The sequence below is a fragment of the Asparagus officinalis genome, chromosome 4 (genome assembly GCF_001876935.1).
Source record: "Asparagus officinalis chromosome 4, Aspof.V1, whole genome shotgun sequence".
Lineage (NCBI taxonomy): Eukaryota > Viridiplantae > Streptophyta > Magnoliopsida > Asparagales > Asparagaceae > Asparagus > Asparagus officinalis.
The window spans coordinates 139,793,100-139,852,268 of record NC_033797.1 but is presented as its reverse complement, the minus strand read 5'-3'; the positions used below and the strand labels follow the sequence as shown (position 1 = coordinate 139,852,268).

At 37.4% G+C, this 59,169-nt stretch overlaps 1 protein-coding gene across 1 annotated transcript; it reads right to left on the bottom strand.

The window, feature by feature from the left end:
- On the bottom strand, window positions 14,004-48,872 carry LOC109839561 (serine/threonine-protein kinase fray2). Its single transcript, XM_020408037.1, has 22 exons — window positions 48,686-48,872; window positions 46,647-46,901; window positions 46,447-46,571; window positions 46,309-46,353; window positions 45,486-45,567; window positions 43,736-43,804; window positions 43,327-43,497; window positions 43,173-43,238; window positions 42,784-42,852; window positions 42,588-42,659; window positions 42,331-42,392; window positions 35,418-35,695; window positions 33,938-34,078; window positions 33,668-33,762; window positions 33,557-33,595; window positions 33,398-33,457; window positions 17,687-17,788; window positions 17,520-17,571; window positions 17,393-17,442; window positions 16,828-16,892; window positions 15,899-15,950; window positions 14,004-14,550 (listed from the first exon to the last, which is right to left on the bottom strand). The coding sequence occupies exons 1-22, from the start codon at window positions 48,797-48,799 to the stop codon at window positions 14,497-14,499; spliced, it is 2,118 nt and encodes a 705-aa protein (XP_020263626.1). The 5' UTR covers window positions 48,800-48,872; the 3' UTR covers window positions 14,004-14,496.

The window sequence follows — 59,169 nt, the reverse complement described above, 5'->3', positions numbered from 1 at the left end:
TTAAATACACATAGTTCAAAATTCATAATTTTCATGGACTATAACTCATAATTTTTACAATTTTTCTTCACTCCCACCAAATAGAAATTAACTATATGTAATTTACAATTTTCATGGCCTATAAGCTATGATTTTTGTACTATTTTATTCATTTCAACCAAATGGCAATTAAGTATGAATAGTTTAAAATTCCTGATTTTCATGGGTTATAAATTATGATTTTTATATTTTTTCCCCTTTGTTTCGACAAAGTTGAAGTTAATTATACATTTAAATTTGTGATTTTCATGGGGTTATACATCCATAATATTTCTCAAGTCTTGTTTATTTCGGCCGAAAGAAAAGTAAGTATATGTAGTTCAAATTACTAGATTTTCATAAGCTATTATCCACGATTTTTACAATTTTTCTTCGTTTGGATTGAATGAGAGTTAAGTTTGTGTACATAAAAACTTACGATTCTAACGTACTATAACATATGGTTTTTGTCAGCTTTTATTCATTTAAAATAAATGCAACTGAGTACCCATATTTCAAAATTTATTATTTTCATAGGCTATTGTCATGCCCCATGCTTGCAAACTCGTTGGTGTGGTGTAAATCCTTGGGACCCACTGGATACAACACATTGCTTTGGCTTGTTCCATTGTTAAATTGCTAGCAATTGTTATTCTTGGATCCTTAAACTTTATTATTTAAAGCCTTCAATCTCACTACCACTATTAGGTATTGCAACCATCCCACCTTGTATACCCAACGTCATCATGTCGGCATGAGAACAATTCATCCAAGTATCACCACTAGGCAAGTGTAAATTCTAGAGGTGGCTCCTACAGTCTTGAGGTGGCTTTCACCATATTCACTCCGTGTAACACTTAGTACCACATCAACATTGAGTTCCACACCTCTGAGTGCATAAACACTCTGATACCATTTGTCACATCCCGGGCTCGCAATCCTGTTGACATGGTATAAAACCTTGGAACTACTAAGTGCAGCATGTTTTTTTGCTTGTTCCATTATCAAAAATTGATAGCAATTAATTCACTTGGATCATTAAACTTTACTATTTAGAGCCTTCAATCTCACAACCAATCCGGTTGAGGTATTTGTGAAGCTGGTGGGGTCACATGGGGCCCACCTATGTGCTTGTAAACCCAGGTGATGGGTGATTGCGTGTGGGAGGCCCATGTGCTTGTTGATTGCATGTGGGACCACAAATTTTGAAGAAGGTCACGTGAAAAGATCAGGTCTTAAAGAATAATGCGTGAAAAGCTCAAGGCGTGGGGGCCTATAAATACCTAGTTTTTCTAGGTTTTCGTGTGTGTAAGGAGCAGGGAAGAAAATTTCTTTTTGGGGCGTGCAAGTACGAAAAGGGAGAAAAATTACGGCTGCTTCGTTCCTGCAGAGGGTTTTCTGCAAATGGCAAAAGCAACAGATTGTTTTTGTGCTGCGTGCAACAGAGGAAATTGCAGAGAGTGTGGTTGTCCTTTTGAGAGAGTATTTATGTGAGGGATCTGAGAGTTTGTGTGAGGGTTTAAATTGTGAGATTGTAAACCCTAGTTGTATTCTCTCCCTCAAATAGTAGATCACCCCCCTCCTTCCCCCGTAGACGTAGCCAATTTGCTGAACCACGTAAAATTTGTGTTCTTGCTGTGATTTGTATAGCTTGTAGGTTCCCTCGACAAGTCAGTCCTAGAACTGATGAGAGGAAGAGCTGATATCTCACTTTGTGGAGTTATTTTTGCTTTCAGTTCTTGTTTTCTTTGTGAAACAGGATTTCCGTTGTGATCTAATCTCTTGTTGTGCACCTTGCGCACCGGAGGTGCTGTCGAAATTTTCGCTACGCACAACAAGTGGTATCAGAGCTTCGGGTTCGGCTTGAGGCTTGTTTGAAGGATTCGCTGAACGATTCCTATTTGAAGAATTAGATCGACAACATGGGTGAAGCAAGCACATCGGGATCGTCTCTTACGAAGACGATACATAGTTTAAGCATCAATAACATGAAGATCGATCTTTCGAAGTTCGATGGCAAGATTAATTTCGGATTGTGGAGGTGTCAGGTAATGGACGCCTTGGATGTACAAAACTTGGAGGAGACTCTTGAGTTGCAAGAGAAACCTGCTGATATGGAAGAAAATATTTGGAAGAAGATGAATAGTAGGGCGTATGGAGTTATTCGGTCATGCTTGACGCCTGATCTTATTTATGATGTGATGAACGAGACGTCGGCGAAGAAGATGTGGGAAACACTCAATGAAAAGTATCTTACTAAGAGCATTAAGAATCGGCTTCACTTGAAGAAGAGGTTTTACCAGTTCAAGATGAAGAGAGGGGTTTCCATCAGGGAGCATGTTAACAACTTCACGAAGCTACTTTCAGACATGGCCAATGTGGATATCATGGTTGAGGATGAAGACAAGGCGATGCTACTTTTGTGTTCGTTGCCCGAGGTTGATTATGGTACTTTTGTCTTAACTATGATTAATGGAAGAACTACTGTTAGTTACAAGGAGGTGACCTCAGCGTTAGTGAATTATGAGTTGAGGAAGAGTGTCGATGAGTCCTCTGAGAAGGCATCGAGAGATGCATTAGTAGTTCAAGGTCGTGGTTCAAACCAAAGCAGGAGGTCGCAGTCTAGAGGTGCACATCGTGGGATTCATAGGAATCAGTGTGCTTTTTGTAAAGAAGATGGACATTGGAAAGCTAAATGCCCAAAGTTAGATCGAGCTAATAAGAATAAGAAGAAAGATGTACAAGCTTCAGAGGTGAATGTTGTCAAGACTGGTGGTAACAATTCAGATTCGGATTCTTCAGGCTATTCGTTATCCGCACTACCGTCGGTTTGTATTGCCAACTCTACAGAGTGGATGTTGGATTCGGGTACTTCTTACGACGTTTGCCCTAAGAGGGATTGGTTTTTTAGCTTTCAGAAGTTGGAAAGTGAGGATGTTGTGCTCATGGGTAATAGACATGCATGCTTTATTGGTGCTATTGGTACCGTTCGGATTAAGATGAGTGACGGGGTGATTCGGGAGTTGGATGAAGTGAGGTTCGTTCCACAATTAAAGATGAACATCATTTCACTTGGAGCTTTAGAGACAACAGGCTATAGGGTGACCTTGGTGGATGCACATTTGAAGGTCACATTGGGATCCATGATTGTGATGAAGGGCGTCAGAAGGAACAATTTGTATTATTTGCTTGGAAGCATGGCGATTGATAGGGAGCTGACGACTTCATCAGATTCGGCTAGACTGTGGCGTTGTTTGATGCTGGGATATATAATTGGTAATGTCGTGTATAGGTTGTTGAGGAGTGCTTTGACCTGCAGTTTGAAATCCTGTGAACCCATTGGTATGAGCAAGAAGACCGGGGTGGAGTTTGGCACTTCTATCCATCATTCGAGGGGTCTTCTGAGGGGTGTTCATTCAGGTATTTAGGGGCCTTCCAAGGGAGCATCATTGGGATGTAATAGGTATGTGGTTTTCGCAGTTGGGGATTGTTCTAGGCATTGGTGGGTTGCAACCAAGTCCCGTTGGTGTGAAGTCCTAGAAGCCCGCAATAGATAGAGGAAGTGTGTTGGCAGAAAGGTAACCCGATGTTTGTTTATGGTAGGGGTTCTTTCTTGCGTTTGTTTCGAGCTCACGTTAATAGGAGACACTTCATTGGTGTAGAAACTTTGAGGCGACGTGATGAGATGACATATTTGGGGAGCTGTTCCTTTCTGGAGGAGGATCGACATTTGATGTCGAGCATTAGCATTGGTGTGCGGGCTACGACATGTTTGGGCCATCTTATGTATAGGTTGCTGATTGCTGCATGTAGAGATTTTGGATCTGGTGGAGCTGCTTCAGATTTTGGGTTGCATCAGATGTTTGGCTACCCAGCACTTGGTCACATCGTGGATGTGAGATTTGATCCGATAGCACATTTGGGATTCAGAGACGTGTTTGATTATCAGGTATTGGCTTCTGACTTTGTTCTGAGCAGGTATGTCACGTTTGACTCTCGGCAGGTGGAGAGTAGTGATCAGATCTTTGGGACATCACAGCATGTGGAGAGTGATGCTACTCCACATTGGGTGGAGACTCCAGATCATACTGCATCATTTGGGATTCCAGCTGATGTGACACAGATTGGGAATCGTGTTGATTTGGATGCAGATGATAGGTTGATCGATTCGAGTGCAGCTGAAAGATGTAGTCTGGATATGGCCATTGGTTCATCTCAGGTGGAGATGTTTGGATTGTTTCAGTTTGGGGTCATTGAAAGTCCTATCAGCCGTAGACTTGATCGTGATGTTGGAGAAGGGTTGCGAACTTTTCTAGTGGATTGAGGCCTTCGGAGGCCATTTGGGTGAACTACGTTCGGCTTGATTCCTTAAGCAAGAGGATACGTAGGCAGTTTTTATGATGCAGCCAATTTGATGAGTTGATACTGACATTTGGAGAGTGATCGCATTCTTGTTTGGGTCTAGACTTGTTGTGGATGGAGTCTGTTGTCGTGAATTATTTCACTTCGTACTGGATGTAACAAGTGAGACATTTGGTTTGGTTAGTGTCGACTCAGTTTTAAAAAAACTTCACCGATGTGAAGAATTGTGAAGCTCGTGGGGTCACATGGGGCCCACCCATGTGCTTGTAAACCCAGGTGATGGGTGATTGCGTGTGGGAGGCACATGTGCTTGTTGATTGCGTGTGGGACCACAAGCTTTGAAGAAGGCCACGTGAAAAGATCAGGTCTCAAGGAATAACGCGTGAAAAGCTCAAGGCGTGGGGGCCTATAAATACCTAGTTTTTCTAGGTTTTCGTGTGTGTAAGGAGCATGGAAGAAAATTTCTTTTTGGGGCGTGCAAGTACAAAAAGGGAGAAAAATTATGGATGTTTCGTTGTTGCAGAGGGTTTTGTGCAAAGGGCAAAAGCAACAGATTGTTTATGGGCTACGTGCAACAGAGAAAATTGCAGAGAGTGCGGGTGTCCTTTTGAGAGAGTATTTGTGTGAGGGATCTGAGAGTTTGTGTGAGGGTTTAAATTGTGAGATTGTAAACCCTAGTTGTATTCTCTCCCTCAAATAGTAGATCTCCCCCCTCCTTGGCCCGTGGACGTAGGCAATTTGCCGAACCACGTAAAATTTGTGTTCTTGCTGTGATTTGTATAGCTTGTAGGTTCCCTCGACAAGTCAGTCCTAGAACTGATGAGAGGAAGAGCTGATATCTCATTTTGTTGGGTTATTTTGCTTTCGGTTCTTGTTTCCTTTGTGAAACATGATTTCCGTTATGATCTAATCTCTTGTTGTGCACCTTGCGCACCAGAGGTGTTGCCGAAATTTTCGCTGCGCACAACAGTATTTACAGTTATAACTCATGATTTTTGTTATTTTTGCACATTTCGACTGATTGGAAACCAAATATGTGTGCGTTAAAATTTACGATTTTCAAGGATTATAATCCACAATTTTCATCAAAAGTTTTTATTTTTACCAAATGGCAAAAATGTATGCATAGCTAAAATTTCATATCCCATGACTTTTATAATTTTTGTTCATTTCGACCAAAGGTAAGTTAAGTATATATACATCAAATTTATGATTATATGGGTTATATAACCAAAGACATTGTCGAGCCTCACTTGGTATGACGAGCCTCGTTGCTTGGCGAGGTTTGTCTGACGAGACGAACCTCGATATGCAGTGAGGTTCGTCCAACAAAGTGAGCTTCGTTATATGCAGGGCCGGTTCTAAGATTTTAGGGGCCTTGTGCGAAAAGTAAACACATTTTCATTCTCATACTCATTCAAGCCCAAATCATTAATGTTATCATTTTTAATTGAATTTTCAACTAAATCTTGTGTTTCTCTAACAATAAATTTATCAAGCGATCCACTTTGAGTTTGGATAAATTGTTCATTTTTTCTTATTTTCTTGCATTTATCATATCCAGAAGGATATTTTCTTGGAGGCATTTCTATAATAAAGTATTACTGATTACAATCAAATTGAAAGAAGTCAAGATTCGGAACAATACAACACGATGAACAGCTCCGGCTGAGAATCGACCTTGCTCTTATCCGTCAAGTAATGAATCTTATCCAAAGCCTTTACAACAACTGAACAACAAAAATCAAACAAAAGCATCAAATGAACAGCTCCAAAACCCTAAGTAATCCTAAAAAATAGACCCAAATCTTACATCTTAATCTGAGATTCTGATTCCGAGGAATTGCTGGAGACTGGAGTGGACTATGGAGCCTGGCGAGCTCGACAGCGGCCAGCAGGGGCAGCGACGGCGAGCTCGGAGCTCCGATTCGAGCTCAGCGGGGGCGGCTACGGCGAATCCCGAGGTCTGCAGAATTTCGGGGCCTCTGCGGTCAGCGTGATTCCGAAGTCTGAACGAGTCTGAGCGGCCAGCGGGCGGCGACGGCGATCTCGGAGCTCCGATTCGGAGCTCAGCGGGACGGCGACGGCGATTCCCGTAAGGAGGCCTCGGGCCGGTCAGCGAGGAGACTCAGCGGGCGGCGACGGCCGATTCCCGGACGACGAACGGTACTGGCGACTGCGTGCGGAGCAGCGGGAGGACTGGAGTCTGAGAGAGAGGCTCAGAGAGGAGGGGGATGAGAGGCGGCGACCAGATCTGATTGTGAAGATTGGTTGCTTTTGAAGGAGGGGTTTTGACATGGACGGTTGAAGATTAAGGGGTTTGTCATATATATAATATATATATATATATATATATATTATACATATATATATATATATATATATATATATTAGATATATATAATATATATAATATATCTATATATATATATATATATATATATATTATATATACATATATAATATAATATATATATATATATATTATATATATATTATATATATATATGTATATTATATATATATATATAATATATATATATATTATATATATAATATTATATATCATATATATATATATATATATATATATATATTATATATATATTATTATAGATATATATATATTATACATAATATATATATATAATATATATATATATATATATATATATAAATTATAAAAAATTGGGGCCCCCAAAATTCGGGGGCCCTGTGCGGGCGAACATGCTGCACTCCTCCAGAGCCGACTCTGGTTATATGGTGAGCTTCGTCTTCTGAGAAAACTTCGTCTTCACTGACGAGTTTGAGCTTCGTCTTCACTGATGAGTTTAAGCTTCGTCTTCACAGACAAGCTTCGGACTTCACCTCCAATGACAAGCTTTGTTGTCTGAGACGAGGTTCGTCATTGTAATGACCCTCGTCATGCCTGTTGTGGGCTTCGACGCTCATTTGTTTCTTAGCATTTTTTAGTACCTACAGTGTACATCAAAATTTACAATTCTCATGAGCTATAATCCACAATTTGTATCAATTTTTTATTCCTACCAAATGAAAATAAGGTATCTGTAGTTCAAAAATCATGAATTTCATTAACCCATGATTTTTGCCTTTTTCTCCATGGAAGATAAATCAAATTAGATGACTTCATGGGCTATAAACCATATTTTTTAATCAATTTTAGTTTATTTCTACCAAAATGACAATTAAGCACGTGTAGTTCAAATTTCATAATTTTTATGGGCTATGACCCATGATCTCTACGATTTTTCTTAGTTGTGACTGAATGGAAATAAAGCACATGCACATCAAAATTTCTAACTTTTATGAGCTTTAATCTATAATATTTGTCAATGTTTGTTCATTTCAAGCAAATACCAATTAAGTAGGTGTAGGTCATATTTCATGATTTTTTTTCATGGTTTACAACCCATGGTTTTGTTAATTTTAGGCAATTTTCATGAGCTGTAATCCATTTTTCCTCGTTCTTTTTTACCATATCAAAGTTAAGTTTGTGTATCTCAAACTTTACAATTTTCATGAGCTATATGTTGACCTTCTTGTTTTGATGATGTTTAACAAACAATTTGTTTCTAATGTTGTTTGTCTAGTATCTGTGTTTATTTATTTATTGTAGACTGTAAAACCCCGTATTTTTTTTGTTAGAGTATATGTGAATTATTAGTGATAGATAATTCTATTGTGGTAAATGACTTGAGGTTATTGATACACTTGATAACAAGTTATTAGAGAAGTATGAGTGTAATTATATAGAGTTTTGTGCATTGATTTTGGGCAAATTAGCAAAACATGCACGGATCTGAAAATCAGACTGCTCAGTCGAATTATCAGTCGACTTATCAGTCGACTCATGAGTCGACTGATGAGTCAACCTATGAGTCGACTGACGGGCTGATTTTGAGTTTTCTTTAAGTTTACGGGTTTGTTCGGTTTTGTATCGGGTTTGACCGCTCATATATGATATCTCCTACCCGAGAACACCTTCAGAACTCAAAACCCTAGCCCCCATCTCTCCCTCTCAAACCCTAGCTCGGATTTGGACGTTTTGGAGGAGTTCTCGAAGGAGTTTGCACGGGATTTCGTGCAGTGTAGCGGAGGAGATCGCGCTTTGGCAGATCCAGGAGTGTGCATCATATCAGAGGTAAGTAACATCTCGCCCAACCCTCACCCACTGTTTGTATAGTTTTCTTGAGTTTTTATTTCGGATTTTTTAGCCTAAAACGTATTTTTGTGCATAAAAATAGATGTTTTACATTATGAGATGCAAGATCTATATTTTTCAGTTATAAAAAGCTCACAAACGAATTTGTAAATTAAGATCCAGATCTGGAAATTTGTTTAAACATGAGTTTTAATGTGATTTACTGTTTTCAATACGTTTTTAAACATGTTTATTTGTTTAAGGTTTTTAATGTAAGTGATCACATGCAAATCCTTTCGTTTCAGTTGATACACATGAGATAGAATCGGAAATATATTACTGGACATGACGAAAAGAACTTTAGGTTAACATTTTTGCAGATAAATCTTCGAAAACTGAGAATTTTCTGCTCAGTCGACCAATGAGTCGACTCATGAGTCGACCAATGAGTCGACTGACGGGAAAATTCATAGTTTTGTGTTTTGCTCTGGTCGACCAATGAGTCGACCAATCCCAGTCGACTCATGAGTCGAGTGATGAGGACTTTTTCCAGTTTCCTCGGTTTGGATCTGTTTGGGGTGTTTCAGTTTAACTGAGACTGCTTATGCTTGTGTTGCGTGCTTTAATATGAACGAGGAGTTGCCTCGAATAACAGATATTAAAAATTTTTGTTTAACCTGTATCTTTACATGTGAGATAACATGCGGACACAAGTTTGAGTTTACACACCGAGACGCGTGTGAAATTGGTATAGGTATATCTTTCCACATATCTCATAGATATTTACACAGTTTGTTCAGTCCTCGTGTTGGACATTTACTTTTTTGTCCATGTGTTGGACATCAGTTTAGACCTTGAGTTGACACTTATACTTGTATAGACTGGACATGACACTTATATGAGTTGTGATATGACACCGTAATTAAGTTCTGAGATGAGTTTGTCTTCTTTTATTGCTATTCATGTATTAGATTTTGGGTTGGTATTTAGGGATTTACAATTTGAGATACAAGTTATATACATGAGGGTTTCTTTGTTTGGATTATTTCGCTCGACGTACCTATGCTCGTGTTGTAATTTCCTAAATACTAAAATCCTCTTATTCATAGGTATTTACAATTTGAGCTATATGGTATATACATGAGAGTTTCCTTGTTTGGATTATTTCGCTCGACGTACTTATGCTCACATTGTAATTACCTAATTAGGATCAGTGATTTTTCTATATATATTATAACTGTATTTTTTGCATACAAAGAGCTCTTTTCCTTGGGGTTGGTTGTGACGTTGCTCGCTAGCGCTTTGACGCTCGTTGTCCCTCCCCCTTTCAGGTAACGAACCAGGAGCCCGGAGAGTCGCAGGTTGATGGCGATGCATTTTAGCTTCAGCTGTCTATATAGTTATATTTTCTTTTGAGCTCCATTGTAGACTTTTGTTTAGACATTTGAGTGTTTTATTCTAGAAGTTGTAAAGGCTGTGTGCCTTATTTCCTCTTGTCAGATATTTTGTATTTGAGACTTGTTGAGTATTTCAGTTTATTTATTTCAAACATTGACTTGTACTTCAGTATGTTAGATGATGGAATATTAATTTGATCTCTATTATTTCATCTGTTGATTTCTGTATTATCTTTTACTTGCTTTTGTACCTACACCTTTTATTGACTCTACTAGAGGGATAGTAATTGTGATGGTGAAACATGTTATTGCATAGTGTGGTGCATGGCAGGTTTGACATTCTTGGTTTTATCTTGGACTGCAGCCTTGTGTGAACTCAGGGGCGTCACAGTAGACAAACAACAAGTTGGAGGATGGATGGAATTGTACTTTAACGATCATATCCAATGGAGGTTGGCGGAATAGTGGGTGAAGCCTATGCAATTCAAGTTGAAGATCCAAGTCCTAGCCTCATCCGTAATGTGTACCAAGTCAAGCTTATTGAAGATCAAGATCAAGCTTGGGTAACATTAGTTTAGGTTTATATTATGTGTGTTGGTACTTTAAGCTCAATATTATACACACACATTATATTGGTTTCTATGTATATATATAGACTTAACAATAATCATATACATCTTTTATTAAGTCTATAAAATTATTTTGTAATGTTTCAAAACATGGTTAAGCTAAAATGTCAAAACTCATGTGTTCATATTTTTATGTTTTGGACTATTTTGTAAAATGATGATATTTTTTATTTGGGAGGTCCTTTTTTAAAACCATTTTTTATAGCATGTGTATTATCACGTCTACAATCATTTTCTAAAGTTTTATATTTTTTGGAATTTATTTGATATTTTTAAACCCAGTTTAAAGTTAAGTTTTTCTATGCACTTTAGGTCTGTGCATGTTTAGTCGACTCATTAGTCGACTCATAAGTCGACTCACGAAGTGCAGCGTAGTTATGATTTTTCTTCTGCTGAGTCGACTCATAATAAGTCGACTCACGAAGTGCAGCGTAGTTATGATTTTTCTTCTGCTGAGTCGACTCATATAAGTCGACTTATGAAAGAGCCGTTACACTGTAACAACTAGTTTCCAGCAGTGTTTTTTGGGGGCTTTTTTGTCTTTTCAGTTGGGTTTTGGCTGATGTCTTGGGTTGTTATAAATACCCCCATTGCCTTCAGCTCTTCAACCATCTAAGAGAATGTTTTAACAAGGGTTTAAGTTTTGTTTAGTATTTGTTTAAAAAAAGCTTTTAAGCATTTGAGAGTTTAGTTTGTGAAGATAATTTCACAAGATCAAGTGGAGATCATCTATTGGTGTTTGGGCATTCAACTCTTCTCCCTCTCTCTTGTTATCATAGAGAAGTTTTCCTAAACTCTATTTTTAGCTATTTATTGTTTTGTTCATAATTTCCATATGCTAGATTTAAATTGAGTTTAGTTTGTTTTTTTATCAAATCTCATTGTTACACACACTCACTTGAGCTTATAGTATTTCATACATAGTATAATTGGGGTTGTGGGAGATTGTAACTTTGAGTTGTGCTTAATTGAGTTCTCACCTTGTTTAGAGAACAATCATTTGTTGTGTGCCTAATTGTGAAGTTCACTTTGTAATACACTTGTACACTGAGAGGAGTGTGTGATGAGGACGGAGTCGATACCGAGAGGAGTGGCATCGGTGGCCTAGTGAGAGGTGATAATTCCGAGCATTTGAGGGAGTCGATACGTGAGGACCAACACTTGAGGTTGTAGCTTGTGTATGTACTTTGTGAGGATTTGTGAGAGTTGTCGGTTGACTTGATAACCGAGTGTGTAGAGTTTTTGGTTAGCTAGAAAACCGAATGTGTAGAGAAGCCCGGGAGTGGGGAGCGGAGACGTAGGACGGAAGGTCCGAACTCCGTGATCATTTCCTTGTGTTTGAGTTTGGCATTGGCGTATTTATTCTTGCATAATATTATATCGTCTTTGTTGCATGATCATATTGTTTACCTTTGTTTATATTGTATATCCTTGCACATATCTCGTAGCATATCATACTTGCTAGGATATATTTGTTAATTAGTTTTAATTGGCATAAAATCGGATTAGATTAGACTATAACTTATAATTTTTGTCAATTTTCATTCATTTTGAGTAAATAACAATTTAGTATGCACAGTCTAAAATTCATGATTTTTATGGGTAATAGTCCACAACTTTCACAATTTTTTCTTATTTCGATCAAATGAAAATTAAGTATGTCAAAATTTGTGATTTTCATTGGCTCTAACCCAATATTTTTGTCAACTTTTGTTATTTCAGCTAAATGGCAATTAAGTACACTTTGTTCATTTCAGCTAAATGATAATTAAATACACTTAGTTAGTAAATGACAATTAAATACACTTAGTTCAAAAGTCATGATTTTCATGGGCTATAATCCATGATTATTGCAATTCTTGTTCGTTTCAGCCAAATGAAATTTAAGCATGTATACATCAAAATTTACAATTTTCCTATGCTAAAACCCATGTTTGATTCTTGGATTAGTTCTAATGCATGTCATAGATCTAAAAAAATCCACATTCATAATCTTGTTTGTTTGCATGCATCTTGAAGAGGATTTGATAAATGACAAATCCAAGCAAAAAATTTTTTGCTTGGTTAAACATGAATTTGTTGAGGATAATGGTATAATATCACTCTTTTTTCCTTGTTAGATAAGCCTCAGTAAAAATCAAAGTGAAACCAACATATTTTATGAAATTAAAATTGATGCATTAATCCTACATGGCAACTTTAATTTTATGATAAAAAATGCTAACTAAACAATGTATTTAGTTAAAATTTAAGATTTTGGGGTCTTGTAGGTCCCAATTTTTCAATGTAAAGTTACAAAATGTAAGGAAACAAATAGACCCAATCATCAATTTTAATCAATTTAGACCAAAAGACAATGAAGTACATGAGTTTTAAAACTCATAATGTTTATGAACTATAACTCACGATGTTTTTACAATTTTTATTAGTTTCAACCTAATAAAATTTAAGTATAACTGACAACTAACCACTCATTTAAACTGTTCAGAAAGAAGGGAGGGGAAAAAAAGAACCAGTCAACTTTATTTGTTAACTAGGGTTTCAGTTCAGATAGATGAAACAAGCATCATTTTTAGGAATTTTAGGTTTCTAGGGGCCCTCTTGGAAGTATAAGCAGTAAGCAGCTGAAGGACATTGTCAGTGTTGTTGCTCTTTTACAGGGGCTTTTACAGGGGAAAAAAAAGGCTAAATACACATATTGATATTTTAATTCCACCCTAATTTCCAACAAGGTATTTTAAATAGGCAAACCCGCTTTAAGACATTTTAATTGATCCAACTAATCAATAAGGCATGTTTTCTCGTCGGCGGGCAAATTTTTGACGAGATCTCTTCACGTGCATGGCACGTGATGTCTCAAAACTCATTTATAGCAGTGGCGACGGCAACAATCTCATCATATTCAGCCCAAAGTAGGATAAAATAATGGTGATGATGCCGCCTGAGATCCCTAACCCCATCGAATCGGCTGAATATGACGAGATTGTTGCCTTCGCCGCTGCTAAAAACGAGTTTTGAGACATCATGTGCCATGCACGTGACGAGATCTCGCCGGAAATTTTCCCGCCGACGAGAAACCATGCCTCATTGGTTAGTTGGATCAATTAAAATGTCTTAAAACAGGTTTACCTATTTAAAATACCTTGTTGGAAATTAGGGTGGAATTAAAATACCAATGTGGGTATTTAGCCGGGAAAAAAAAGACCAAACTCAACCTTGTAAGCAGTCAATCAGGAACATGACACAACCTGTTTTTGTCCTGCAATGCTTTTGCTTGTAATTTCATGTGGCAAGAATAATACGCCAAACACAAGTAAAAGAATAATATGCAACAGCCAAAGGAAACCGTACTCACAGCAGAAATAAAAGAATGATATGCCAAACTCACTGCTATCTTGAGCAGCTTATATGTATAATTATTACTTTTGGAACAAATTACAACACAAATACATGGAATCACAAACTCCTCCAGTGAATTATTTTCTTTATAATACAAGTGAAAACACGCCAAGCTCTTGAATATTACAGCCAACATCAATTTGATACAACATGATATTAAGTTACATACTACAAGAATAATACACAACAACATACATTCAATTCACAGAACAACAAAGGCGACTGGCAAAAAATTAATCGCCAACTTGATATCGGTATGGGGTTGATGTCTGACTGTTATGAGCAAGAATTGATGCTCATCATCAGCCTTGAAAATATGCACGCGCCAGTGTCACGCCCTTTATGGCTGTGTTACCTGAACTCTCTCTTCGGCTGTTCCAAAACCAAAGAAAAACAAGTTATATTGCACAACTGAGCTCCTACTGGAACTTGGAAGAGGAGAGTGGGCATCCCCTGTAGATGGCAAAAGCAATTCTTGTTGATTTTTTAACATTCTGGAAACTTTGCAAAATTTCCAGTAGCATTGAAATCACAACTCTTCTATTTCTTCCTGACGGTAAACTGCATTCAGCTGTTCTTGCAACTGCAAGTAGAAAGCAAAACCATGAAGGAGCAGTGAGTTCAACTGTAAAGGTATCTTCAGAATAGATATACAGAAAATATTAGGGGAAAAGGTCGAGAGATTGACCCTCTAAGTTAAAAATGAAAGTGTGATCGTCTAGAAGGATAATCCATTTAATATAACTATCTACAATCTCATTGATATGAACAAACAGAATCCGAAAAGTCGCAAGTAAATCTGATGCCCCTCAGACTCTATAATTGCTATCAACGTGGTTCCAAATATTACCCCTAATCTAAAGGGAGATACCTCCTGAAACTTTCCTATCTCACAGAATATCTCCTGAATAATATGAAAAGTTTTGAATCAGGAGTCTTTCTATCCACCAAATTCCCAATACAGGTCAAAATTGTACTCCAAAAAAATGCCACAATGTGACAACACATTCTTCAATCTTCAAAGCTCAATATGTCGTCAGAACTTAAAGCATAAAGTCTTTTAGTGGAATACTTCTCTTTGTTAGAATCCAAATGAAGCAAAATGTGGCAGTTTATATCTAATTCAACCATCCCCAGGAACTTGGAACATCCTATCCTACGCCTTCTCTCTACCTCCTGGAAGGTAAGCTTTTATAACTCAAGATGCATCAGGTATTATCTGGAAATATTTGATCAATTAACTTTAAGAGTTCCAACTATTTCCATTGGCCTTCAGATATTTAATTTCTGAGAATTTTCTCAGCAATGTCAGAAGAATGGCATAATGCTAAAGACACAATGCTCGCATAACTTACCTCGCCATGCAAACAGACAAACCTCATTAAGTCGACCATAAAATATTATCCATCAAGATTGTCTCCAATGAAGAGAACCTTATCCCAGAGAATTGTGCCACCTTCATATGTTTGTCTTGAAAGAAATTCAACTTCCCCACAAAGTTCTCCAAGATTATATCAAATGTGCAGCTTGCTCATTTAGATTGAAGAGTGGAGATACTACTGTGAAATCTATTCTCTTTAAGTGTGAAATTCATCCTCTAAAGATAGAGATACATTTCAAAATACAATTTGCTAAATGACCGACTCTGGAGTGAGGATCCAATATGCAGTTCAAAAGTTAACAAGAGATTGTATTAAATGCTCCACTGTAGCATATCAAATACTAAATTTTCTGTGTTCCAAGCAAATTACTTAAAAAGTTTACGAAAAAGAATGTTGCGTAGTTAGAGTGAAATTAAAATATGCATAAAATCTTTTAGTCTTGAATATCAATAATGATTAAGATACTTCAAAAATCTAATTACAATTTAATGTATCCTTAAAAGTTAAAACAAAAACATTAATCAGATTTGAAAGGAAAGCTCAACTAACCTGATTATGTTTAAGTCTTTCTGCAGTCAATTCATCAGTCAGACTAATCATCCTGCATTGAAGAAATTATGGTCACGTGAAAACAAGGTCTAATATGAGCAGTCCCTTGCTCTTTTAGCTTCTGATAACCAATAAATGTTAACTATCATATAAGATGTTCAAATAACCATTTAGGCAGCTCCCTCCAGACAATTATCTCCAGACTTCACGCTAAAACTAAAAGTTCATTTTCATGTCCTTAACGATCATCTTTATTTCCAGCCAGTTTTGAGCATTGCTGAGGTACAAAAATACATAAAATGGTTCAGGGGAAATGTTCGCATTGGCAGCTTCATATCAGTGTAGAATGGCATCTACAGAAGTACTTTGATGGCTAAGTTACCCTTGAAGATTTCCCTCGAAGCACCAGATAGCAAGAGTCAGAAAGCAAGGGACTACTGATAGTAGAGAGCTTAAAGAAATTCAATAAGCCCTCAAGAAATGACAGAGCTTTTCTCCATTTCTTTAAGCTCAAACAGGAAGAAAGTAACAAGAGTTTGGACAATAGGCTATGCTGCAGATGGTTACAGCAAAGGAAAACAATGAATGCAAGAATACAGAGATAGGAAACAAGCAGAGATGACCAAGAAATACATCATGATATGTGAAAAAAAGTAACAAAGTAATAGTGATAGGGCTTTCTTTTATTAACAAGAGCAGATAAAGAGGTGGGTATAAGCCAGGCAACCTCCTCCCACCCTAACAATAAACACCCCCACCCCACTCCACCCCCTCCCCGCGCACACGCATCCCAACCAAGAAAAAAAAGAAAAAGAAAAAAAAGAAAAAAGAAAACCAACCCTTTCCCCTCTTAGTTTTGTGAACTTTTACTTGTGCAGCATGTTTTCCTTGTTTGCGTGAAAGATAACTTGATTGAGATGATGATCTACCTTGCTTGTAGGTCTGCAATTCTCAAAAGTAGAAGACGCTCTCTTTCCGTAGATGCTGTTTCAGCCTGTCAAAAAATGATAATAGGATATTTAGACTTAGTCAAGATAAGGGGTAAAGAATTACTATGGGCAAGACCAAATAGTCACAGGTTTTAAGAGCTGAAGACAAGTAATGACTTGAACCTTGCTCTAGGATACATAGCAGGAATTAGGCCGACCCAGAAATGATTACAGAGAAAGAACATATACTATAAAGAAATACATGAATACAGATAGAGGCACAAACTGGTATATGAATGTGCGAATCCCTGATATTCAGACAGACAAGCCTGATCCATTAACAGAAAACTCAAGTAGAACTTAAATGCAGAAGAAACTCATGTAGTCATCACTTGCTCTCGATACGCTTTGTGACTAAATTTGTCTACGCAAATAGTTGGTTACCTTACCAATACAGACTAAAAAAACGTTTCTTAATCAGTGCAGCGGAAAACAGAACTAAACAAGAAACCAGTATCGATCACACAAAAATAACCAGAGCTAATCCGAATATATGCACACTCACCACATTATTCTCTGAAGTGCGTGTTTGAGGAGGCGTTCCATTTTGTGAAGCTGCAAAATGAGTGCAAATTAATGAGAACACACCCAAAGGTTGCAAAATTGTAATTAGATTCAGTTTTTTTACTGACCATCAACTAGCTCATTCTGTTGTAAGCTACTCAACAGATTCATGATTAAATCCTGGTAGTCAAAAAGGATGATTAAGGCCCAATACAATCACAAAGATAACATGGGTCATTAAAAAAATGATGAAGAAAGAGTTAAATAAAAAAAAAAAATGAGAACTCTTCTGTACTTGTTGAAATGAAGTCTGTTGAACAAGATTTTGAAGGTGAGGCATGAGGATAGATGCAGGTACTGAACTGTTGGTAGTTTCCTTGGGGAACTGGTTAGTAAGCTGTAAAACATCAAGAGCAACGTTGACAATGATTTCTTATAATATATCCTCATAAAATGGTAGGAAAACTGCAAGTTAAACTTGAAGAAGGATAGAATAACTAGATAACAAACTATCTGTGTAAATCAGGAAATTTCACAAACTAATATGACGAGATTTCAATTTTATGATTTGCAGATACGAGTTCTAAGAATATAATCGGAAAGAAATAAAGGGGTGGTCAAACAGCAGAAGCTCTATTTAGATGCTTGAGCAAACTAAAAATTCATGAGGATGAAGACTATCAGTTGCTTAATAAGCTCATGTTCTTATCTACTAACTAATACCTTTATCTGGGAAGGTTATGGTTGTGCCACCTACTTTCAGGATGGCTAGCTTCAAAGTTCCTTGAATTAAGAATATAAAATTACAAATTACACCCCAGAAAATGCAAGGTCGGCCATCTATTTTTGGGATATCAAAGTGCCCTGGAACTCTAAGTACTTATTGCAAATAGAAACTCTAATAAGCCCCCCCCCCCAGCCACCCCCCCCCGCCCCCACCCCCGACGTCCCCCCCCCCCGCCCCCCCCCACCCCCCCCCCCCCGCCCCGCCCCCACCGAATCCTCCCGCGCCCCTCCCTTCCAACGGCCCCCATCCCCCCCCGCCCCCCCCGCCAGCCTCCCGCCCCGCCCACCCCCTCCCCCCCCCACCGAAAAACCTTTCATGTTCTATGAAATAAATCCTACAATTTAGAACAGAATCTACAGATTGTCATTGATTCTTGCACCGATTCATTATAATTTCTTGTCCTTGTCCTTGTGTTTGTTGTTGTTGTGTTTGTGTTTGTGTTTGTATTTATTGTTATTGCTATTATGTTTCTGTTCGTGATTGTGTTATTTGAATTAAAAAAAAAATCAAACACAATATTGAACATTGAGACCTTGTGGCTAACCGCACATTTTGTCCTTACAGGCTTCAATGGATAAATTGCCCTTTGCTTTTTTTTTCTGTGTATCCTCCATCCCCTCAGAGATTTAATTTAGTTCCTCCAAAAATGACTAAATTAGTGACTTCTCAGAAAAGAATTAATTGAAAACTAGAGTTAGAGAAGCTTCTTTTTTCCTTAACAAAAAGATAAAGATTTTCCATAACCTGATCCGCAATTAACAAGCAAGTGACGTGGAACTGGCCCTTTAGACTTTAACAGAAGAAATTTGACTTGATCTTGCAAAATCAACATAAAGATTTAAATCCAGATAACTTTCAATTTATTTATCATTGCCTGAAAACATACATATCACTAGGAATGCCTTCTACAACATGGAAATTACAAAAGTTTTAAAGAACTTTTTGAATCGATTAAGTTTACCACAAACCAATAACCTTTAATAGCAATAACTTTATGCATATTAAATGTTTTGTTTCATGTATATACGCTCATCCACTTTGGTTCATGTACTTTTGACTCCAAAATATCTCAAAGTCTACTCCTATTATTAAAATTTGCAAATAACACCTTGCCTGGACAGTAAATGCAAAATAGTAGGAATAGAAATGCTTACACTTTCTATAGACATATTGGGTGTATTTCAGATGATGAATATTTACTGTTGGTTTGAAATGCAAAAGTGTAGCCACTGAAAAATGCTCAGGCTTTTTACAGATATGGGTGTCCAGATGATGAATATTTACTGTTGGTTCTAAAATAACTTTTTTTACGTGTAGTGGTTTTTAATAATTTTTTTTCTTGTTACAAATTTATTCCTGTTACAAGTACATTGCCCTCTTATAATTGCAGTATGAATACTATGGGAAAAAAAGTTTGCACTTAATTTTGGGTTATATCCAATTATTCACTTTAAGACTCTAAAGTTTCACCCATGATGACTTCGATGCCAATTAACTGCTATTTTGTACATTTCATCTATCTCAGCCCAATGCAAATATTTGGCGAATGTCAAAATTCTAAATTTCATAGGGCTATAAACCAAAATTTTCCATTTTTGTTGTTTTGACCCACTTAACTGTTAAGTTTTCTTTCTTCCGAGTTCATGAATTTCATGGGCTATAACCCCATAATGTTTGTCCATTTTCATATGCTTTGACACAAAGGCAATTAATTGGCATGCTTAAAAAATTAAAATTTTCATGGGCTATATATCTTACAATTTTTGTCCATTTTTCATCGTTTTGACTCCATGACAATTAAATTTTCTTTCCTCAAACTTAACAATTTTCATGGACTATAACCAACAATTTTCTCCATTTTTATATGTTTTGACCCAATGGCAAATAATTGGCACACTTCTAAATTCTTAATTTTCATGGGCAACCACAATTTTGGTTCGTTTTTTGCTCCTTTCATGTTGATGACAATTAAGTTTTCTTCCTTTAAAATTCATGAGTTTAGCAACCCACAATTTTGTCCATTTTTATCTCTTTCAACCCAATGGGAAAAATCAGCATACTTCAAAATACATAGTTTTCATGGGCAGTAGCCCATGATTTTTGTTTACTCTCAATTGTTTCGACCCAATAGTAGTTAAATGGTTTGCATCAAAGTTTGTATTTTCATGGGATATAACCCATAAGTTTTTGTCCAATATCTGTAGACAATTAAATTTTCCTTCCTAAAGATTCAAGATTTTCATAGGCTACCCATAGTTTAGTCCATTCTCATCTCTTTCAATCTAAGCGCCAAAAATTATCATACTTCAAAATTCACAAATTTCATAGGCTTATAGCTCATGATTTTTGTCTACTTTTCATCATTTCGACCCAATGACAATTAAGTTTTCTTTCCTCAATTCATGATTTTTATGGACTATAAAACTATAATTTTTTTTATTTCATCCTTCTTAACCAAATGACAAATAATACGTTTACACAATTATCCAATTTCAAGGGCTATAACCCACAATTTTTGTCCATTTCCGATCATTTCAACAAAATGGTAATAATGTTTTTTTTACTAAAATTCACGATTTTCATGGGTTCTAACTCACAATTTTATCCATTTTCATCCATTTCGACCCAATGGAAAATATACAAATTACAAAATTCTCAATTTTTTAGGATTATAAACCACATTTTTGTCATTTGGAACTTATGAAGCACGGACACGCATAACATGAAGCCGTGTCGTGTCGTGTCCGTGTCAGACACACGTGTCGACCACACGTATCCTATGTATTTGTTAGGATTTGCCTCATGTCGGCGTGTCGGATGGCCGTGTCGGATCCGTGTCCGTGCTACATAGTTTGGAACCACATTTTTGTACATTTCTTTCTTCAAACTACATGATTTTCATAGACTAACTTACAATTTTTGTCTATTTTCATATGTTTCGATTCAATAGAAATTTAGTGACGTACTTAAAAATTCACAATTTTCATGGGTTACATAACCCATGATTTTTGTCCACTTTCGATTGTTTTGACCCAATGACAATTAAGTTTTCTTTCCTCCAAATTCACAATTTTTATGGACTATATAAAAAACAATTTTCTCCAATTTTATCTAAAAGGCAAACAATTGGCGTATTTCTAAATTCTTAATTTTCATAGGCTATAAACCATAATTTTTCTTCATTTTTGTTCTTGCTAATGACAACTATGATTTTTTTTCCAAAATTCACGATTTTCATAAACAATATGCAATGTTATAGAAGGCGCTAGGCGGTCTAGGCGTTTGAACCAGTGCCTAGCGCCTAGACGCCTAAGCATTTGGCTATTTTTAAATTATTTAATTATAATAATTGATAAGTACATGTATTAAATTCATATAAATTTGTCAAAAAAATAGCGATCTTAGATCCACAATAAACTATGCATATTTAAACTAAATAGCTAAAATAATAACTAATAAGTTTATAGATAGGAGGTCTAGGCATTGGATCCGATGCCTAGAGGCTACGAGTTTTATTTTTATTTTTTAATTACAATAATTGATAGTAAATGTTAATGTTATAGAAAGCTTAGATGTCGGACTGATGTCTAGGCGGATTTCTTTTTTCATTTAAGTGCTTGTCGAGGAGGTTTTGTTGAAGGTCGAAGGAGATAATGGAGGTGTTTATATTTAGAGTTTAAAGGAGTTTGAAGGACGTGAAGGTTGCAACATAGAAAATCACGATCACGGTCTAAAGTGTGCAGTCCATGCAAGCAGACAATGCTCCCCTAAACACTCCTAAAACCTAGTCAGGCAGCCTAGGTACCACCCAAGCGCTAAGCCCTAGTTAGGCGGCCTAAGTACCACCTAGACCTAGGCGTACGTCTAGACGGACTAGGCGAAGGCTTTTTAAAACAGTGCCTCTATGTAATCCACAATTTGGTCAACTTTCATCTCTTTCAACCCAATAGAAGATGATCGGTGTATTTCAAAATTTATAGCTTTTAGAGGCTATAACCTACGATTTTTATTCCTTTTCGGTCCTTTCTATCCAATATAAGTTAACTGGCATACTCAAATTTTGCCTTTTTCATGGGTTATAACCCTTATTTTTTTTTCCATTTTCTTTTGGCAATTAAAATTTCATTCCCTAAGTTTCACGATTTTCATAAGTTATAATCAAAAATTTGGTCCATTTTCATCTCTTTCAATCCAATGGCAAAAAATTGTTGTACTTCAAAATTCGTAGATTTTATGGGCTTTTACCCAAATGACAAATAATTTGATGTACTTCATAATTCTCCATTCTTATGGGTTATGATCCATGATCCATTTTTTAACGTTTCAGCCTATAGCAATTAAGTTTTTACTCTAAAGTTCACAATTTCTCACGAGCCTTATCCTACAATTACTTCCAGATTCATCTATTTTCAACCCAGCAGTAAATATTTGATGTATTTCGAAATTATTAACTTACAAGAGCTATAAATCATAATTTTTGTCCATTTTTGTTGTTTTGAACTACTTATAGTTTTCTTTCATCAAAGTTCATAATTTTCATGGGCTACAAACTATAATTTGTGTCCATCGTTATTTGTTTCCACAAATGATTTAGTTGGCGTACATAATTTACAATTTTCATGGCTATATAGTCCACGATTTTTGTCCCTTTTTTTTGACCCGATGGCAATTAAATTTCATTCCTCAAAATTTATAATTTTCACGGACTATAATCAATAATTTTATCTATTTTTATCTACTTCGAGTCAATGGAATTGGCATGCTTCTAAACTTTTTATTTTTATGAGCTATAAACCATAATTTTTGTACATTTCTAATCCTTTCATGCCAATGACAATTATGTTTTCTAAAATTCATAATTTTTATGGGAAATAATCGGCCTACTCCAAATTCATAATTTTCATGGGCTACAACCATGATTTTTGGTCGTTTTCAATCTTTTTGACCCAATGGCAGTTAAATGGCATACTTCGAAATTTATAATTTTTATGATAACCCATATTTTTTATCCATTTTCTGTGGATAATTTCGTTTTTGTTTCTCGTGTTCTATGATTTTCATGGGTTCTAACCCACAATTTGGTGAATTCTCATCTCTTTCAATCAAATGGCAAAAGATTTTCATACCTTAAAATTTGCAGATTTCATGGGCTATACCTATCAATTTTGTCCAATTTCCATCATTTCGACCCAATGACAATTAATTAAACTTTCTTTCTTAAAATTCAATATGTTCATGAGCTATAACCTACAATGTTTTCAATTTCATCTCTTTTAAACAAATGACAAATTATTTGTGTACTTCAAAATTCTCCATTTTTAGGGTTAAACCGCGATTTATATCCAACTTTTTTGCCATTTTAACCTAGAGGCAATTAAGTTTTTTACTCAAAATTAACAATTTTCATGTGCTCCACTCTACAATTTTGTCTATTTTCATCTATTTTGACCCAACGACAAATAATTGATGTATTTTAAAATTCTCAAATTTTAAGGGCTATAAACCATAATTTTTTACCATTTTTGTTATTTCGAACCACTGACAAATTAAGTATTCTCCCGTAAAAGTTAACTTTCATGGACCATAACCCACAATTTCTGTTCACTTTCATATATTTCAACTCAATAGCAAATAAATTTTCATGAACCATAACACATAATTTTCATTCACTTTCATATGTTTCAACCAAATGGCAAATAATTGGCATACTTCTAAATTCTTAATTTTCATAGGCTATAACCACGATTATTGCTCCTTACAAGCCAATGAAATTACATTTTCTTTCTCACAAATTCAAGATTTTCATGGGTTATAATCCATAATTTTGTCAATTCTCATCTCTTTTAACCCAATAGGAAATAATTGGCATACTTTAAAATTCAAATTTTTTTTGGGCTATTACTAATGTTTTTGTTCATTGTCATTCAATTCGATCCAATGGCAGTTAATTGCCTTCAAAATTTGCAATTTACATGGGTTAACTCACGATTTTTAATTTTTTTGTTATTTCGACCCAATAACCATCAAGTTTTATTTCCTCAAAATTCACGATCGTATGGGCAATAACCACAATTTTTTCCATTTCAACTCTTATAATCAAATAACAAATAATTGTTGCACTTTAAAATTCTCCATTTTTTTGGCTAAAACTCACGACTTTTTGTCCATTTTCGATCATTTCAAACCAATGGCAATTAAGTTTTTAGGTTTTTTCCTAGAAACCACCTTTAAAATAATATCATTTTACAGGAATCACCTTTCATTGTTAATTTATGCATAAACCACCTTTAAACGGCTTTTTATTGCAATCAACCACCTGAACTCACTTCAAATCAAGTTCTTCCAGTTTTGCTATATAAATTAGTTGTCAATACTAAGTATATTACAGAGATGATCCTTAATGGAGGTTAGTTGGGATCAATCACAAAAAAATCAACTGAAAAGTGAGTCGCGATAGTTGATTACAAAAAAGAACACTTTAAAGATGATGTTTATGTCTGAATTGAAAATCAAATGTGGTCTCTATATAATTTCCATATTTTAAAGGTGGTTCTATGAAAAAGAAACCTAAGTTTTTTGCTCAAAATTTACAATCGTCATGTGCTCTAACCGACAATTAAGTCCACTCTCATCTATCTCGAGCCAATAGTCAAAATTCTCAAATTTCAAGGGCTGAACCACAATCTTTTACCATTTTTGTTATTTCGAACTACTAACAATTAAAACTTCTTTTTTCAAAGTTGACAATCTTTATGGACTATAACTCACATTTTTATCCATTTTTATTTGTTTCCACTCAATAACAATTAATGACATACTTAAAAATTCATAATTTTCATGGTCTATATAACCCACGTTTTTTATCTTTTTCAGTCATTTTGATCCAACAATAATTTAGTTTTCTTCCTCCAGTTTAAAATTTTCATGGAGTATCAACAATTTTCTCCATTTTTATTTGTTTCGATGCGAAGGCAAATTCGTGACATTTGCAGAAATAAAGATTTTAATTGGCATACTTCAAAATTCTTAATTTTCATAGACGGTAAACCATAATTTTTGTTCATTTTTATTCTTTTCGTGCTAATAACAATTAATTTTTCTTTCTTTTAGATTTCCGTTTTTATAGGTTATAACCCACAATTTTGTTCATTTTTACCTCTTTCAACTCAATAAAATAATCACCATAATTTAAAATTTACAGTTTCCATGGGCTATAACCCAGATTACAAAAAGCATTAGGCGGCCTAACCCCTTGATCCGACGCTTAGAGCCTAGGTGGGGCCTAAGTATTTTTTTATTTTTTAAATTATAAACAATGTTATCAAAAGTGCTAGGCACCACTAGGTGCCAAACTGATGGTTAGCGCTTAGGCTTTAAGCCTAAGAGTATTTCTTTTTCTGTTTTAAGTTTTAAGTGATGACTAAGGAAGTTTTGCTAGAGATCAGAGGAATTGGATGTGTTCATAGTCATTGGAGGCGAACGGAAGAGTATAGAGTTTAGAAGACGTATAGAGAGCAACAGAGAAAATCAACTAAGGCCTAAACAATGTAGTTCGCGTAAGCAATTTCTGTTCACCCAAGAGCTTTCAAGACCTAGGAGGGTAGACTAGGTATCACCTAGGCCTAGGCAGGAGCCTAGGCAGTCTAGGCGAGAACTTTTAAAAACATTAGCATCCATAATTTTGGTCATTTCAGTCATTTCGATCCAATGATAGGTACATTATAGCAATTTAAAGCTTGAAATTTTCATAGGATATACAAACCATAATTTTTTTGCCCATTTTTGTTGGTAATTATTTTTTCTTTCTTCAAGTATCATATTTTTTCATGAATTGTAAGCCTATAACCCACAATTTAGTCTATTTGCATCCCTTTCAATCCAATGGCAAAAAAATTGACGCACTCCAAAAATTTGTTGATATCATATACTATAACCCATGATATTTTTCCAAAATTTGTGGTTTTGACCCAATAACATCAAGTTTTCTTTCCTCAAAATTTACGATTTTCATAGGTAACCTCCAATTTTTTTCCATTTCATCACTTCTAACCAAACAACAAATAGGTGCACTTCGAAAATTTCTGATTTTTATATGATAAACCACTATTTTTTTTCCATTTTTTTGTCATATCAACACAATAGCAATGAAGTTTTTTACTCGATATTCACGATTTTCATGGGTTCTAACCTATAAGTTTGTCCTTTTTCATATATCTCAACCCAATGGTAGACATTTAGCGTATTTCAAAATTCTCAATTTTCAAGGGATATAAACCACAATTTGTCCATTTTGTTGTTTCGAACCTCACATTTAAACTCTCTTTCTTCAAAGTTTATGGTTTTCACGGGCTATAATTCACAAATTTTTGTCCATTTTTATTATTTTCAACTAAATGGCAATTAATTAGTGTATATAATTCATAATTTTTATGGGCTATATAACCCACGATTTTTGTCAATTTTTCATTTTGATGTAATATCAAACTTAAGTTTTCTTCCCTCAAAATTCACGATTTTTATGGACTATAATTAACAATTTTCTCCATTTTTATCTATTTTGGTCCAATAACAAATAATTAGAATAGTTCTAAATTCTCATTTTTATGGACTATAAACCACGATTACTGTTCTTTTTTTATTCCCTTTGCGCCAATGACAATTAAGTTTCTTTCTTCAAATTCATGAATAGGCTATAACCCACGACTTTGTCCATTTTCATCTCTTTCAATTCAATAGGAAATAATCAAAATACTTCAAAATTCATAGTTTTCTTTCTTCAAATTCATGAATAGGCTATAACCCATGTCTTATGTTCATTTTCGATCATTTAGACTCATTGGCATTTAATTGGCATACTTCAAGATTTACAATTTTTATGGGCTATAACCAATAACTTTTTGTCCAATTTTCATTGGCAATTAAGTTCTCTTTCCTCAAGTTTCACGATTTTCATGGGTTGTAACTCATAATTTTGTCCATTTTCTCTCTTCTAATCCAATAGCAAAAAGTTTGTTGTACTCCAAAATTTGTAGATTCCATGGTCTATAACCTAAGATTTATATCTTATTTCCACTGTTTTGACCCAACATACAATTAAATATTCTTTCCTCAAAATTTACGATTTTCATAAGCATAACATTTTTCCATTTCAACTCTTTTAATCAAATGACAACTAATTGGCGTCCTTCAAAATTTTCTCCATTATTATGGGCTATAATCCAAAAAAATTGTCCATTTTCGGAAGTATCAACCCAATAGCAACTAAGATTTTCTCATGACTTACGAATTTCATAGGCTCCAACCTAGAATTTTATACATTTTCATCTATTTCGACCCAATGGCAAATATTTGGCGTATCTCGAAATTCTCAATTTTTAAGGTTCATGAACCGCAATTTTTGTTGTTTCAAACCACTAACAATTATGTTTTCTTTGTTCAAAGGTTATGATTTTCATGGGCTATAACCGACAAGTTTTGAAACCCTAGCCGTCACAAATCCTCATTCAAAAAACCTAGCCGCCGCCGCCTCTTCTCCTTGCCGCCGACACTACCCTCACCACTAGTTGCGCCGCTACAGTGCCGCGCTACTACAGTACCATGCTGTTTGTTTTGTCCCCTTTTTTTCCATGACCTTGAATAGATGATTCGAGGCCACACATGACCCGATCCGGTCATCTACTACTGCCTATTTTTTGATCTGCTCTTAGTCTATGTTTAAAGAACAGATCTCTACTACTGCCCTGATTATTTGACTACTACCCGCCTATCACTATTGTGCAACAATGTCGGAAACAGATCTCTCCTCCTCTTCTACATCTCCCTCTGCTGCTGCTGGTGGCCACACATGACCCGATCCGGTCATCTACTACTGCCTATTTTTTGATCTGCTCTTAGTCTATGTTTAAATAACAGATCTCTACTACTGCCCTGATTATTTGACTACTACCTGCCTATCACTATTGTGCAACAATATCGGAAACAGATCTCTCCTCTTCTACATCTCCTTCTGCTGCTGCTGGTCAGACTTCTGCGCCCAAGGTAGTCTTGGGGACTACAATAAAATTGAATGGTACAAACTATCTGCTCTGGGCTCAGGCTTTCCGCATCTTCATTGGCGCTCAGAGCAAACTTCCACATCTTCTGGCCTCTCCTCCACCTACCACAGATCTCACCTACAGTTTCTGGCTCTCGTCTGATTATTGTGTTATGACGTGACTCCTCAACAGCACGGAACCACAGATTAGTAGCAGTGTTATGTTCTTAACCACTGCGAAGGAGATGTGGGACAGCCTGAAGATTATGTACGGAAATGAGAAGAATGCTTCCCGTGTATTTGAGATTTATGGGCGACTGTTTACGCTCAAACAGGGAGATAGGTCGGTTCCGGAGTTCTTTGGTGAGTTAAAGGGACTGATAGACGAACTGGAGATGCATCAGCCTACAGTAGCTGATGCGGCGCGTTGTTAGGATATCGCCGTGACTTGGCAGTGTCCAAGTTTCTTTCTGGATTGCACCCTAACTTGCAGTCCCAGGTGAGAGGACAGATATTGGGTGGAGATACCATCCCCTCACTGACTGCTATATTCTCCAGAGTCATGCAGGTCTCTACTGGTGCTTCTTCTGATACTTCTGCATCTCTCCACCTTCAGTGGATCAGTCTGTCATGTTCTCTAGTAGAGGCAGAGGCCGCGGTCGTGGTCGTGGTCGTGGTCGTGGTCGTGATTCTTTAGGAGGACGTGGCTCTTTTAGTGGGAGACATGGTGATTCTGATAGGGGTTCACGTCAGTGTGGTCAATGTGGGAGGACCAATCATATTTCTGAGAAGTGCTGGGAGAAGTTTGGTCGTCCTCAATGGGCCCAAGTACCCGATGCCGAGTCGACTCGCTCACCTATTTTTACTACTATTTCTAGTAATCCAGCTACTACTGTTCCTACTGTTCAGATTTCTCAGGCAGATTATGAGAGGTTACGCCAGCTAGAGCTCTCTCAGAACAGTCATTTGGCTAATCATGCATCCTCTTCAGGTATGGATGCTTACATAGTTTCTCCTCATGAACCATGGGTACTAGATTCTGGAGCCTCATCCCATATGACAGGTATAAAGGATCGTTTTCTCTCTTTACATCTTTCTGATAAGTTTCCCTCTATTCGAATCGCTGATGGTACACTTTCTCCAGTTCTTGGTGCTGGAGTAGTTCATGCTACTTCCTCTTTGAAACTCACTGATGTGTTATATGCTCCTAAATTCCCTGTTAGCTTATTATCCATTAGCAAGTTTACAAAGCACAATAACTGTAAAGTCACATTCTTTCCTTCTTATTGTGTTTTTCAGGACCTAGCAACTGGGATGACGATTGGTTCGGGGCATGAGAGAGGAGGTATGTACTATTTGGACGACAGTGTGCCGGGTGCTGGTCTTGTTGCAGCACAGCCTGATTCTACCTTACTGTGGCACTGGCGTCTGGGTCATCCTTCACTACAGAAACTTAGATCGGTAGTTACTGTTCAGTCTTCCCTTTCTTCTTTAGGTTGTGAGTCATGTGAACTGGGTAAGCACCATCGTGCTTCTTTTCAGAGTCGTGTCGATAAACACAGTAGTTTTCCGTTTGAGTTAGTTCATTCTGATGTCTGGGGTCCTTGTGTTCCCTCTGTGAAGGGTTTTTAATATTTCATTGTTTTTGTTGATTTCTCTCGCATGACTTGGCTATATTTGTTGAAAGAGAGGTCTGAAGTCTCGCATATTATTGAACTTTTTTATAATGAAATAAACACCCAGTTCTCTACTTCTGTTCATATTCTTCGTACTGATAATGCTTTGGAATATATAAAAAATGACGTTTCAAAATTTTGTGCTCTTAATGGTATTATTCATCAAACTTCATGCTCTCACACTTCACAACAAAATAGAGTTGCTGAGAGGAAGCATAGACATATTCTCGATGTTGCTAGAACACTGATGATGCATATGAATATTCCAAAGTACTTGTGGTCGGATGCTGTCCTCACTGCCTGTTATTTGATTAATCGCATGCCTTCCTCTGTTCTTGATGGTTTGATACCATTCCACTGTCTTTATCCTGCTAAAACATGTTTTTCTGTGATTCCTCGAGTTTTTGGTTGTACGTGTTTTGTTCAAGATTTGACTGCTGGTTTGGATAAATTGTCTCCTAGGTCCATTAAGTGTGTGTTTGTTGGATACTCACGTACTCAAAAAAGGTATATGTGCTATCATCCGACCACCAGGAGATATTTTGTTTCTGCTGATGTTACTTTTTTTGGGTTTGTCCCATATTTTTTCTCTGGTTCCACTACCTCTGTCAGTCCACAGGTACCACTATCTTCTACGGCTCCCACTACTATTCCGGTATCTGCTCCTATGACTACTGCACCAAAGCCTCTACTGACATACTCTCGCCGTCCTAGAGTACATACACCTGTCTCTGCTCCTGCTGACTCTTCTTCTCCAGCTGCAGGTCCATCTCATGTCGAGCCTCATATCTCTTCTGACTTAGATGTTCCTATTGCTCTTCGTAAAGGTAAACGGTCTTGCCCAAAATATCCTATCTCTTTTTTTTGTCTCTTATGACCGTCTCACCTCATCATTTCGTCATTTTGCTTTGTCATTGTCCACTATATCTTTACCCAGATCACATGAGGAAGCTTTGTTAGTACCCGCCTGGAAACAGGCTATGGATGAGGAGATGAATGCACTGCTTTCTAGAGGGACTTGGGATTTGGTCTCTCTACCTGCTGGAGCGACTGTGGTTGACTGCAGATGGGTGTATACCTTGAAATATCGTCCTGATGGGTCTGTTGATAGATATAAAGCTCGCTTGGTTGCTAAAGGATATACCCAGACATATGGTATTAACTATTTTGAAACCTTTTCTCCCGTTGCTCGTCTTAACTCTATCAGAATTCTTCTCTCTGGCTGTTAATATAGATTGGGCGATGCACCAACTAGATGTGAAGAATGCTTTCTTTTATGGTGATTTGGACGAGGAGGTTTATATGGAGCAACCTCCTGGGTATGTTGCTCAGTGGGAGAATCTTATCTGCAGGCTGAGAAAGGCCATCTATGGGTTAAAGCAGAGTCCTCGAGCTTGGTTTGATAAGTTCAGCAAGGTTATTTCTAATGTTGGTTTTCAACGTTATCAGTCTGATCACTCTGTCTTTCTTCGACGCACAACAACTAGTTTGGTTATTTTAGCCGTATATGTTGATGATATTCTGCTGACTGAGAGTGACTCTGTTGCCTTAGCTGAGACTAAGGAGTATCTAAACCGTCATTTTGTCGCTAAGGACATGGAAAAGCCAAAGTATTTTCTTGGGATTGAAGTTGCATATAAAAAACATGGCCTGTTATTGTCCCAAAGAAAGTATGTGCTAGATTTACTAGAAGAAGCAGGTCTCTTGGAATGCAAACCTGCAAGCTACTAGAAGAAGCAGGTCTCTTGGAATGCAAACCTGCAAGCACTCCAATGGAGGCAAATGTTGATTTGTGGCGTGATGATACCTCTCTACTAGATGATGCTGCACGATATAGGAGACTAATTGGGAAGCTAATATATTTGACAATTACCAGACCTGATATTATTTTTACAGTAGGTGTACTGAGCAGGTTTATGTACAAACCTAGAGAGGTTCATTGGACAGCAGCTCTGAAGATTTTGGCATATGTCAAAAGTTGTCTTGGCAAGGGATTGTTATATAAGAAGCATGGGCATACTCATATTTTGGCTTTCTCTGATGCTGGCTACGCAGGAGACATGGGAGACCGAAAATCAACCTCAGGATTTTATACTTTTGTTGGAGGTAATCTTGTGACTTGGAGAAGTAAGAAACAAGACGTAGTATCACGAACTAGTGTAGAGGCCGAATATAGAGCAATGGCTCACACTGCTTGTGAGATGGTGTGGCTAAGAAAGTTTATAACAGAACTTGGTTTTGTTCAGTCTGGATCCATGCCAATGCACTGTGACAACCAGTCTGCCATTTATATTGCACAGAATCCTGTGTTTCATGAGAGGACAAAACATATTGAAGTTGACTGCAATTTTGTCAGAGATGCTTGGGAGAAGAAGATAGTATCTCTCACATTCACTCCGTCCTCACAACAACTTGCTGATATTCTTACCAAGGCTACTTCTTCAAAGGTGTTTTCTACTATATGTGATAAGCTGGGCATGGTGGCTATTTATGCTCCAGTTTGAGGGGGAGTGTTAGATTAAGTCTATTGGGTATTGGGTTAATGGACTGTGACCCGTTAACCATACCCCTATTTGTATGACTATATATATATCTCTCTAGTATCTGAATGAATCAATTAAGTTAGGGTTTTTGCTCTCTCAATTATCTCTTTCTACAATTGGCATATATAAAAATTCATAATTTTCATAGCCTATATAACCCATGATTTTTATCCATTTTTTAGTCATTTTGACCCAATGGCAATAAAGTTTTTTCTCAAAATTCATGAATTTCATGAACTATAGTTAACAATTTTCTCCATTTCTATTTATTTTGACCCAATGGTAAATAATTGGCATACTTCTAAATTCTTAGATTTCTCAGACTATAAACCGTGATTTTTGTTTATTTTTGCTCCTTTCGTGTCGATGACAATTAAGTATTTTTCTTCAAAATTTACGATATTCATGGGCTATAAACTGTAATTTTTTCCGTTTATCTCTTTCAACTCAATGGAAATAATCAACTTACTTCAAAATTCATATTTTTCATGGGCTGTAACCCATGATTTTTGTTCATTTTCAATAGTTTGATCTAATGAAAATTAAGATTTCTTTCCTCAAAGTCACAATCATCGGCTTGTATAACACACACCTGCCCATTTTCATATGTTTCGACCCGCATAGCCCGCGATTTTTTCCATTTTCGACAATTTTGACTTAATGGCAGATTGGCAGTTATGTTTTCTTCACTCAAAATTCATAACTTTCATTTGCTATAACCCACAATTTTTTTCATTTTCGTCTCTTTCAACAGAATGGCAATTAATTAGCATATTTCAAATTCCTTATGGCTCATACAATTTTTGTCTCCAATGTTTAGTCAATTAACATGATAATGTTTTCTAGAAAAGAAAATTATGTTTGACTAACGAAAACTATTGAACATAGTTTACAGAAAAGAGAATGTTAACTATGAAAAAAAATTAAATGTAACATGCTTGCAACTGAAAGAGATAAATTTGCATACCACTTGTTTAGACTGAACTAACCAATCGCCAACACTCGCTGATTTTCTTAATGGCGAACTCTGGAGAAATCACACTATTTTAATACGATGAATGGACTGGCAGGGTTTAGATAATCAATTTACGTACAGAAGTCTGTATTTCAAAAGAAAAAGAAATACCTGAGAGGACCTCCGAGGAGCGGAACATAATGGAATATCCTGGCAATGTATTTTTTTTCTCATTAGAGACGATTCAATTTGTAAAAATAAGTTCCAATATTGAGAATTGACCTTCACTAGATCCACATTTTCTGATGTGACTGAAAATCGGCCTTTTATCTGTACCACATTAGCCTTGGACTTATCCTCTAATGAATCTCCATATCCTATAAGAATAGGAAGATTCTCTTTCAGTGTCACACTATTCCATCTAAATGCGCTACACCCAATAGAATAAACAGCAATAACAAAATAAATATGCATGCTATCCTTCAGAATTCAGGAGGCGGAAGAAAGGCTAAATCCATAAACATACTCAGAAGTCTACTTATGTTCTATTACCTCCTGAAGATCGTATAGGAGCAGATAAACTGTTTGCAGAAGCACGATTTGGAAGCATCAGCGGACCACTTAAGTTCGGCGTCTTCCGAACATCGCGTTTAGACTTATCATAAGCTAGTTGATTGTCACCCTCGGATCTGTTTAAACAAGATTTAATACATCTTGGACTATCATATATTTAAAAAATGTCACCCCATAAAAATTTGCTTATATTCTATTTTCCAACTGCAAACCTTCAGCTGGAAACTACTCCCTCTCCAATTGATCATCATAAACATTACACAGAGATCTTAATATAAAGCAGTCAAATTACGCATCATTGAGTTATCCATGAAAAGATAAGTATGAAAGACAAATGAGAGAATTTCTGAAAACTAGTTTCACAAAAAGTTCTATGATTATCCATAGACTCATTCAACAAAACTTAAAAGCTTCAGCACTCAGTAAAATGTACCATAACTGTATAAGCATATTTGGCCTTTCACATTTCTAAGATGGCCGTACTCTCATGCTTAAATTATTTCAAAAATGTCTTCACTAATACCATCAGGTGGACAAACTTTACATACTTGCTCAACTATGCATGTCATGTTACTTGCTCCCCCATGCGTGTCTAAGATGGTACAAATTTTCAACCACCTTATGGGTATTTCTTACCTCTTGCCCCCATGAAATAGATGTCCACATCTTCGCCTGAGGTAACCTTTTTTTTTATTAGCTCCTTTCTGCTCTGTTTTACTTCTTTATTTGATCCCTTACTGACTAAGTGATGATGGAGGTTAGCCAGAAACAGACCTAGCTCATCTCTGCTCGTAGTCGCAGGAGAATTAGCAGGAATCAAGGGAAAGAATTTATAAGTTACCTTTCCTGTACAGATGTCATAATCCTGGTTCTATATTGAAACTAAAATCCTTATGGCTCATGCAAATAAAAATTCCATACCCTGTGCTAGAAAAGAAAAGAAAGCTGTGAGACATGGACACTTCAAATTGGGTTCAATGTCTGCTTCCAACATGTATCAGACATACAGTTGCATGACATGCTCAACATATATAGACACATTAAAGTCATCTCATTCTCAGATACCAAAAAATCACGTGTCAGAGCCATGTCACACAACAAAACATTACAAGGCTTGTGTAATATACATGTCAGAGCCATTGATGGCTCAAGTAAACATTAGAGGGTTTGACGTAGTTTAAATTTTAACACTGCATAAGAAGTTTTCAAACATGTGAAGGCATTGTTGCCTTATATTACATAAGCTATTGGATTGGAGTTTCAGTTATCTTTTTTGATATATGATTTGAAGTAAACAGATGTCAATCATGAAGTCTTTATTTTGTTCCCATTAATGTTTCAGATATCTAGCACTTCCCCATTTAATGATGGTGGAAAGCAAGCACAATTGACTAAAGCATTCCACACTCAGCAGAAGTAATGATCTTTTAGAGTCATATTCTATGAAAATGGAAAGTGTCAGACATGCGTCCTCTTTCTATGAACGAGTTGCCATGAACGTTAGATGGGATGAGAGGACCACTATAAGTAAGGTGCTTTTTCCCAGCTTGGCTTTTCCAGTTGTTGGGGTCTATGCCTTGTTTTGATGTTGATGGCATCGAATCATTTTTGGATCTGCTTTTATCATATCCATCCAGTATTTCTTGATTACGAGAGGCTAATGAAACTGTTTCTACAGGTTCAGTTTTTGCACTTGAGCACCTAGTTCCCGACTCATCTGCAGCATATGTATTCTCTCTGCACAAGAACACAACTTGTCAGAGAAACACTGACGACAGTGCAAAATGCCCACAGTAGGTGCCTTCTGAAAATAGTTTTCTAATGCAACAGAATTCAGGATAAGATTTTTAGATCAATTGGTATCAAACTGCAATTTATTTACACAATATAAAATTGAAGCTGAACAGCATATGACAATGAAGAGGATTTTTTCATAAACAATGGATAAGTGCACAAGGTAGAACATCACTGATTATTTATATATGGAACAATGTAACTCAATTTGTATCTTTTATAAACAATGTAAAATTGTGATTTTCATACTCCAACTCAGTTGAAATTAGGAGACCTGTTTACCATGTTGTTTGCTAATATTCACGAGCTTTCATATGATGTGGAATGGAATTTTCAGAGCTTTTTACCATTCTAATAACAGCATTTTGTACACACCTTGAAAGTGTATTTAGAAAGACTTATATGTTCACATTGATTTTCAGACCGAACATTTAACTCCTCGTGATACTGTTACATGTGTACTCATTCAGAATTGAGAGTGAAGTAGTTTAAATTATAGACGAGGGATGAAGTTGTACTTTCATGCATGTAACAGTATCTGTATCAAACTGAAAAGAGATTACAAACAAAAAAAAAGAAGACCAACCACTAAACAGGAGCAAGCTGCCAAGGTTTTAAATATCAGCCGATAATCCGATATTATCGCCGAGTTATCGGATTTGGGAGCTTTCCGCTAGGATAAGTAGGAATTTTTAATCGGTTATCGTTTTTTGGGGTTTATCGGCGATATAGGTACTTATCGGCCGATAATAGAGGCTCTAAATATCGGATTTATCAGGCCAAAGTTTGAGTTGAAATTTGGGGTAATGAGTAGGAATCAAGAGAAACCTATGGTACAGGGAAACTACTTGAACCTTGTTTAATTGATTTGTCAACTCTATTCACCTAGGACCAGCCTACAGACTTTCACATAGAATGATATTTTCTAAATGGCAAGAGGCAACAGCGACAACATTGGACTTTTTTTAATCTTTTTAATTCTAGAGCTGAAGAAAACAATCTTTTGGTCTTACACTAATGCCCACTGAATCTTCTAAGTGCTGATAGATGAAAGATTTCATGCCAATTCCCTGCTTGTGCCTACTAGGAGTCTACCTCCACGATGATATGATTTTCGATAGTGAATCTTATCATCTTACCTATTACAGCTCATTCAGTGGAAACAAGTTGCAATTACATGACTTCTTCAAACTAATGAATTTAGAATCACGGAAAAAGCATATAAGCTCATGTTTTGATAGGCATGCTCTGATCTGCTGAATTTCAAATCATCACGTGTTTAGTTGGATGTAACTGGAAATATAGAAGTTATTCAACATGCTTTGAGTACATTGATGGTAATGTAGGATTATCTCCATGGGAACTCACTTGTTTTGAGGGTAAATTCCAATTCTACATGAAAATTGAACCCCTTAATTCCATACTAACTTCCATGGTGAACAAGACAATATTCACAGCAGGTCTTTGCTGTCTATACAATTTCACTTTGAAGACAATATTGACGGTTAAATGCTCATGATATTTCATGGCTTGTTCCGTGCAATAATAATGTCACACCTACACAAGTGTCAGTGAGCATGATCATGGCTTGAAGCATCCTCAGATTGATTTCTCTTTGGGTTTCTTCTTGAATTTCAAATTTCTACAGAGAAATTATCCTTCTTGATCCTTCCACTCTGAACAAATCATATTTCAAGTGCTCGTGTTTACCAGTTTAACTGACAAGCCAGAAAATTCATTCAAGATAGATGATGCATTTATTTCTTTTTTTCATCTTTACCTAACTTACTATTTCTTTAGATCTAACTTACCAATATCATAAAATAACCACAAGCTGCATTCTGAAAGAAATTAAATGGAAAGAAGCATGATAAACTCGAGATACACAATTATCAACATCAATTGAAAGAACTAAAAGCAGTCAGCACAAGCCAGAGCCATAACATATGAAGCAGAAAATTTTCCTTGAACCGTCTTGCACTCCTTGAATGCATTACAATACTACTAATACTATCGTATAAATGCTACTGTAACAACCGTAATTTTTCGATACGTATTTAAACAATTTTTTAGTATTTAAAATATTATATTATATTTTATTAATATTTTTCCTAATTTCTGAAATTTTCTGAGTTTTCAAAATAAATAAATAATAAAATATATAGTCTTGTATTTATTAATTCTGCTAAATATTAATTTATGGTTTAATGATTTTTTTTTATATATAATCATTTGATGGCTAATATTATTAGTGACCTTGTTATTATTAATGTAAACCTGAGCTTAGTACATTAGTACATATGTAAATATATAAATATTTAGCTGTTAATTATTTATTAATATTATTATATGGTTAATTATTATTATAATGATTATTTTTAAATATTATGAATAAATAAATAAATATTTCTATAATCTTCTTCCCCCTTAATTTTCTCTCATTTGAATTCCTACCATAATCTCCCTAATCAATTTCCCAATCAGCCCTTAATCACTCTCCAATCACTCCTCAACCACGTTGATCTCATTTCAACTTTAATCACGTAAATTCCTCTCTTTCTCCAATAATACACACTCTCTCTCCAATCTTTTTCAAATCCCCTAATATCACCCGTACTCCTCTCAATCATGTCCCCTTCTTTTTCTCTCTCCAATCTCTTCCTTTCAAATCCCCTAAAATATTCACTTTCTCTCTCTTCAATAATTCTCTCAACTCCAGCTCACATTTCCTTTCTCTCTTATTATTTCATCAGTCTCCCTCTCTCTCTCACTTCACCGACCATCACACCCATCATCTCTCTCTTCTCTCTCCCCTCAAAAGAACCCACATCAGATCCTCCTCATCCTTCTCTCTCGTTCACAAAACCCAACTCCAGTTTCCCCTCCTCTTCTCCCCGCTCCTACTAAAGCCGCGAAGCCGCGCGACGCGGCCGCGACGAAAATGCGCGCCATCCTTCATCCTTGCGGCACCGCCGCGCTCGTCTGAACCGACCTGCCGCCAACCGCCGCCCCGCAAGCCGCCCACCGAGCCACTGCACCTTGCTGCCGACCTCAACGGCGGCGCCGTCGCTCTCACGCTCCGACCAGCGTCCAAGGTCCTCGCAGCGCCGCCTCTACCTGCATCCCTTCCGCCTCTCTCAACCCCACGCAGGGCCCCCTCTGCTCCCCTCGGCCTCCTCGCCACGAGCTCCAGCACCGCCGCCCGAAGCCCCGCCGCCCGACGACCACCTCAGCGCGCGCCTCTCCAGATCCTGGCGCCCGCCGACTTTCAGATCCGCGCCGCCCCAATCTGCCTCCTCTCGTAATGTCCGAGCCGTCGCCAACCAGCCCATCAGCGTCCACAGTTGCCGACCTCCTCGCCGTTGAGCTCCGCCTGACGAACGCCAACTTCGTTGCCTCCTCGGATCCGCCTACAGCCTTCGTCGTCGAGTTCCTCCGACGAACTCGCCGCCGTCACACCGACGCTCGCCGAGGACTTGCACGACGACGTCGACTCGTTCGACGTTACCCGAGGCAAGATCCCTCTTGCTCATCATCTTGTCTATTTATTTTTTGATACATTAAGAATTTATTAATTATATACGTTGATTTAACTATGCTAGATTATGTTATAACGTGATCATTTGCGTGAGTTGTTGATACTGTGTGATTATATTCTGCGAAACGATGCTATAAGTGATGAATAGATATGTCAAAAATAGTTTATGTTTAATTTCGTGATGTTTGGAAGGAAAAAATGTAATTACAGAAAATTTTTTAGAATGATTTATAATGAGGAAAATATTTTAAAAGGAATTATTTCGAGAAAATAATTTATTTTGGATATGGAGTATTTTTGAATAATTGTTATAATTAAAAGAATTTTATTTTGAGAAAAAGAGTATTTTAGATTATTTTATAAAATATCATAGAAATCATATATAAATTAAAAAGTATTACTGTTCATAAATAATAATAGAATATATTTTAAGAAGATCATTTTAGAATTTTATAATGAGAGAACTTTAAAGGAAATTATTGTTAGAACTAATAACCAATGTTTTAAATGTCGGATGTCGGGTTCATGTCGGTCGGCCAAAATTCATGTCGGATAGCGGAAATCGGGGATATATCGGGGGACATGAAAAAAATATCGGATTGCCATATCGGATAGGTTGATATAATATCATAAATGGAATCTTCACATACTTGATAATTATATTGTCTAAACATATGATTATTGATGTTAGGATCACTAACCAATTGTAGACACCTGATTCCCGAGTGCATATTAACACCATCCGAATGCTTGACCTACATAATATCATAAATGGATCACTAATATGGCTTATTGGGTCGGGTCGGGTTCAAATTCGACCCAATAAGCCTAAAACCGATATTTAACAAAGTTGGCCGATTTTTGATCCCCGAAATGGCGCCCGCAATGTCCGATTTTTTCCGATATATCCCCGCCATGACCCCAAAAACGCAATACGAGTTAAAATCAGCGATTTCGTATCGGCTAGGCAACAAAACCGCAATATCGGCCGCCATGTCCGCCATGGCGGCCGATATTTAAAACACTGCTAATAACTGAGATTTCGATTTTCATGTGCAAAACATCTGTTAATGGTAGTTTCACGTTGCATTGTTAATAGTAGCTTTACTTTCGTATGTTTCTTGCATGTGATCACGACCCCTGTTCATACTTTATGACTTTGACACTTAGTGTAATTATATTTATTATTCCATGTTGAGAATCATGAGAAGTACATGACTATAGTGACCTGTATGACACAGTTAGGATCTAGAATCTTGTGTGTAGTTGACCTGGAATTATGAGAATGATCTAGAATCTTGTGTGTAGTTGACCTGGAATTATGAGAATTTGGGTGAGAAGTCTTGGTCCATGTGAGTAGTTGTGATGGTTGATGTATTTTCCAGGTTCACGCCGGTAAAGTTTGTGTAGTCACCGGGGTGGGTCTGAGGAGTTGAGATATTTGTGATTGTTTGGTATTCTAGGCTCACTCTGGTAAAGTTTGTGTAGTCACCGGGGTGGGTCTGAGGTGTTGAGATATTTGTGATTGTGGTTGTATTCCGGGCTGTTTGTGTAGTCACCGGGGTGGGTCTGAGGTGTTGAGATATTTGTGATTGTGGTTGTATTCCGGGCTCGTGCCGGTGAAGTTTGTGTAGTCATCGGGGTGGGTCCGAGGAGTTGAGATGTTTATGCATTCCGGGCTCGCGCCGGTGAAGTTTGTGTAGTCACCGGGGTGGGTCCGAGGAGTTGGGATATTTGTGATCGCGATATTCCAGGCTCGCGCCGGTGAAGTTTGTGTAGTCACCGGGATGGGTCTGAGGAGTTGAGATGTTTATGCATTCCGGGCTCGCGCCGGTGAAGTTTGTGTAGTCACCGGGGTGGGTCCGAGGAGTTGGGATATTTGTGATCGCGATCTATCAGTTATTCGATAATATGAGCCAGTGACCTGTTATAGGATGACTAGTTACATGACTTAGATTCTTGGCTAAGTATGATTCTTGTGAGACGTAGATCAGTTGTATTTCTTTCCATACATAGATCGGGGTTAATATTTAATTATTTACAATTTGAGACATATGGTATATACATGAGGGTTTCCTTGTTTGGATTATTTCGCTCGACGTACTACGTCTCGAGTTGTAGATTTTTAAGTATTAATTCCATCTATTGTATGACCTTGTTGCTTGGATATTTTTTGATCGCTACCTGCATGATCTTGTTACTTGGTTGATTTTTGGATTCTTCTGATTATTAGTATTCCAGTTGCATGCCTCTATCGTTATTACTATCATCACATGTTCTATTTCTATTTCTGTTATCGCATTGACCACGCATATGTTATCATTACTGTTATTGTATTTGTCCCTGGCTTGGGGGATCTTGCCGTGTGTTATACACGCTGACGTACTCCTATTTTCTGGGTGTACGTCAGATTTAGGAGACAGACAGCCTCAGTTCGGAATCGTACAGGAGCCAGATGATTCTCAGCCGGGTGCCTTGCAGAAGGAGTAGAAGAACCAGCTGAAGCGTAGTGGTTTTCTTTCGTAGTAGTAATTGGACATTAAAACTCTTTTACCGTACTTTTCTTTAGTTGATGTTGGATTTAGTATTTTAACAGTATTTTCTTTATGGACTATGTATTTCTTATTTCCTAGTTGGACTATTTTATAATAAAGGTATGTTTGACCCATATTTTCATGTCTGGGATGATTTACTGTTGATGATATGTTTATTTCTTATTCTGGGTTGTCATTATATTCTTGCTATGTGTGATCGGGGACCTGTGACTTCGTATATTATATTTTTGACGCTTAGCGTATTGGATTGAGAAGAAAAGAAAAGAGAAAAAAAATAATAGTGTATATTTCTTCTCAATCTAATACGTCGCGGGCTTGTTCACGTTCCGATTCCCGGGTATTTTGGGAAGCGGGACGTGACAGCTACAAAAGAAGTGCAAATACAAAAACATAAATTTGTCCACATAACTATTAAAAGAAAGCTCGGATCATGAATCCAACGTGCTCAAATGAGAAATTTGATTTAGGTATAGGAGATAGCTCACCTGCAATTGGTTTCATCAGTAACTGATGTTTTCCCAAAAATAGATCTGGAAGTAGATGGATCCTGACAATAATATTAAAAGTCAATAATAACACAAGCAGCATCAGATCAGCATATAAAATCAATTACTTAAAAATCACAAAAAATAGAACAGCAATAGGTCTTTGTAAGGAAGGAATAAGGAGATTTAAACAGCATGCAGAATGACATGCAAGAACTACATAAAATTCTTTGCCAAGAAGAGGGAAATTAGAATACCTTGTTGTTGGTAAATCCTCTCATGCTACCATCATCTTCCTTGGTTTCAGAAAAGTCATCATCATCCTGAATCTATTAGACATCTTAAAGCGTTAGCAAAATTTTAAAATACTCAATATGAACTAGAAATTTCTTAAAACAGCATAATTTAACATTATGCAGAATCCAGGAAGAACATGCATCCACAGAGACATACCAGGGATGCTTGAGCTTTCAAGTCTTCAATATCAAAATTCCATGCACTTACACCTCTCTGGTACTCACTCTGTTAATCATAAAACTAGGAGTGAATAACACTGCTCATAGCCAGCTCAACAAGAAATAATATTAATGCTTTTTCTCCCGGGCACTTGACATCACACAAAAGATCACCACTTAAAATTTGCATGTTAACTAATAGATGTTGGGGAACTGGAAAAATATTCGATAAACAAGCAGTTCATAATACAACTAGGTCTACTAACTTAAGACATCTCATTTATGAACATTTTCAGGTCCAGCATCAATAATCAGATAAATAGCTAGTATCGGCTTCCTGTAGAATATAGTTCAAAGCATTATTTTTAGCAAGACGAAACAACTGACCATTGATAGTGCTTCTTGTTCAGCTGATGGCATTTTCTTCATAGCCAGCTGTGCAGCATCTTTAAGCTGCAGAGTGTGGAAATTTTGATACAAGAATGTGCCAAATTATAACTGAAAGAAACAACAACAGACATTTCCTTAAAAGGTGGCTAACCTGGAGTGCCTTCACACGGTCCCAAAGAGGTGGCAAGTCAGCCAAAAGCGTCTTCACAGACAGCTCTGGAGGCTTAGCATTTTTGAAAAAGGAGTGTTTTAACAATTTTTCTGCTGTTGGCCTCTTTGTTTGATCTTTCACCAAGCACATTGCAACCATTTCTTTAAAAGACTGATTACAACTGAAGGTCCTTAATTAGAACAGTAATAGAAGAAAGGTATCCAATAATACAGAAACACTCTACAAGCAGCCAATCTCACTCTGTTTCACGAGTGTAAATGTCAAAGCAAGGGTCCATTAAATACCATGCGCGGATATATACCATAAGAATTATTGAAAAAACAGGTAACTCTACCAAGATCATGAACGATAATCATAAACTTTTATTAGCCAATAAGACAGGCCGTACCTTTGAAAATCTTTTATCCCGATCATAGTCAAGTCCTGGAGGAGCATTTTGAAGGGTCATCAGGAGAACCTAGAGGAAGATGAAAATTTTGAGGCTGGTGGTACACTGAAGTTAAGTTTAACTCATACACCAAAATCATTCTTAATAAAGGCCACCATGCTTTTAGAGATACTAACATGCAGTAACTGGCTGCGATTTACACAGTACTACAATTTATTACTAGATTGCTCTGGCATAAAAATTGACATCATGACTATCATTCTAGGACAAGAAACCATAAATCCCTGCTTGTTCTGTGATGGCAATACACTTTCCTCGTTCACTCTGATCAGCTAACATCTGAATTATAACAGTTGTGTAGTCTACCAGAATTTGGAGAATTACTCCTTGGTTATAGGATAAGTGTTTAAACTTAAAACTGCTTGACCAGATAACATAGGCAAGCCTACTTCCGGTTGACTTTCTAGATCTAGGTTTTTATGGTAAGACCACTTTCTCAAAATGATCTTGACCAGAAATGAGGCACATACTCATGCACGAAGAATGACAATTATAGTAGCTGTAAATAATGGTCATGCTTTTGTTACTTTTTCTATACTACGTTCTAGAATTTGACCTAATAGAAATAAAACTTGGATGATATTTGTCACTGCAGCTCTCCTATTTTAAGTTCATATATCTGGCCACTGCCAAAAAATTACGATGCAAGTGAGCATGGATCCCCACTAGACCTGAGCCTCGAGCTATAAGTGGTTAAATTTCCTTTCTGGCATCCTTCATATCAAACTGAGTGGTTAAATTTCCTTTCTGGCATCCTTCATATCAAACTGAGTGGTTAAATTTCCTTTCTGGCATCCTTCATATTGAACTGAGTGGAAAACTACTTGCCAGATCATCCTCCGAAGGATGACTTCGTCCAAGAATTTCATCATATAATTAATTGATATAGGAACAACTAGCTTGGTTATTCATGCTCTTGATAGTTACATAGTTGGTTCTGAAATTAAAAAAAGGAACCTTTAAGTTTTACCATTCTTACAGCATCAACTTATCACTGTCATCACCCACAAATCTTGCTATAATAAGGATTAGATTTATGGTGCCTTGAATAAAAGTACATTATCAAGATTTTCCGAGGGTGGGTTATGCATTCAAGAAGTAAACTGTTGTAGAACTCCTAATCAGATCCTCAATTAAAATCAATTCACATCTTATTAGGGAAAAGTAAGGTGCACATGCTTTTATACTATAATCTCATAATATGTCACCTCTTGCTATTTCCATATGCACACAGCAAATAGGGAAGGAAGTTCCATAATGTTCCATCTTCTACTTTCATGAGTTTAGATGTTATAGATAAAGAGCATGAACAATGTTGCGACTTTCGAACTAGATGGAGTGTTTCTCATAGATTTAGACACAATTTCTGTAAGTAGTGTTGATGTTGTTGGGGCTCAAATTATGACGAATAGGACACAGTACTACATGCATGCACTCACAAAAAGGAAAAGAAGGCCTAAAAGTCTAGGGCTTGTGAATTGTGGCAATACTTTTCCAGCCAAAAGAACTGGAAACAGAAAAGTTCTCGATTGATCACTTTGTTATATAACTTAGAAAACAGATACAAGGAAAGCAGATTATGTAATAATACGTAGACTTCATCAAAAAGGGCCATATCATACACTTAGAGATTAACTTGTAAGATATTGTAGAGAGACCATCAACTACACCATCAACCAAAAAAACATACCTTCATTGGAGGATATTTTGAAAAAGGAGCATGACCATGTGCCAACTCAAGAGCAGTTATTCCAAATGACCAAATGTCAGCTCTGACAATATGCATAGACACCAAAATCATGAGCACCATGCTGAGTATTAATTTCATAAGCAACATTCATATGTTTTAAAGACACGACATAACCTGACAATTGGATTAGTCTGACAATGTAAATTGTTTGAGATAAAACAAATGTTGGTGCATAAGAGTTTTAAGTGTGATCAGAAAATGTTACGCCTTAAAGTGTTGATTGAAGCAAAGCATCATTTTTCTTAGATGTTTGAAATGATCTAGATCCCGCTTTAATGGGGTAGATTTCGATGAGTTCTTGTGTGTTTTTTCCTGTTTCACATTAATTTGTACATATTCTGTTAATTTGTTCATTATAGCTGTTTCTTGTATATTATGTTTGGAATTCTGACTAATTTCATTCATTTACATCTGGCACCAAAGTTACATGTTAACTTGTACAAATTCCTAAATAGTTTTAAGCATGACTTGCTATTGCAATACATGCTGCCATTCATCTTAAAGTGAGAATCTACTACAATCTTCATTAACTGGGGGTTCCAATACAGAAATAGCCAAAGCAAGCCATTCTCTTCAAAATAAAGATTTTCTTTGTTTAGTTCCATCTACTTCTTTCACAGTTACATTAGACAAAACTAGCACATAAAGAGAATCTTAACAGGAAAAAGAGTATTATGTAGAACACTTCTAATTGCATAACGGATTGCTTTTCAATTAAGTAGACATTTATTACCATGCTATTTAAATTGGGAGTAAGACTCACTTGAAATTATATCCACTTCCTGGTTGCAAGACCTCAGGAGCCATCCTATTGAAAACGAAATCATGGAATTTTTCATGAAATTAAGAGAGCTTATAACAATATATCAGAATAACAACACAAAGCACTTAAAATGCTTACCAGCAAGGCGTGCCTACAAAGGTATTTCTCGAGCGTTGTCTATCACCCCTATCAAACATACAAGCTGAAACACCAAAGTCACCAAGCTTCACCATTCCAGAACTATCAAGAAGGATATTCCCAGCCTGCAGTTAAAAGCGTCATTGAACAAGGAAACATTGTAAGATTTTTGATCTAGCACAAGCTGCTTCGCAACTGACCTTGACATCACGATGAATATGTCCATGTCTATGAAGGTACTCCAGAGCCTTGAGTGTTTCTTTAAGAATAGAACAAATAACAGACTCCTCAAATCCATCTGGATATGATATCTTCATAAGGTGCAAACATGAGCCCTCTGCCATGAATGGCATGACAACCCATAGTGAATGGTCAACAACAAATGAGCAATATGCACTTATGACATTTGGATGGTCTATCAAACTCATTGTCTGGGCTTCCCTTCGTATGTCATCCTACATTGAGTTCCAATAACTTGTCACACATATGAGAAAAAAAAATCAATGAAAATAAAAAATAAAATGTCTGTGCACAAAAATATATGCCAAAACAAATATGGAAATTAAATGTTTAGTCAACCATAAGGCATAAGTAAACTATGCTGCAGACCAAAGTAACCACAGTGAGTATGATTGGATCAGTGAGGAAAAACATGAACCAGGCCTACTACATGACGCAGTCATGTACTGTACCACTATACAAGTAGGAGAAAAATAATTTTCTTTATGATTCACAGGGTATAAAGGAGGTGTTAGGAAAATATTGGTCTGAACAGATGTATCCTAAGATTTGTACCCTGATGATGTGCCAAAGCTTTAAGTATATTGAAGATCAGGATTTAGGGGGAATTTGCTACTAAGATCTCTAAAAAAGACAACGAAAAAAAGTGCTCAACACATCACAACAAGGCCGCGGGGGTGTAAGGGGGTAGGTGGTGACACATTAACTATATACTGAAAATCTTGAGGTCTTGTGCAAATACACAAGCACCCAAATTATTTTGATTGCTAGACTCTACAAACCGACAAAGAGCAATACAACCTCCCTAAATCCTAAAGTAAATCTCCAACTATCAATGGGAGAATAGATGAGCAATGCACACAAAACAGCTTAACAGAAATAACGTAAACCAAAAATCATAAATCATACTAGAATCCGACAACTAAATTCTGTTTCTCCTATCAATCACTTTCTAGTTTGAACTAAACCATTAGCCACAAATAACACATAATATTCACCCAGACTAAAGGGCAACTAGATAATCAGACTTGGGTCATCATAGGAGATCTAACGAGAACTAAAACTTATAATGAAGTTAAGGGGGGGGACATATCCTGAGGACAAAGGCACATAACTAAACTGAATCTGCAAAAAGACATGTAGAACACCTAAACTGTGGCCCGGGGGAAAAAGAGACTTGAACATGAGCTTTTAATGTTTGTTCTCCATGATTTTCCTCCTTTCATCTGAATTACCACAACTAGAATTCAAAGAAAAATGCTCAGAGCCATCGGCTAACAACTTCATTTTGATTTAAGTATAACTTATCCCCCAATGATATGGCATAACTCGGGGGTAAAAGGGTGGTTGAGTAAGTGATTTTTCAAGGGATTTTCCCAGTGACAAAGGCTTTGTTGTTGCTTTTTCTCCAAGAAAGTTAACAGATGGTTCAAAGGCAAAATTGGCTATAAGATCATAGTTAATTTGTGATGATCCGGGGGCAGAAATAGCTAGTACTTTAAGCTAAAAAAATCAAATTTTCAAAATTCAGCTGGCTTAATCGCAAATTAAATTCCAACACAGATTCAATCCCAATCTAATAATAACAAATTACTAAGCCCACCGTGGACAGCTAGAAGACCATAGCCCATTTTGTGCAGTGTAAGCTGAAGATTCACTTTATGATTCGAGGGCACAAATGGCTAGAATTCAAGCTCAAAATCAAATTTCCAGAGTAGGGCTCGCTTCAATCCGAAATTAAAGTTCCCACCCAGGTTCAACCCCAATCTAAAAATAACAAATCACCTAGCCTAGCAGTGTTCAGATTGGATAGGCAACACTTCAAATTCGAAAGAGCACGCTTCAGAGTCAAGGTCGTGAGGCCAGAATCCAAGCTCGATATCAAATTTTCCAACTTCAGATCGCTCAATCACAATCTTACGCTAACAATTAGATATAGATCAGCTCAAGATCCAAGCAATTCGCCGAAAGATAACAACAATTGGATTCAGAAACTGACTAGGTTACTGTTGCATCGATCGAGATCCAAGCACTTGACAGCAACGACCTCTTTCGCCGGCAGGAAGATCGCCCTGTACACCGTCGCGCTCGCGCCATATCCAACCTCCTCCATCAGCCTGTAGTCGGCCGGCGACACCGTGTAGTGGGCGCTCCGCCTCACGCTCCCGCCCCCCCGCCGCCGCTCCCGCTCTTCCCCATCTCTCTCCCCCCTCTCCCTCAAGAGATCCAAAACCCTCAACTTTCTCTCTCTCTCTAAAAAGCGTTGACTGCCGCCAGAAATAAGAGAGAGGAGAGAGAGAGAGAGAGAGGCCAAAAGAGGAAAGGGGCTCTAGAAGAGTAGAGATGACGAGATTAGAGGAGGAGGACACGCCGACCATTTCTGACGTGGCAACGATATGGGTGGGCCCCGGTAGGGTGCCGTACGGTTCGGTGCAGATTTCTCTCGCCTTTAAGCTCTCGGCCCAAAAGGATATCATTACAAGCGAAGAGTTTTGTTTTTCATATGTGACCCCCCCCTACGTAGATATTTTCAATTTTTCGCCTTAATTGCACTCGAACACCCTATAGTTTCCGCTACTTCGCATTTGTATACCCTTACTTTTTTTTTTTTGACAGCACTTATGTATCCTAAAATTTTTTAAAATTTTGCGATTATGCATACTCTCTTTCTTTGACAACGCTTAAATACCTTAAAGTTTTTAAACTTGGCCCTTAAATGCCCTAAAGTTTTTAGTAACTAAGCGTTTTGTTATATTACAACTTGATCTAATTGTCTAAGCAAATTACTAAATTATCTTAATTTAAACAGGAACTCCCATAAATTGTTCCTCGGCACTAAAAATTAACTTGATAAAGTTGTCTACTTGTCCTAGTTTGAGATTAAATAAGCCATCATAAAAAAGTCCTATGGATTTGGGGTCATTAAAACAATCCTAAAATAAAGGGAAAATTTCCGGAAACCCCTGAACTTTGGGATAGTTGCATTAAAAAAATAGTCCGAAACTTTAGGGAGGTTTGGTGAAATTTACCCTACAATAAATTTATGGGTCGCTTAAAGGGAATCAACCGGGGGGGTACTTGGGTCGAGCGTACGGGTCCGTGGGCCTAAACAAGACGCGCAGTAACAGACGTTTGAAACTCGGCCTTGTTGTTTGCTCTTTTCTTTGATAATAATAATTACTATTATTTGGAGTTATTGGTGTTTTCATGAGCTGGATTGTTGACGGGCTCTGTGGGGCCTAGTGTAATTATGAGGAGGCCAAGGGTACTTGTCCTTACAATTGCAGGACACTGGCCTAACTCTGCACGTGGGAAGTGATGGGTATCAACACTTTGCACCTAGAAGTGCAACTTTTAGTGATTTGTTTACATGCTAAGAAATAGTTTGCATGGGCTGCTCATAAATTTGTAGCCCTCAGTTGTCGCCCCCATAAGCTTCAGAGTTCAAATCTTACTAGCCACATATTTAGCAGATGTAACTTAGAATCACAGCAAGTCTAATCTAGAAACGCAATTTGAGTTACGTTCGACTCGAATTTGACGACTTGGTTGCACATCTTTTAGATTTTGATTTAGCTTGGCTTGATAAATGCATATTTGATGTGGAAACTGATTTACACACGAATCCAATCCAGATTTACACGCGAATCCAATCCAAATCCAATCAGAGCCGAACCCAGTGCATGACTTTGCCTAAGTTTCCTATGTACTTGGCAAGTTATTTTATCTTTTATGCGTGCTAAATTTTAGTTATTATTAAGGGTATAATGTTGATTTACCCTCTATTTTAGGAAATTAAGTTGTTCATCTGTCAATAATCATGCTGGGACATGCCAAAGCTTATTCTTTGTGTTCCCAATTTTCTCAACACTTCAATCCTGAAATTTAGGATTAGTTGTCTTTGGCCTACTTCAGGTACAAAAGGCCTTACAAATTCAATACAATTATGCCTAACACCACTTGCATTTTGTCCTTGTCAGCACAAAGTCAGTGCAAAAATGACACTAAATCAGAAATCAAATTTGATGTGAAGAATGGCCAACAGAGGTGATCAATTTTCTTTTAACTCTAGAAGAGAGTTACATATTATCGAGATGTCTAGACTATTCAAGGAAATGATTAAAACAGTGCAATTAGCCCAAAGTAAGATTTTAATCTGGACAATTCTTAGAGGATTACCCTGTGAGAGTCATCTTAAGCTCCATCCCTATCACATACGTTGTATCGATGTATATATTGCACGTTACGGTATTTTGTATATAAATATTGTTGATTTGTATATATTTGGTGTATCATAATTAGGAGATATCCTACCTTATCTAGGACTTACCTAACATATCTTTTTACCAGGTTTAGGAATCAAGACTTTGTTATATATACCCGGAATGCTTTTGTACAAAATTGATTAATTAGAAATCAAAAGGAAAGCTTTCCAAACTTACCTGTTTCTTCATGGTATTAGAGCAGAGTTTGAAAATCTGAAACCCTAGCCATCCCATAGCTGTCGTCTCCTCCTCCCTTGCATATTCAAGCCGCCGCCGGTCAACCCTCTTGTTCTTAGGACCACCATATTGAAAGAAAGATGGGGATTAATTTGGGGACTCCGGTGAAGATTTGTGTTTTGAGATAATTCAGAGGTGAGGTATTCCTCTCTATATATAGGCTTTCTAATCCCCTTCTCCGTCCCCAAATTCCTGCCTGATTTTCCTCCGTTATTTACGTTTTCCTCATATTTCTCCGTAACGTTTGCTGTTGATTAGAGAATATCCCATAGAATATGAGATATTCCCTAACAGCCAGATCACGTAAACAACGGTCGGGTAATAATTTCGGCCCATGAGGCCAAATCCACTTACATCTCCCACTTGGCCGAAATGGCCAAATATTTTCTGAGCATACACTCCCACTATCCGTGAGATGTGACTCAAGATGTAATTTCATACTCCCACTATCCATGGGATATATACACTTTTCACTCTACGTGAATAAACCGAGTACAACCATTATCCATGATCGTCTCCTTTCATTTTTCATGAAAGTTTCCTTGACTTAGACATTTCTAAGTCCCATCAAACTAACATGTTTGATGAATGTACCTGCTGGGATACCCTTCGTCAAGGGATCAGCAATCATATCACTAGTAGGAATATAAGTCACACAGACTTCTTCCTTTTCCACAATATCACGAATATAATGATATTGTATCTCAATATGTTTTCCTTTAGAACTGTTTGCACCACTGTTGATCAAGCTGATGGCTGCTTGATTATCACAGTATATCTCAATTGGTCCATCCACCAAATTGAGATCCAAGTCCTTTAGGAACCGTCTTATCCAGACTGCATGAGTAGTGGCCATACTACAGGCTATGTACTCAGCTTCTTGTGTGTATCTTGCCACACATCCCTGTTTCTTACTACCCCAAGAAACAGCTGCACCACCAAAGATGAACAAATGTCCGGAAGTGGACTTCCCGTCATCTTTGTCTCCTCCGAAATCAGCATCAGAGTAACCAAGAACCTCAAGCGAATCTGCTTGATAAACTAACTGCAGGATTACAATTCTGCATCCCAAACCTTCTAAGTATCGTATGCAAATACCTTTCTTGATTAAGACTTAACATTCTAGACTTTCTATCCCTAAGGATCTGTATACCAAGAACATAGGATGCATCTCCCATGTCCTTCATCTCAAATTCACTACTAAGTGCTGACTTGATTCTGTTCAGCACTTCTATGTCATTTCCAGCCAGCAAAATATCATCTACATACAGAGATAATATTGTGAAACTGCTGCCACTCTTCAAGACATATACACAGTTATCCAATTTATTTGCAACAAAACCAAGCTGGATAACAGTATTATGAAATTTGAGATACCACTGTCTAGATGATTGTTTTAAACCATATAAAGATTTCTTTAATTTATATACTTTGTTTTCTTGTCCTTCAACCTGGAATCCCTCAGGTTGATTCATATATATTACTTCCTTCAACTCTCCGTTGAGGAATGCAGTCTTGACATCCATTTGGAAAAGTTCCAAGTCAAGATGTGCAACAATTGCTAAGATAATTCTTATAGAAGCAAACTTAGCCACCGGAGAGTAAGTCTCCTGATAATCTATACCTGCCTTCTGAGTAAAACCTTTAGTAACTAAACGGGCTTTAAATGTATCAATAGACCCATCAACCCGATATTTCTTCTTTAACACCCATTTGCATCCTATGGACTTCCTATCTTCTGGTAAGTCACATAGCTCCCATACATTGTTTCTTTCTATTGAGTCAAGCTCCCTTTTCATGGCTTCCAGCCATTGTTCTGATTCATGTGTGTTCATAGCATCCACATAATTCAAGGGATCAGCTTGCTCATCTATGTCAATGTCTACCGAGAAACAGGATGGTTCGCATGAATACAGATAATAATCATCCATCCATGCAGGTGTTGTTCTGGGTCTTTTATTACCACTAAGGTTGACAGGTTGGACAGGTTCAGCTGGTTGATTTTCCATAGGCATATTCTCATTTAAGGGCTCATCTTCCATTATTGGATGATTTACTTCATCCACTATGTCCAGGTCATCGTTGGGAACATCATCTAAGTCTAACAGAGGTTGTATTGCCTCTTGAACTTGTTCCTTTTCCTCTAGATTTTCTAGAAAAGTAGCATCTCTACTTTCAATGACCCCTTTCTCTTCATGGAAGAACCTATATCCTTTAGACTTTTCAGAATAGCCTATAAATCTACACTTTAAGGTTTTGAGATCCAGCTTATCTCTAACTTGATATGGAATGAGAACATGTGCAACACAACCCCATTTTCTTAAGTGACTTAATTCAGGTTTGTGTCCATTCCAAATCTCATACGGTGTTGACTCGACTGATTTTGTGGGAATCCTATTCAAAATATAATTCGCAGTCAATACTGCTTCTCCCCAAAAATCCTTGAAGAGACCAGAATATGACAGCATATATCTCACTGCATTCATCAATGTTCTATTTTTTCTTTCAGCCACACCATTCTGTTGTGGCGTGTAAGGCATAGTGGTATGTCTCTTAATACCATAATGAGTGCAATATATAGTTTTTAAATTCCTTTGAGTTGAATTCTCCACCTCTATCAGTTCTTAACACCTTAATATATCTTCCAAGTTTCCTTTCTACTTCTGTCTTGTATCTTTTAAAACATTCAAATGCTTCTGATTTTCTGTTTAAAAGATACACAAAAGTATACTTGGAATAATCATCTATGAAAGTTATAAAATATTCTTTATTACCACGTGTCTTTACGCTTAACGGACCACAAATGTCAGAATGAACTAACACTAAAAGTTTACTTGCCCTCTGATTTCAGAAAATGACTTTCTAGTCATTTTCCCTGTTAAGCAGTGTTCACAGGGTAATGTCCTTACACCTGTCAGATTTGGTAACAAATTCATTTTAATTATCTGATCTATCTTTCTATTACCAGGGTGTCCTAGTCTCATATGCCATAGATCAAAATCAGATAAAAGACACGAGGAATAAAGCAAATCAGAATTCTTATTGCAAATTTCAGGTTTTACAACAGAAAGACAGAACAAATCATGTTCGGGTACAAACTTGCCCATAGCAAACACTTTCTTGTCTTTCCCAATAGAGACCCTATTGTTGTAAAACCTAACTTCAAGGCCTTTCTTCAGGAGAGCTGGGACGGAGATCAGATTACGTCTTATGCCAGGCGCATAAAACACTTCCTTGAGAACCATGATGCTGTCCCCAAGATCCAATCTGTATGAACCAATACCTTCAACATCTAGGTAGGTATTGTTCCCCATGTAAATCCTTTGATCTCCCTTCTTCAGCTCCTTGAAGTCGCATATCCCTTCCTTCGTCTTTGCAATATGTCGGGTAGCTCCCGAATCAATCCACCAGCCACCAGCGTCAGTAGTTGCAGCATTGCACTCAATGACGCCGATGAACTCCCGCTTACCGGATCCTCCTTGTTCCGGGCGTTTGGGACCGCCCTTATTCTTCGCCTGTGGACAGTTGGCTTTGAGTGGCCGAACTTCCTACAGATATAGCATGATCCAGGAGGTCCTTTCTTACCGCGAGCACGTTGCTGGCCAGGTCCTTTGAAGGAAGGTTTGACAGGTCCAAACTGATGAGTTCCTTGTGCCTTGCGATAGTGAGCTGCATTTGCTTCTTCTTGCTGCACAAGGTTCACATCTGAACCTTTTCTCCTAGCTAGTAAATCTTGTTCCATTGCTAACTGGGCTGGCAAGTCAGTAACACGTTTAATGGTTCCATTAAGCCTAAGTGTTGTGGCAGCCATATCTAGTGACGGTGACATGCTATTCAAAATAGTTGCCACCTGCAATCTCAGGAATTTCAGATCCTGCTGAAGCTAGGTCCTTAGCCATGACAATCATCTTGTTCACATGTTCAGTAACATTTTCACCTTCTTGCATACGGCTTGAATTAAATCTATGCATCAAGAGCTGTATGTTCACCTCAGAGGTAGTGTCATACTTCTCTTTAATTGCAAGCCACATATCCTTAGCCGTATTGTAGTTTTCAAAAACTTTGATTAAACTATCTTCCATGAACATTAACATTAAGCTTTTAGCCTTTTTATCCTTAAGTTGCCACTGATCAAGCTCTCTTTTCTGAGCGTCAGTGGGATCTTCACCTAGAGTTGGTGCAGAAACATCTAGGACACTATCTAGATTGTCATGGATAAGTCCATACTTAATTTTCCTATGCCACATGTCATAGTTGGAACCATTAAGGTGTTCTATCTTAGCCAGTTCAGATGCAATCAACTTACTAGCCATGACGATAATTGAGCTGTATGATATTTCAAACAGAATTGGTTTCAGGTTACCAAAAAAAAAATTTAACTTGCTAAAAAATTTTAACTTAATTAATTTATTAAAATATGTATTGCAATTATAATAATGAAATATATAGTTTTTTTTTAATAACAATAAGATTAATTATATATACAAAATTAATTGAAGGAAATGAATAAACTTTTAATTTTAATAAATGCTAACTATTGTCAAAGTTAAAAAAAATTCTGACTATAGTATTTAGAAAAACTATAAAAATAGCAAATTGAGGTTCTTGTATGAATATACAAGCAAATTATACAATACTACTAGCCTCACAACAAATTAAACAGATAAAGAACTAAAAAAAAATATTTTCCAAATAATCAGACACAAAATCCCTTTCTTTTTTCAAACAGACCCAAATTTAAAAAAACTTTACAAAAATCCTAAAACAATGAGATAATATAATACACTATTGTAGTGAGATGAATATAATACACTAGCTAATTATAAAATACTACTATAACAAAAAAAATCTTCCCTATTTAATATACCCCTTCCCGTTCCAAGCAGACCCTCTTCCCCAAAAAAAAAAAAAATTCCCCCTTTCCGTTCCAAGCAGACCCTCTTAAAAAAAATTTCCCCTTTCCGTTCCAAGCAGACCCTCCCCAAAAATAAATCCTTACAGTGATCTGGCGATGGTATGGGCGGCTTCACGGGTTGGCGACGCGGGTCGGAAGGTCAGTCGCTAGTCGGACGGTGACTGGGGTTGGCGACGCGGGTCGGACGGTGACTGGGGTTGGTGACGCGGGTGTAGGGCGGTGACAGTGTAGGGCGGCGATTCGGCTTCCTCGGCAAGCTCAGTGTCCTAGAGGAGGAGATGTTGGAAGAAAGTTGTGATTTGGGAATTTGGTGGTGGGAAGAAAGCTGTGATTTGGGGATCTATGGCTCTGATACCAGTGAAAGAAAGATGGGGATTAATTTGGGGACTCCGGTGAAGATTTGTGTTTTGAGATAATTCAGAGGTGAGGTATTCCTCTCTATATATAGGCTTTCTAATCCCCTTCTCCGTCCCCAAATTCCTGCCTGATTTTCCTCCGTTATTTACGTTTTCCTCATATTTCTCCGTAACGTTTGCTGTTGATTAGAGAATATCCCATAGAATATGAGATATTCCCTAACAGCCAGATCACGTAAACAACGGTCGGGTAATAATTTCGGCCCATGAGGCCAAATCCACTTACACATATCTCGATCTCATTCATGGCCACTAAAGTGACGAAGAAGACGATAGACTCGTCGTCACCATTCTTTTTGCACCCATCCGACAATCCAGGTGCGACTGTGATGACGTGCCTCTTGAACAGGGACAACTATGATATGTAGGAGAAGGCAATGGTGAATGCGCTGAAGGCGAAGAATAAATTAGGGTTCATCAATGGAATCTTGATAAAACCTGATGACGATACACCAGAGGCAAGTAAGTGGGGGCTTGCAATTCGATGTTGATCTCATAGATTTTCAATTCGATTGAGAAGTCCATGTTTGTTGGAAATTTGCAGTAAAAAGACAATGAAAGAAAAATTTGACTTGTATTCCTCTCAAAATCAATTACAATTTGGATTCTGATTACAAAAGAGAGGAGAATGAATTTGATTCTCCCCTTTGTTTAAAACTGGGTTCTTCACGGTGGCGATGAGATGCCTCCCTCGAATGCTCGCGTCGAGTTTGCTTCTCGTTGACGATCCGAACGTCTTGATTCACTGGAACGTGGTCTTCTCCTCACGATTTGACGCTGTGGAGAACTTGCGTGGCAAGTCTAAAACTCTTGATGAGTTGATAACTCTGATCGAGTTTGAAACTCTTGAAAAGAGTTGATTTGAACCGAGATTCGGTTCTCAAGCTAAGGCCGAAGGCTTCAAGGAATGCTCCAAAGGATGAATGCCGATCTCTCCCTTTGCTGCCAAGTCCCAGATCCGAAAATGCCAGCCCTTGACCGAATTTCCCTTTGTTGGTCTCCAAAACTCCAACAATTCTCCTCAAAAGCTAGCCGAATATCTCTTCTTTGCTCCCCCAAAAAAGAAGGATCCGAACTCAGTTGAGTTTCCCACTATTTATAGGGGATTAAGGGTGGTAACTACCCCCTTAATCTGCTCCTCAATGGGCTGAGTGGGGGTGTAACCGCCCCCTCTTAAACAGCTCCCTAAATCGTGGGGAAAACGGTTTTAAAACCGTTCTGTTAGTGTTTTGAACGAGTCAAAACGCCAATCTGGGCGTTCTGGACCTTAACTATGCGTCTTAGAGATGAGACGCAGAGTTGGGTGCTTGTTGGGAGTTGAAAACGCAAGGGCCGCTTGTATTCGGACCTTAACTCTGCGTCTTAAAGATGAGACGCAGAGTTGGGCGCTCGCTGGGAGTCGAAACGCACAGGCCGCATGCGTTTTAGAGATGAACTCTGCGTTTTAGGCTGAAAACGCAGAGTTGGACCTGTTTTAGGCTGAAAACGCACAGGTCGTGCTATTGCTGGAAAACGCAGAGTTGAGCCTGTTTTAGGCTGAAAACGCACAGTTCGTGCTGTTTTATAGATGAACTCTGCGTTTTAGGCTGAAAACGCAGAGTTGAGCCTGTTTCAGGCTGAAAACGCACAGGTCGTGCTGTTTTAGAGATGAACTCTGCGTTTTAGGCTGAAAACGCAGAGTTGAGCCTGTTTCAGGCTAAAAACGCACAGGTCGGGCCGTTTTAGAGGTGAACTCTGCGTTTTAGGCTGAAAACGCAGAGTTGGGCCGTAACTCTGCGTTTTGATGTTATATCACAAGGATAACCTCTGCATTTTGAGATTATAACGCTGGTTCGACCTGTGCGTTTTGACTCTTGTAATCTTCGTCTTGGCTCCTTGAAAATATGAGAGTCGTCAGATTGTAACTCCTGATGTTGATTGTGAAGGCTGTTGAATTGGGGCTTTCATTAGTTGTTGTGAAGGTCGTCAGATTGTAACCTTCTACGTGAAAGTCCTCAAATTGTAGCCTTCTGGAAGTCGTCAGATTGTAACTTCCATCCTCGGTGTTTGATGGGGGATCAACTATCTATTATGATTTTTAGACAGCCTACAGAACCCCCTCCAAAGTTTTCGAAAGTTCGCGGTTGACTGGGACGAATTTTCAGAATACTTTGGATCTCAACTCTGATCTTGGAGCTGTTGATTCCTTGTCACAAAGGAGTTGTTCTCTACTCTCGCTTCAAAGGCATCTTGGTTGAAGAGATTTGTCACGTAGGACCTATGAGAGGATAAGCTTCGAATAGAAACTGTTGCGACGATACAAGCCACTCACGAGCAGAAACTCTCAAACGCCACGCCACGGCTCACATCCATTCAGCTGATGAGCCCGCAAACATTCATAGGATTTTTGGCAAACCCTCAGCCATCAACGGATTTGATAAGCCTTTACCGACTACCGTTTGAGTCGGGCTAGCATGTGAATTATCTAGGTCCGTTCCACATGTAACGTTGTGCTAAGAGAATGAACTCTCTTAGTCTTGATGCTATGATTTTAAATACATAGACTCTGTTATTTTGACGGGAAAAGACCAACCGGCAACGCGTGTTAGGCGTAGACTTATCTCTATTTAGGGATCGAGATAAAGTCCCCCATGCATGTGAGGCATGAATT

Bases quoted from the DNA above. Each gene is read 5' to 3' on its own strand.
- LOC109839561 (XM_020408037.1), bottom strand. From the start codon at position 48,799: ATGGAGGAGGTTGGATATGGCGCGAGCGCGACGGTGTACAGGGCGATC. The intron at 42,660-42,783 runs GTATGTCTCTGT...GATGTCTAATAG, and splicing joins TGAAAGCTCAAGCATCCCTG to ATTCAGGATGATGATGACTT. The intron at 42,393-42,587 runs GTATTCTAATTT...TATTATTGTCAG, and splicing joins GAGGATTTACCAACAACAAG to GATCCATCTACTTCCAGATC.